Raw genomic sequence first — 71334 nt, forward strand, 5'->3', positions numbered from 1 at the left:
TAATCATCAAGCAAATTCTGTTGGACCTTTCCCATTTCTCATGCTTGGATTTCTGGCTTGTTGTGCTTCCATCAATGGGCACCGATGGTTCCTCAGTTCTCAATGCTAGATCCTAGTCCATCACACCAAGCACTATCTCCAAATCTTGCTTCCACTTTTTATAATTAAGTCCAGTTAAGGGTTCCACCGTATTCAGGCTCATGGAATTGAGGTTCATCACTGAATACACAACATGCAAAAAACTTTAATCTTTATGCCCCAATACCTTATGTCACAAGTCTCTACATTTTTGAATCGAAGAGAACTCGTGAACCTTTTTCTTAATCATAATACTATCATAGTTTTGTTTGAATTTCTATGGTCATATCAACATGCCTTTGCGGTTAGTAAACACGAGAAAATATGCCCGCGCGTTGCTGCGGGACTTGAACGCACTCACCTTAACTGCATGAATAAGATACATTTAACCTGAATAAATTAAGACACATGCACCATGCACTCATCTCAGAGAGATAAACAACGATATCAAAAACGGAGAGGCAATGTCACATTGTTTTGCATGATCTTTACACACACACGTACCCTAAAAGTAAGAGTGTAAAATCTATGCTAAAATAAACAACTAAGTATGAGCAGGACCTCGTAAAAAGTAGGTGATCATATGTGTTCTTCAACTGTCTGTCGAACCTGCAATCAACGAAAGTGATCCACCGTAAAAAACATGGTTAACCACCATGTATTGAAGCTATATATAATCATCGAAGAAAAACCTTTTACATCCAGCACAAAGCAAACTATAATCGAAAATGCAGATAAATAAATAGGAAAAAAAAAATAGTCGAAATTTCTTTTATGTCTAGCAATGGAACCATTAGAGATTGTGTAGAAACAATGCAGTAAACACCACCAGAGAATGGGGATAAACAGAATAGTAATACACACATACCTATCAAGATAGTAAAACGAAAACAACTAAACATTTAAATTCAAAGGTCCATCGGAACATGCTAAAAGTAAAACTAAATTGCATAGCGATTGGCATCTAGATTTACCTTTAAATTGGCATGTGATATGTCATTAATAAAAGCCCTGAATTCTTGGTTCACTGCTAAATTGGTAGGAGCTTTTGCTTTATCCATCAGAACCTTAAAACAAAACCTGTAATAGTATGATAAGCGATGAAGATCTGGTAAGTTTATTAGATATTGTTTCAAATACAAATTGTGACTCGTGGGAAAAAAAAAGAGAAACAATCAAATATCATATTATATTCCGACAATACTCTGAGATGGTATGAAGTCACCTCATCTAATTTTATGACAAATGGGTGAGACTCGTTAAAGAAACTCAATAATGGGTAGAATGTCTAAATCTATCTGATGAAAGAAGTGATAACGTTGTAGTTATTTTATCAGGAGACGTTAAAACCATGAATCAAGAGGATTATAGACCAGGGATTTCAAATATTTCAATTATAAGAAAACTTGTTTGCAATACTGAGAAAAAGCTTATTATTGTTGATAAAAAAATGCACACGACACCAATGGATTATGCCATAAAAATAACACCATGAAAAATCCAGAGACCAAAATCCCGGGCGGCAGAATTTATCCACATCAAAGGACGCACAATCTTGGTTTAAAAAAACCAATCAAATTTAAATTCTAACACCATACGATCAAATGTTAATCAAACACACAATCTCAGAAAGCCGAAACCATGTTAAGCAAATGAAACAGAAGGCAAAGAGTGAAGATGTAAGCATTGATAAGAATATGAAAAGTGGCAGCACTGATATCATGCACAGATAGGACAACGAAATATTGGAACCAGCAGCTACAATTAGAACCAAGAAGGAAAAGGATTGATAAAATAAATAAATAAGAAATAGGACAGAGGCACAAACCAACGACATGAGCTCAATTTTTTCACCATGAATTTTGCATGGCCTGAAATCAAGAAAATGACGTGTTTACCGGGATTTTGAAGTGTACGCCCGCAGTCCGAATGACAGCGATCATCCCTCTTTTGATCGTCTAGAACCGACCCGGGACTCTCATACGAAATTCAAAAAGGCAGCATTATCTGGAAAGAACATGCGAAGCCGTCAACAACAACAAAGTAAATCTATAGTTCCATAGACGCAAACAAAATAACACTACGGCATGATATTTGATTAAGATCCGTCTCTACCAGTTTGATGGCAAAAACACACACCTCTCCCATGTGGGAATGAACCTAACGATTTAACGAAAAGAAGACGAAAACCCAAGCGGGAATGAACCTAACCACACTGCATGCATTCACATACACTGCCCCAATTTAAGATTCGGTTTTTGTCCAATCTATGTATATGCTTAGATACATATGAGAATTTGCTTTGCAACAGTTGCTACTCTCATCGTCTTTTGAGAGAGATAGATACAAGGGTAAAGATTACAATGGGGAATAGTTAAGAATCCCTCTAAAATACTAAAGAAAAACATACCTAGAACGGAGTAAACAACTGTTTGTCTCCATAGCAGTTTCTCAGAGCATTTATGCTGTCAGAAAGATAGTGCTCCACTCCAGAAGGATGGACAAATGTACTAGATGGAGACTGACCCAAAGAAAACATAATTAAAAGTTAGCATCTGATGAACAATTAAGGTGATGCAAAAGGGTAACACGCGATGTGAAATTATTATACCAAAATAGCCAAGGTCTGTTAATCTAATCACCAATTAAAATAAAACAGAAATTAAGCACAAATATCAAAATTAAAAGGAAGGAAGAATACGAAACCTTGTCCATAGAACGTTTGTGAGAATGAATCACACAACAATCAAGGGTGGACAAATCACAAAAGTGACAATTAAAGGGGACCTAACGGACACCCCCATCTCTCTCTCTCTGCAATCGCAGAAATCCCAAGGGTTTGAGGAAACAAATGGAAAACGAAATGCTTTTTCTATTCCCTTTACCCTCGCAGAAAATCCTCCCATCTCTCTCTCTTACCCTTGTCCCATCTCTCTGTCTGCAAATCGCAGAAAAGAAACCCTAAACAAATCCCTGAAATCCCTCGCCTAAATCCTCCCACATTTCTCTCGAACACTCCCTATCTCTCTCTCTCTCTCTCTCTCTCTGCAAAACCTAAACCAGATCTCCTAAACCGTTGGTGCCGCCGCACATTGTTATCAATTGTGGGTTTATCAAATCCTTCATGGCTTAGACTGCATGAAGAATTAGAAACTAAAAGATGAATATACGTTGTAAATCATCATATAAATGTAATTGCATTTAAAAAAAAAAGAAGGGAATAAAAAAAATTGAATTCTATTTCATCAGCATGTAACTGCACGAAAAGTTACAATTGAATGCAGACTCATCATGTTTTTGGCTTTCAACATTTTAGCTTCAGGACTTAGCTACTTCAACAACAATGAATAGAGAAAATCAAGTTCCACAACTTACGAAAACAAAGTGGCAACTGAGAGATCGTTTGAGGGATTTGAGATTGAGCTTCTTCCATAAACAACATACCTAGAACTCCCCAAGTTTTCAAATGGAAATTAAACATTTAAAATTTTATAGCTTATAGTAATTTAACAAATTCTTTATTAGTGGAGTAAATAATTTGTAACCACCTATTTCCTGGTAGGAAAAATAAAAAATTCAATTTTCAAAAAGAAATGTAGTTTTTAGTTCAATTTCCACAGCCATAATAATTTATGCGGACTAAAATTAAGATTAACCAATACATCAAATCAACTACAGCTAAACAACTTATAGTAATTTAACCTGTGTTTGTGGATATGAGAGAGAGAGAGAGAGAGAGAGAGAGAGTTATCTATTATAAAGCCAACCTTCTTTGAATTCACTTCTTGGTCCTCTTGTGGCTTATTACCAAAACTCTCCACTGCATTTGCAGTAATGCCCTCTTCCGTAAGTAAAAGGTACAAAAATATCAATTATTTAATGGTAGATATGTACTTTAGACTTTTGAAGATCCAATTCATCCTGCATCTTCTCACACTCATCTTCATGCTGAAGCCGTAAACCTGTCAGCTCAGCTTCATGTTCGCTCCTCATTGAAGTTGTTTTCTATGAAAATGATAAACTGGTTTGTAACGTAAGCATATAACACTCTAGTTAAATAAGCAGTTCCAACTTAATTCAAAGATATTTATTTGAACCTCTCTCAATTCGTTTTTAGCTTGCAGTTAGATATGCTTTAGCTCTTCACTGTGTTCAGATTTTAGACTGAGTATCACGTTCCTGGTGCTCCAACCTATAAAAATACAAAAAATCTTTTACGAAATTCCGAAACAACCAATATGATTAAAAGCCTACATACAGTTTGCTTAATTAACAAATAATGCAGGGCAATTTTCATTTCCAACCAACTGTACGGACACAAAGATGTCTGCTTTAACTATCACTCTATTGAACAGTAAAAAACCCAAAAACTCTGAACTAATTCAAAATAAAAAAAATTGCGTAAATTTAACATCATGCTATATGTACCTTCACAGATTTTCGAACTCGTAGAGTCATTGGTGAGTTGACTCGGCCTTCGTGCCTGTGTGTAGACTCGTCATCTCTGCGAATTGCAAAGCTAGAGTCACCAAATCAATAGGCACAAATATATATGGGAAGAGGCATAAGCTGAAACATGTGCAACATAGATATATTAAATAAACGCGAAAACAACCATTAATACACCTGCAAGCAAGAAACTACTCACGGTTTCCTAGATGGACCAACAACCAAAGCGTTTTGAGCTCCACCCATCTACATTTCCTTGGAATCTTCATGACACACATGATATTACAACTAACAAAATAGCTTAAGCATGTTACAGTGGCAATATAGAATACCCAGATAGACTTAACTTCCACAAAACAATAAGCTATAACTTCCCTACTTCTAACTGCTTATTAGAAATTTCAATTAGAACAAATAATACCTGTAAAGGCAAGGGCATCAGAAAGTCATTCAGAACCACTTCCTGGTGCACCAGACTCAGCCCGGCGAGGCAGTTTTTGGCTAGCTTTGGGTTGAATTCCTACATACTCCATGCTTATCTAATAATTCAAATCAAAATTTTCATTCGAACACAACATTCTTCAAATCAATAACTTCACAAAGGTTATAATTAAAAAAACAAAAAAAAAAACAAAAACAAAAAAACAAAAACAAAACAAAACAAAACAAAAACACTAACAATTTCAAATCTATAATTTCAGTAACCTTGTGGCTCATGCGAAGTGTTTTACTGCAAAGAAAAAACAAAGAGTGAGCACAATTAACGCACAAATTTTCAAACAAAAAAATGACATTCAACTCAATAATTTCACAAAGCTTATAGTTCACAAAAAACAAAAGAAAAACACTAACAATTTCAACTTTATAATTTCACTAACCTTGTGGCTCATGCGAAGTCTTTTACTGCAAGAAAAAAAAAGAAGTGAGCAACAATTAAAACACAAATTTTCAAACCAAAAAAAAACTACATTCAACTCAATAATTTCACGAACCCCAAAAATTACAGAAAGTATAGGCAACGACAGTATCTCTCAGGGTCGGGAGGAGGGAGTTCGCCATATGCGAGGGAGAAGAGATCGAGGGATCGTTTGAGACTGAGCTTCTTCCGTAAACAATATACCTAGAATTCCCCAAGTTTTCAAATGGAAATTAAACATTTACATAGCTTAATAAAAAGCCAAAATATAAAAAATTAATCAAAAGGTTGAGAGAACTCACATCCCAGTAATGCTCATTGTTGATATTAACACCACTGATTTGTGGAATTCCCACGCCCAACTCCATGACCTCTGTCTCTGCCATCCCTCTCTCCCTCACAACCATGCCCACTTTCGACCCACCCCTCAATCCCGACACCAACCATTGATTTGAGGAGGAAAAATCAATCCAACCCCCTTTTTTGCAAGCCTCACTCCTCCCTCTCCCTTCCGTTCCCTGCCAATCCACGCCCATCTCCCTCGTTGTAGCTCTGCAACCCACGTTTTTTTGGCAGACCTGCCTCTCCCTTCCTCTCCCTGACATTCCACACCCTCCTCCGCTTCTCTGTCTGTAACTAATCCAGCCCCATTCCACAAACCCAGCCCAAGCCTTACCCCCACTTAGGCCCCCTCACTTTCTCGAAACCAACTCTCAAACCCTAGAACGCAGAACTCTCACTCTCTCGCAACCCACTCTGAGTGACACGGATGCAATAACCCTCGCCCTCTCTCCCGCCGTCGCATAACCCCAAAATCGCGCACTCCCTGTCTCTCTCTTTCTCTTCCCAAATCGAGCATCACCACTCAATCCCCTCTCTTTCTCTCCCTCGAATCGTACACCCCTCGTGACTCTGTCTGCCTACAAGCTGCATGCCTTCCTCTCACCAATCCCTATCTCTCTCCCCTCCCTCCCTCTCTCTATCTCTCTTCTCTCTCTGCTCGCTTGCTCGCTCGCTCTCTCTCTCACTATCGATGACATGCTCTCACCGAGTCCCACTGCAGCTCAGAAAGACAGGAAATGAAAGTCCCTAACCCACCTAATATGTTCGAAACCCTACAGACTAAAACGACCATCGCACCCCTGCCTTTCCACGATTATCAACACGCGGCATGAAGATCAGCGACAGAGAGAGCCAGTGGCAACCTCGTAAATAAAATGAAATTCGGACCAAAACACTGTTCGTTTCTACAGTGCAATTTCGCCTCCTTCTTTAGACTAAAGTAATGGTTGGATTCTAACAAGAATGTATAAAACATTATGCCACTTGAAAACCAAAAAATATGAATGTAATTTTCTTAGATAAGTATCGGTCATGTTTCCAACATTCAGCGCAAGTACTGGTGTTCGGTTCTTTGTACAACATATGAGCAAGAAGAGCTTTAGCTAATACATGCCCATAATTTATTTCTTTATGGACTGGAACCAGTTCGTATTCTGCAAAAGAAAGAAGACAATTTCTTGTGCTTTTCACATAGGGTTAAAGATAACCACTAACCTTGTGAAGCTATTGCAGCAGAAAAACTAGAGCTCTTCTACACTTAACACTAGTGTATGCAATTAACAAACAATGGGGCTTGAAACCTTTACTTGACAATTTATCGAACACTATGAAGACTATTGAAAAACGAGACTTGAATTGCCAAAATCGGTGTCCAAAAAGCCGAGATCGCCGCCATGCACCACCATACGACCCCACCTGTGGGTGGTTAAGGTGGTGGCCGAAAAAAGGAATACTCCATTGCTGGAAAAAATATTTTGCTACCGTAAGTGGAATATTCCGTAATCGGACGAAATATTCTGGTAAAACAAACAATATAGTAATAGAATATTCAGGTCAGATCGGGTTGTCTGTCTGTACTGGGTCGTCGAGTTGCTGCTGTGCAAGCTGGGATCCTCACCGGATTCTAGGTATTTTCTCCGGAAAACCTAGAGACTTCTCTTCTTCGACCATTTCTTAACCATTTTTCACGTGGTATATACCAAAATGAAGTTTGGAATTAGAGTGACAAGATTACACCTAACCTGAGGCCAAAATGTGGCCAAAGATTGCCTGAAAACGGCCTGGAAGTTGTAGCCCGAATGAGGTTCTAGACTCTTTGGATCTACCACATCAATCCTCACGTGCAATACATGAAACATAACCTACTCAACATAAGGAAGAGAATGGTGGGGGCCACGTGACTTACCTCTGCCAGAAACGACGGGATTCTCACCGAAAAGCTACCCCGCATCGTAGTCTTCGAGTCGGCATCTCGAGTTTGAATTATAGAAAAAACAGAGGTCATGGATGTTTCCGTTCTACTTGTGTTCACACGTTTATGTCACCGAGTGCTACAAGAGTATTCTAATTTGATAGGTCATAGGTGTAACAACAAAAATGTCGATCGAAGTCAACACTTTCCTCTTCTAACCGGTCATTTTCCACCTTTGGAAATAAAAATAATAATAACTTACATAATGGGTCATAGCTAGGGATGGGTAGCAGTTACAACGGACGGGTAACCGTAATTATTTACTTATACCCGTTTATGCTTATATTGGCATAACCGTTTACTTATTGAGTAATTGTTTAACCGTTTATAAACGGTTAACCATATCCATAACCGCATACCCATTTAACCGTAACTGTTTACCAGTTTCTTAACCTGTTCATCCCTTTTTTTTTAACCATTTACCTTTTTTTTTTCACCCGTCTCTATTTTTTTTAACAACTTAAAAAATAAAAAATTGTCATAAATTTCTTTTTCTGACAATTAAATATCATTATAGGTACATTTAGCATTTATTTCGGTATTTTAATCTTTTAAGTTCTCATACCATTTCAATAATCATAAAACTTTTAAAAACTCAACGTAGTCATTATCTTGAATGCTAGATAATTCAAAGCTCCAAAATATTTCAAAACAAAACCTTCAAACACTTTAATGCTCTAGATTTTTTTTAAAAAAAAATTCTTTACATATATTAAAGTAAATGGATATCCGTTATAACCACGGGTAATACCCATAACAACTCATTTAAATTTTACAAGTAAACGGTTATACCTCATTTATTTATCTAAACAGTTACTCATAACCGTAAAATTGACGAGTAACTGCAGTTACTCATATTCGTGAGTATTTTGCCCATCCCACCACTACTACTAAGACCACCAACTACCATATCATCCATCACCCCCGTCCAATGACCATCACCACCTTCACTGTTGTGACCACCACCTTCACCCTTGTGACCACCACCACAAAGTCCATCACCATCAATCACCACGTCCCACCACCATCATAACATTTTCCACCCCATTACCCCCGCCACCATGACCATCACCACCTTTACCTTTACGACCACTATCACAACCACCAGCACCACCATCTCCACCCCATTACCTCACCACCACTCCAACTACCATTACTACCAATGCCATGCTCATGTCAACCACCACCCCTAAGTTAGTAGACCCCATATTTTTGCTAGAGCCCAGTATCACGGGCACCTTTAGTAGTGATTGGTGCAACAAAATCAATTCTGCTAGGAGATGCGGATATAAAATAATTGATTTTCATGCCGAACTACATGAGCGCAGAAATACTTAGGCCATCTTTTAAATAGATGAGATACACAACTTAACCAAGCAACTACACACAGAGAATCCAAAACCCCACAAACAACATATGATTCCAAAATCCAGATAATTACTCCGACTTTATTTTGTTTTATTTCTCTGGGAAGGAGATACTAGTGGGGAGAAGGTTTTATATCCAAAATGGTTCCTAAAGATTATGTCATCTTACTTTGGTCTTTGTGGGTTAAAATAAATAGAAGTGGTTACTAAGATTGTTCACCATCAATCATTTTGGTTGTTCCATAAAAAAATTTGTTAAATTGAAGATATTTTTGTTAAACCACCAGTTCAAGGGAAGAAGTTGATTTGACAAAAATACATTCAATTTAACAGAAATTTCTCATAGAATGGTCAAAATAATTGACGGTGAATAATATCAAGGACCACTACTTTTAATTTTAAATAACAGGGATCAAAGTAAAGATATAACAATTTCAAAAATCAATTTGGCTAAACAGTGGTGAAGAGAATAATAATTTTTGGAAACATTGATGAAACTTTGTCAAACTCAAACTCCAAAAGCGGTCAAACATTAAAGTTCGTGGAGCTTTACTGTAAAACTAGCAAGAAACGAAGCCATCGCGGAGGAGGGAGTAGGGTTGAAAGACGCACACATCCCCCACACAACTACCATTCCAAGTTCCAACTTTCAACTCAGAAAAAATAAAACCAATTACATTACTTTTTAACTAAAGATAATTTTTACCAGATTAAAGAATATTAAAAGTATATTTTACTCCACCTCTATGGCTCAAAAGGCAACAAAGTCTTCCGAAGAAGCCAAGCCCCGTCTGGCGGAGACAGCCATGGTTATTGCTTCAACAGCAGCTCCCGCTCCTTCCTGGTTCACGCCCAAGAGGTTATTGATTCTCTTACAGTTTTGTGTTGTTTTTTTCTTTTTTTGGGTTCTGTTCTGGGGTCTCTGTTTGGTTGCTGAGAAAATATGGAAATCAATAGAAAGTCTTGACCTTTTTATATCTTTTTGGATTTTTGATTGTTTTTGTTGCTTAGGTCTGGAAAATACACGGTATTTGTATGTGGGTTTCAGAAATTTTGGTGATTTACTGGAAATTCGGTTTTTCTCCATTGTGGGCATTAATGCTTTTTCTGTGAAAATTATGGATGGAAGGGGAAAATTGTGAGAATTGTTGGATGCTTAATGAGTTAAACTAGTTTGAAATTGAAAGGATGAGGTGATGTATCATGTAAATGAATGCTGTGGAGTTAGAATATATTTATAATTTTAAGCTTTCAGCTGGGTTGAGTCAAATGTCATATGAAGGTTTTGCAAGACTTTTGAACCACTTTAGTATCTCTTTTTTTGTTCGGTGCGTAATAAATGTCTTTCTGCTGTGATTGCAGGTTACTTGTTATCTTTTGCTTGATTAACTTGATAAATTATGTGGACCGAGGAACAATAGCAAGCAATGGTGTCAATGGGAGCCGCACAACATGTACAGATAGTGGTATATGCACGGCTGGTACCGGGATACAGTAAGATTCTAAGAACTATCTGATGGTTTCCTTATTTCTCTGGTTTTCATATTTGGTTGTCTTTATGCATTGCTTGATTTACTTGAATGTGCTGAGTTTTCAGGTTTTGCCTGTAATCATGTTCTAAGTGCTACGGTACAGAAACGTTATTGAGATTTCTGAAATAAACAAGTGTGTATCCGTATCAATTTGTTATTGATATAAAAAATGTCATTTGGTTTTCTAAGAGCACTGTATTTGAGAAGTTGCGCAAAATTGTTCTCCAATTAATATACTTAGCTATGGTGTGTGAAACATACCACCAACTACAGTCTGCATCAGTATTGAGACTTTGAGGTCGAGGCAGTTGTGGATTGTCTGCATTTTATCCATTTTTAATCAATTTCTCTTCTTTTTACTACACGGTGCTTGCAACATGCAGTCTTTTGAGATAAGTATCTTCCTTTCTAATATAATATTTGCTTAATCCTTCTCACAAGTTCCTTGGGTATACAATTTGCATAGAAATGCTTTCGAACAATTGTTTGAAAAGCTTTGTCCAGGTCACCTTTTATACTTCATTTACATTCTATGCCATTGTTTTTGTTATTTTTAAGCTACTCATGGGCATTTCCTTTTCTTGTATGTGTCCTGCATGTGATAATTGTTTTCCATTTTCTTTTTCCTCTTTTCTAATAACTGTTTTACTTTCCATAGAAATAGAAATCATCCTTGACTGTACTAATATCCTTAATTTGTTTTGTTTGTGGGGGGGAGTTTCACTTGAACAACTTTCAAGATGGAGTTCTATCATCAGCTTTTATGGTTGGACTTCTTATTGCTTCTCCTGTATTTGCATCATTAGCAAAGAGGTAACAGTCACCTGTTAGTATAGACCATACATCAAACAACAGTCATACATTTATGTCTGTCTATGAAGACAATTTTGTTGTGCGCACTCGCGCGCACGCGCACACACCCCTTTATGTGCGCATCTATGAATAATTGGATACACACATATAGATAAGCTTCAAGTGCAAACACTCTACATGCAGACTTGTTTCATTTGAAAATCAGGCTGGTTTTCGCCCCATTCTTCTGACAAGTGGGTTTAAATTTTAGCACTCGGGCTTTGGGTTTATGCAGTCAATGTATTAAAAGGCAAAGGCGTCCCATGGATAGCCCCCCCAGGCGTGAGGCAAGCCTCACGGTACCTAAAATTTTAGTATATGTTATATAATCATTATATTTATAAAATAGAATACTTTGTAAAACAAATAATTATAACTAAATCAAAGATAATAATTATATTTAGTTTTAAAAGACTCGCCTCGGGGCACACACTATCTTATAAGAAGTGGACTATATGTGTGTGTGTGTGTGTATATTTGTCTCTGTGTGTGTGCGCGTGCAGATATGTATAAATTCAGAAGCATTTGGATTTCTTATTTATGCAATTTAAAATTTTTCAGTGTAAGTCCCTTTAGGCTCATTGGAGTTGGATTATCAGTTTGGACCTTTGCGATAGTTGGTTGTGCTTGTTCATTGGGTTTCTGGTCCATTACTATTTTCCGCATGTAAGTAACTTATATCCTTCTTGTTTTATTGATATACCTTTTCCCCAGTTTGTTGCTCCTTGATGGCTCATTTTTGAGCAGTCCCGTAATGTGGGTTATTGTTTGATCATGTTTGTTTGTTTTGCTTGTTTTAATTCCTTTTCTGTTCTCTAAAGGCTAGTTGGTGTTGGTGAAGCTTCTTTTATTAGTCTTGCAGCTCCATTCATTGACGATAATGCCCCAGCTGCTCAGGTATGGTATCTTTTGTTTCACGGCTGCCTAACATTTTAAATTTGTTGGTTTCATTATGTTTTTCATTCCAAAAGAAAGACGGTGGGATATACTTTTGAAGATTTTGAACCTTGTTAAAAAAAGTAAATAACTCGAAAGAAAAAACTACATTACCTTAAGATAAGTAGTTATCTCAATTTTATACAACAACAACAACAAAGCGTTTTCCCACTAAGTGGGGTCGGCTGTATGAATCCTATAATGCCATTGCGCTCGGTTTTGTGTCACATCTTTCATAAGATCCAAGTACTCTTAAGTGTTTACTTAGAGTCTCTTCCAAAGTCTTCCTAGGTCTTCCTCTACCCCTTCGGCTTTGAACCTCTGTCCCATAATCGCATCTTCTAACCAGAGTGTCAGTAGGCCTTCGTTTCACATGTAGTTATCTCAATTTTATAACTAAAGAAAATATATAAGCAAAATATTGTGATCAAACCCATTTAAAATATGGCATCTAACGGATTATAAAAGTTCAAGTTGTACTTTATTTCGAGTTGTAGTTTTCCTGTTTTTTTTTCTTTTCTTTCCCTATATAAAGCCACTGTAACGTAACTTGGTCGCTGCCTCATTCTTAGAATGCCATGTGTTATCATTCTGCAGTAGTGTGCCATAGAATGTGTATGATTCCCTGTCAGAAATATGTTAGAGTTGCAGTGGTAGTTGACTTTTTCTAAACTATCAATAGCTTTTTGATATGTTCTTAGTAGTAGGTTTTCTTTTAACACCAACCACCTGTCCAATCATGTAGATATTCTTTTTGATGTTGTATACACCTCATTGCTTTTTTTATTTTATTATTTAAAATCATATATATTTTTAGATTTGCTGTCAGGTGATTTATGCTGTCTATTATTTCAGAAAACTGCGTGGCTTGCTATATTCTACATGTGCATACCAAGTGGATATGCACTTGGCTATGTTTATGGTGGGGTGGTAAGTTATCCTTAATTGCAACGTGGGTTAGTTTCATGGGATATATGGTGTCTTGACCCAAATAAAATTTTCTAGATAGAACTCTTTATATAAAAAGTGCATGTTTGTTTACAGTTTGAGGGTCCTCACATGTTTCCACGAATCACATTGATCCTTTTTTGGTTGTCTGTTGTTTATATTACATAGGTTGGAAGTCACACCAATTGGCGTTATGCATTTGTGGGGGAAGCAATCCTTATGCTACCATTTGCTATTCTAGGATTTGTTATGAAGCCTTTGCAGCTGAAAGGTCTGATTTGAGGCATCAATCCATTTTTCTTCCACCACATTTCTAAGGGTCGTTGCTAAGCAATTTGTGATTACAGGTTTTTTTCATCCTGAATCAAAAAAAGCAGTTACAGCAGTGGAAACGGCTGTTGAAGAAGTTCAAGGTGCTGATACTTATGGTAATGTGGAAGCTGTATCTACAGATAATGGACCTTTATAAAAACAAACCCATGTCCTCTCTCTGAGTAGCTGCAGAATAGCTTATGATTAATTGGAACCTCTCTAATGGGCTATGTGGATGTGAAGCATTCATCGATAAATAACTTTGTGATTTAGGATTTTACCGTCAGTTTATACTGCATAACTGCATTCTTTAGGAGTTCTATTAATTTATATGATAACTTTTCTCAGATTTTCCTTTTGGGATAAAAACTAAGTTGAGTTGAGTTGACATGGAAATTTATGTTAGGATACGTCCATCCAATAAACTTTTATGAAAAATCTCTAAATCCCCTATCCTGTAAGAGGAGTTGCTTCACTAGTAGGTTTCCTCATTTCCTTAAGTTTTCAGGTAGCAAAAGCTCATGATTCTGAAAAAATTCTGAACATTGTGCTATGCATTACAAAGTAATGATGCTATGCGTCACATTAGTTAGCGGTGCTCTTTGGTATAATAACAATTTTTTGAACCATAAATTCTTACGATGTGAAGGTGTAAAATATGTAATTTAAAACTTCTGTTATGTTAGTTAATTGCCTTTTCCTTTGTTTCTGCCTCTCTTTCTTGAAACAGAAAGTACTGCTGATTATGTTTTATTAACTTTTTATTTTTATCAGGATAGTGAAGGTTTCTGTTCTGTTAACTGTATTATAGTTACTCTTTTCCTTTGACATTGCTAATTTTGTTTTGAAACTCTGCACAAATTCAGGTATTTCGAATGGTAAAGATGCTTCCTATTCGATGAAGAAAGATATGAGAAATTCCACCATACAAAAATCTTCCAAGTGAGTCACTCATCCTTGAGCTCATATGTATGTAATAGATTTCTTAGTTCTACAATCAAAGGTCTTGCAAAATATTAGACAAATACGAAATCATTAAGACATCTAGTTGTAGCAAAAAATTAGATGAAAACAGTGTTTCATCAAAACACTAAAAACTACACAATTTGGATTCTTGAAATACAATCTGGAGTGGGCCTACAACGGGTGTCCCTCAATTGAAGCTACCTCTGTAATATAATATCTAAAATTTGTATGTTTTTGTATATACCTAGACACACAGCCACCACCTTGATGGGGATAAGCTTTTGGCTTTTTAGCCAAAATGGTCCCTGAGATTTGAAATCAATACAAGTGGTCCCTAAGATTGTCCACCATCAATCATTTTGGTTCTTCCATGAATAGCTACGAAGCATAGACATGCCAGCTTAAGAGCGTATCCCATATCAGATACAGTTTGGGATACGATACGCGCCCAATACGTGCCGACACGCTCCGGATACGTATCTGAACGTATCCGTTGACCAATGGACATTTGGATACGTCGTTGATACGCTTTTGATAAGCGAATCCGACTTTTTGGATACGCAACGATATAACCCATCTAGTTGTGAGCGGCTCAGCATTAAATGATCTAACCGGGGGGGAGAGAAAGGGCTCAGAAGAGGGGGGGGGGGGTTCAGAGGGGGAGGGAGAGCTTTGTGTAGAAGAGTGTCGAAACGGCGAGATCTGCAATTGGAAAGAAGGTGACGGCGGCATATTCTATTGTGCTAGGTACTTAGGGTATTTTTTGAAGTCACGTGACATTTTCTTTTCAAACCAGGGTTTCTGTTTTATGAGAAAATAATGCCATATATATTTATATTTATATTATAAAATAATGCATATTTTTTAGCATCCATGCCGTATATATTTATATACAATTATTAATATATTTATATATTTATTAATATATATTAATGCATATTTTTAATTAACATATCCATGCCGTATTGTATCCTAATATTTAGAAAATAGCCGTATCACCGTATTCATATCCGTATCCATGCTACGTAGATGAATAGTTATGTTAAATAAAGATTAAAGGGACAAAATTACCCTCAATTTAATAAACAATAGGTCAAAATGATTTGACAAAATTTGAGGGTATTTTGTCATTTTATTCTTATTTAATGGAGATTTTTCATGGAATGACCAAAATAATTGATGGTGGACAAACTTGGGGACCACTTCTATCGATTTCAAAATCTTAAGGACCAAAATGAGGAGTTATGCAAATCTCAAGGACTATGTGAGAATTAACTAAGTTTACAAGTTCTTGAATTTTGGTTAGCTTTGCTCAACTTGAAACAATATTCCAGCTATCATAAATACAGTCCTTTTTTTTTTTCTTAAGGGATAAGAAACACGAAATTTATTAGAGAAAATGCAAGGAATACAAGAAACGTGGACTCGGAGTCCATGAAACACTCTTCCAGTTAACTAAAAGACACTCCTTTTTTTAAGGGATAAGAAACACAGGATTTGTTAGAGAAAACAAAAGGATCCAAGAAACATGGTCATGCATTCCATGAAACACCTAAAAGAAACTTAAAAAATACTCCATAAACTTCATTCTCTATTTGAGTTTCTGTATCGTTTTAAGTGGTCAATTATTTCCATGCTCACCCTGTTCATTCAGAGACAATAGTTGAATTACATAAGGAACGTAGAAATTTGGAAAGAATTAAAAGGGTATTAATGAAATATCGTTTAAATGGAACATTTACATATCAAACTGAATATGTTGGACGTTAATTGGCATCGAATCAGTAACCAGGTGGACTTTTAAGTGAATCATTTATGAGATTGGAAAGGTTAATTGTAAGCTGGACCAGCCTATGAAGCTGGTGTAACTTGCTCAGGTGTGTTTTAATGTTGACCACCGTTTTTTCCTCCTAATATATCCTTGAGGGTAAATTGAGCTTCTTGTTTAAATGGTATGCGCATATTTATCATATTAATAGTCTCCATTATAAGTTAATAGTCTCCATTATAAGTGTCAAATAAAGCAACTGTGAGAGGTCTCATTAGGCATTGCAAGGAATAGGACAAATAGCTGGTTTCGTATAATGAATTATATGTGGGTTCCACTTGCATGAGCATGACAGTAAAGCATTACACGCCAAACTATTGTTTCGTTTAACTTTCTATGTTGTGTCATGTGCTATTTATTTTATGGCAGGTCAAAGGTTGCATCAAACATAAAGAATCAAATATCAAGGTTTTTGAATGATATGAAGGTGCTGTTGGTGGATAAGGTTTATGTTGTGAATGTTCTAGGTACTTACCTTTTTCTTTCCCCACCTGCTTTACCTACCAGGGTTTGTATATGGATTTCTTTGGTTCATGGTTGTTTCTTTATATGGTTCTTTCACTGGCTAGTTTCCTGAGAACTCATTCAGTGGTGTACTATTTTAGTCGTCATGCCCTTCATCTTTCTCTATATACTAATTCCCTGTAAATGTGAAATTTTCATTCTTAGGTTACATAGCATACAACTTTGTCATAGGTGCATACTCATATTGGGGACCTAAGGCGGGATATAATATATATCATATGGTAAGCATTTTACTTTGATTGTATAGATTTGTATCATTCAATAATTTTTTCCTTTCTAATTCTGTATAGTCAAAGTTGATGTTAAGTAGCTAGGAGATAGCTCCATGGTAAAACCTGCTTTAAATTCATGCTCTTTTGGCAGAATGATGCAGATACGATATTTGGAGGTATTACAATCATGTCCGGAATATTGGGCACACTAGCGGGAGGCTTTCTTCTGGATTATATGACTAACACTATCTCTAATGCTTTTAAGGTAATCTAGAATATTTTCCTTGATACCATTATTTAACAAATCTATAAAATGAAAGTTGTTTATATGCAATATTGCCGTTTGTCTATGGATACCTTGTGTATTCATTGTCCAATCATCGTGTTCCTTTTTGTTTCTTTGCCTTTGTCTCTAAGTACTATACTTTATTGCAGCTTCTTTCAGCGGTAACGTTAATTGGTGGTGCCTTTTGCTTCGGTGCCTTTTGCTTCAAGAATATGTATGTTTTCCTAGCTCTTTTCGCAATCGGTGAACTACTTGTCTTTGCAACTCAGGTACATTCCCATTTAATGAAATTTTCTCCATTTATTTTTTAGGTTTTGTTCAATTTGCCTATGCTGTCGAACACTGAAATACTTTGTATGGCTCAAAAAGTAGATAATTACAATATCACACTGTTTGCATGATAGATATTTAGTGCCAGACCTGTGGAATATTCACTCCTCTTGGTCTTCTATGTTTCCCTTTTGCAGGGTCCTGTAAATTACATTTGTCTCCACTGTGTTAAGCCCAGTATGAGGCCGCTATCTATGGCTATTTCTACTGTTTCAATTCATCTCTTCGGTGATGTACCTTCCGCACCTCTTGTTGGAGTTCTCCAGGTTTGCCTTCCTTTTTATTTCATTATATGTTGTTTAACTTGCAAATGGTCTCATAAAAATCCTTAGTTGCACATTCTAACTGAGTATTCTTCTTTCTTTTGGCTTTGGATTGATTTTTTACTGTGCAGGATGCCATTAACAACTGGAGGAAGACTGCTCTTATTCTAACTGCTGTTTTCTTTCCATCAGCTCTAATATGGTTTATAGGTAAGATTCTTGTAGTTACCCCGATATTTTACTGTGGAACTTCTGAATTTGACGACTTGTCAGGAATTTTAATAGGTGCATGGATATTTGAGTAATTCCCAAATAGATGTCACGTCAGTAAAACTGGAAAAGGAAAATTTTCTGCAAGTACCCGGTGCACAAGCTGGTACTCCACGTGTCACAATACAAGTGGAGTGACACCGAAAAATATATCCTCTCTCCACTTGTATTATGACATGTGAATTACCGGCTTGTGGAGTGGCCCCGATATTTTACCGTGGAACTTCTGAATTTGATGACTTGTCCGGAATTTTAATAAGTGCATGGATATTTGAGTAAGGGGAAGTGTTATTGGCACTCCAAAAATCTCATTCTACACTCCTCACAAGTGTATTTTTCTTTCCTAATATAGAAAGTTTGGAGTGTAGAATGAGATTTTTGGAGTGCTAATAACAATTCCCTTTGAGTAATTCCCAAATAGATGTGACGTCAGTAAAACTAGAAAGGGAAAATTTTCTGCAAGTAGCCGGTGCACAAGCCGGTAGTCCATGGGTCACAATACAAGTGGAGTGATGCCGAAAAATATATCCTCTTTCCACTTGTATATGACATGTGAATTACCAACATGTGTACTAGGTACTTGAAAAAATCCCTCTTGGAAAAAGGCAAGTGTTGTTTCTTTTCTTTGCCCAATAGTGTTCTTTTCATACATACACTCTATACTATGATCAATACTTGGTGTGAATTTGATGAAGTTGATTGGAATATTGAATATCATTATTACATTTAATGGACCGAAATCGAGATCAGCCCTTAGATTTGTAATTCTCGTTTGGCCACCGTCACAGGAATCTTTCTGCACAGCGTGGATAGATTTAACGAGGAAAGTGAGCATCAGATCACCACCAAAACCGAAAGGTCAAGCACAATGCCATTGCTTGAGGGGAAGAAGATGGAAACAACTGAATCTGTTGCTGAACCATAAGACAAGATACTTTTCTTTTATCTTTCGTCGCAACCAGTCACATATCCAGGCCTTGTTTAGTAGGTTGTTTTAGTTCTGTACATACGGCCTCAAGTGCAGTAATTTTCTTTTAAAAGTTCTACTTTCCAATGCATGTGTTCATATTTGTTCTTCATTTTGAATTTTTTAAGGTTGTACAAAAATGCATGTTAATAACCCGACCATTTTCTTGCCTTTGGCATGTATTTTCAATTCGATAATTTGAACTCTATACATTCTCTTGTCCATTTATTATCTTATAAGTAAATAACCCTCGGCCTTGTTTGGTGTCTAAGACTGAATTGTATTGGATTGAATTGCTCAATAGATTCAACTTGCATTGAAAATTTGATGTAACTTGCAAACTTTGTTCAAGTTGGAAGGAAGAAAGTGTATTAAGCCATGAAGGAACTTCTCTCTCAATCCGACTACTTTTATGGGGATTGGAAGAATAAGTTCTTTTAACGTTCAAAATTGAGAGGTCCATAACGACCAATATCGTCAACCCTTGATGGACTTGGACTAAAGGTTTAGATTATTGACTATAAGATTTAAGCGGTTCATCATCAAAACTAGTTTATGTCCATTGTAGTATATGTAAGGTGAATAATACAAAGTGCTCAACGAGATTTTTTTGTTCTTTTGTGATTCCGACCGCATATAAGAGGCACTCGTCCCTCTTATATAGGCCCCAAAAGTCTTGGGCTCACCGCTCTAGCATTAAATGAATACATGTTTAGACATAGTTTGTTGCCTACTCCTTCCGTACTCAATCGACACGTGGAGTTGCCTTTGCTCAGGGCTAGTTGAAAGGCTTCATGGGCCAACACGTATTGAGTGCTTTGCTCGGCCCTAAGGGGTTGAGGAACCATTGTCCAACTTAGTATGACAACCTTTATGTCACTTCATAGGCCTCTTCTCTTGTTGATGGCCAACATATGATCCAGAGTTGATGTTTGAGTAGGCATGTCTCTAGGGTTTTGTGTTGTAAAGTTGTTAATTTGCCGATAGTCTTTTAAGTGTCCGGCAAGTACTTTTTGAATAGGTGCTCATTTTCTTTGTGAATAGTAAACCAATATCGGTGGGCGGTTGTCTGTAGCGGTTGTCGTCAATCCTTGTGATGCTAGTCGTCTGGTTTCACTGTGTTAGCTCACAAGCCCAATTCTTTGATTTTCTTTTCTTTTCATGTGCCTTCTACAAGCCCACCTTGGTGGGCTAGGATGAGAGCTATATATTTTGAAAACATCGATATTTTTATTTTAAGGGAAAAGAAAGTTTGGCTAAGCAATATAGTGAGCAACCTAATTTAGTATTGAATTCATTGTCAACGAGATTTGAGTCCAAGACCTCTCACTTCCAAATGGCACATCTATATATATTTTAAAGATTTAAAAGGACCCTGCATTAGCAAGTTCCTTCACAGCTAATTCTTTATTCAACATATAATTCAACTCCTTTTTGCCTTGGTTAAGGCCCGCCCTGTGTCATGACCATGTTCAAACGTCGCTCCAACGCAATGATAGAATAACAATTTTTTTTTTTTTTTAAGGGACGCTGGGGTATGGATGGGCAAAATACCCGCGGTTATGAGTAACTGCGGTTACCCACCTATTTAAACTTCACGGTTACTGTTATGGGTAACCATTTAGATAAATAAACGGTTATGAGTATAACCGTTTACCCGTGAAATTTAAATGGATGGTTATGGGTATTAAGCGCGGTTATAAACGGGTAACCGTTTATCAATTTATTTTATATATGTAAAATTAACATAAACCATATTCTCTATCGGACAAAACTTAGATCAATGCTATTGACTATAGTGCATGTTTTATATAGCTAATTATAATATAATGTAGCTCATTATATATATTATGTTAATACTTTACATTATGGGTTAAATAACCCAAGAATAGTGTCTTTTAAACAGTTTTCTAAACCCAAGAATACTTGGCAAATATTTTAAGGAAAACTAATGAAAATGGTTTGAAAACTTTGAATTTTAACGATAATGACAAAATAAAGGGTAAAATGAATAGTACCAGGATTGATTTTTTAGTGTAAAATGTGATTTTTTGTTAAAGTGAACAGTATGGGAGCTTTTCGTTAAAGCTCCCAATATTATATTACCTTCATTAGTAACAGTTAAAAATATCATCCGTAAATTATTATTTCAATTATTGGAATGACATAAGGACTTGAAAAATTAAAATACGGAAATGTATGATAAATGTATCTATAACGGTGTTCAATTATCCAAAAAAAAAGAAAATTATGACAAATTTTTTTTTTTTTAATTTTCAAGATGTTAAAAAACATGAAAACGGGTGAAAAAGGGGTAATGGTAAAAAAAAAAATGGAACTTTAACGAAAAACTCCTGATACTATTCACTTTAACGAAAAACTACATTTTTACATTAAAAAGTCAATCCTGATACTATTCTTTTTACCCTTTATTTTGTCCTTATCGTTAAAACTCAAAGTTTTCAAGTTATTTTTATTAGTTTTCCTTAAAAAAAAAGAAGATAAACGGGTTCAAAAGGTAAATGAGTATTAAATGGTTACGGTTAAATGAGTATGCAGTTATGGGTATAGTTAACCGTTTATAAATGGTTATGGGTATAACTGTTTAGGCAATTATCTAATAGGTAAACGGTTATGCGGGTATGAGCATAAACAATTATGAGTAAATAACCAGAGTTACCTGCTCACCATAACTGTTGCCCATCCCTATGCGGGGGACACAATTTCCCTAAAAATCAGTTGGTTAGAATTTCATGAATAATAAATTAGATACTAATTTATTTTTAAACTCTGAGTGTAAATATATAATTGTATTTAAAATACAACAAAAAACTAGTTGGCTTGATATGTAGCTTTGCCGCGAGTAAACGTAAACCTGAATTTCACTTTTTGATAGGGAGTTGATTTTCACATATATTTTTGTTTCACACCCTTCCTTGTGTGCTATCCACTCGTTTTTACCTTTTTCATACTACTCAATTTCTGATCGTCGGATTCTCAATCTCAGGCCCTCAAATCGAATTAATTGAAGGTGATCAAATAACAAAAATTAACAAAGGGTGTGTGAACAGCACCGTCTCTAATCAAACGAAAACAACGAACATAATTTACCTGAAAAAAATCAAGTACTTTAATAACATCGCGCGGTCATCTCCACCTTCACTAAATTTGTCACGTGTTAAAAAACTCACTTGCGAAAGCATTCTGGGCATTATCTCTTAATGAATAACATCACCGGTTCGTCAAAAGGAATTATCTCTAATGAATCACCAGGAACTCAAAATATATTTAAGCGCATGGAGTTCCAAGTCTACTGATATCTATGCAAGTGAGAGGTCTCCAGCAGGAATTGATCCCTTGACAAGCTTTGCCCACGATTCATTGGTTTCGGTTATGACCTTAAGAGCATAATCCTGTTCATCATATGAATTGCTTCTATAATTAGATATAAAAAAAAGGTAACACGCGCGCGCACAGAGGTCGTATAATTGATATGTAATGTTCTGCAGATTGTGGTATTGTAATTATTCTATGCTTATACAGGAAAAGCAAGAGAAGAAGGTGAAGTGTGACAATTAGTGTGTGCTACCGTGTAGTGGACAGTACCAAATCACCACCAGAAAAGAATTTCCAGCAGTAAATAGACAGGAACAAAGATAATCAACAACCAATACGCACGAAGTTAGAACATCGATACTTAAGTTTTAGAGGTGACAGACCCGGGAGAGAAGTTTATATTCAGAAATTTCTGAATTTGCTGCATAAAACTATGCACAAAGCCTCTTAAAAGAGTAATTCTATAGACTTAAAACTCGAATCATAGCCCTTGATTTCTTAATAAATAATCACGCAATCCTATCCAAAAAAAAGAAGCAGCAAAAGATAGAGAAAAAGCAAAAGGATCAAATTTGAATGTTAATAGTTGAGTTCCAAGGCATAGAGACCCAAAAGAAACCATAAATCTGATTGTTTGTGATAAGTTGATAAAAGCTGCATGCAAATACTTTAGACTCACACAACTGTCAGATGATTGATTAAAAAGACAAGGAGTTTACCAAATAAAACATGAAATTCAAACAAAACAAATAAAAAAACAAGAAACAACTAAAACCCTAAACTAACTAGAACCCGAGCCAAGTTAGCTATTTATGATGGCAGGTATATGTTCCTGCAAGCCGTGACCACTAACTAATTTCATAATGATGCTGAATTGAGACTTGTAATTACTGTCGAGCTAAGGTGGATCATGAATCGTGTTTCGACTGCCTTCATGTTGTAGGACATCAATTTGTTTAAAGCATGCCCTATTCCTGAATATTGAGTCCATACTACGTATCAAACGTATCAAGATTAGAAATAAATAAACTGCAAAGAAAACTGGTATGTCACTCTTAACCTTAAACCCTTCCACTGCCCTGCAATAACACTGCCTGGTTTTGAAGTACTCTTTATACACTCAAGTCCGATGACCATAAAGAGACATTCTTACATGAATTATGCGTTTAAGTATGCAATTATTGAACACTTTCAAATCAGAAAATCACATTTGACTTGGACGAATGCATTTTCTAAACCCATCAGTATGTGTACTAGAACAAATAATTGGGCTATAAAACAGGAGTAATACTTTGATGACCTTCACCCTTCCCCCTAAACTAATTTTGTAATCAGATCTTGTCATGTCTCCTTGCAACACTGGCACTTTGCAAGGAGCACTATGCTCCTAGGCCAGAGTGCCATCGAAAGCTGGTGACTGAATCAATAAAGGAATGAATAATGGGAAGAAGAAAAAGGAAACACTCCATAAAATTGAAAAAAAAAAAAAAAAAAAAAGGAAAAAAACCAATAGAGTAATAAAAAAGGATTCACAGATACCAATTGAAAAGGCCACTGTAAAATTACCTTGTTGGCTGCTTTGTTGCCAAGGCCAAACTTGTTAGCAGGCTTTCCATCAGGTATCTTGTAGTCTCTAAACCAGTCCCTTATTGCAGTGAGAGTCCCCTGAAGTAAACCATACGATTAAGCCTCAAAAAGCTTAGTACTTAGTTGATCTAATTTATGAAGGTAGATAAATTGTAACTGAACAGTAATGTATATCGTAACCATCCACTTTGCTCAAAAGAGTTCAGGTAGACTTTATCCATTTTTCGTACAGTAATCATATCATGTAACAGCAATAAATTTAAAAACTGAAAACATCTATATTTAGATACATTAATTACGGTGGCAATGGTTGGTGAGTGCATAATTACAGAAATCTGATAGTGGTTGGTTAAAATGCAGTACATACCGGGAAATGCTTCTCAACATCATCAATGTCATTAACGAGAGAAGCCCTTGGATCATCCAATGAAATTGCAACAATTTTCCAGTCAAGTTCCCCTTCATCGATCATAGCTAAAGCAGCCAATGGCTTTACTTTGAGAATCTCACCAATCTTTCTCCGACTATTGCCTATCTCAACAACATCAACTAAAAGTTGTTGAAAATACAAGAGCTTTAGTTTTCCTTCTAAAGTTGGTACTTCCCTCGGGCAAAAGTTGGCAACATAAAAGACAGACAAGTGAGCAGACCTGGATCATTATCCCCAAATGCTCCTTCAACTTCATTGTTAGCAAGAGATGGGTCTTCCCATGTTTGTGGAAGCAACCCATAATTCCAATTAATATTGTAGCTGAGAAGGATAGGTAACATAAGATAACTTACATTTACACTAAAGGGCGGGGAACATATAAGATAACTTTAATGATTTGTAGGACAAACAACTAAACTTAAATGTCAAACTCTTGCCATAGTGTTACTCATATGTGCATGTGCTTCTCTGCATGCATCTATCACCCAGGAAAAAAAAATCGTGCACCTAAGAAACTAAACAAATAAAGATAATCAGCACCAACAGTGGCGTACATATATTCATGGTGCACCCTTAGCCAAAAATTACACTGATTCAGGTAACATATAAAGCACCAAGACAAGGACAAACACTGTAATATAACCTTAAGAAAAGTAAAATTAGACCTTACGGATAGTAACGAAGTTTTCCCTTCTTTGTATCCTGCTTTATCGGGGTGTGTGGCTCATCAGTAGCAACCTCCATCTTTGCACTCGATTCTTTGGGTATTTCAACCACAAAGTTGAATTCACCGTCACCCACTTGCAAAGGTATATCATGCCAAGGAGAAACCTAAGTATAAACCAACACGTTGTTATAGCAGATTGAAACAAAAATGAACTAATTGGCGTGTGGAAACCCAACCATGTCTCCAACAACCCAGCATTTTGAATCTTCTTTTAGAATTGCATATAAACATTTTCTCTTTTGAACACAAGTTCGAAGTACGGATACTCAGAGTTGTTGTTCTATTTCCCCACTGAAAACAAATCGACACAATCCCGAAAACTCAATCAAATTTGAAACAGAGAGACCTCAATGAAGCAAATGATATATGCCATCAACTCACACATTTCCCTGCCCATCAGAAGCTGCCATACAATAACCAAAAAAAATTTGTATGTGTACAAGAAATATAAGAATTCCTGAATTATAACCCCATTTGATACATTTATAGGAAGCTTTCACATTATCCAGTTTGTCCTGCATTTTCTCAGAATCCAAACAAACAACACAACAGAAAATGGAAAGACCATAGACCTTTTGACCGGAACGGTCGACGAAGAAAAGGCGGTAATCTAGTGTTTCGGGCTGGCCTTCCTCCTTGATCTGAACCTCGGGATTGTAGATAGCTGTGCAATTGAAGGGCCTCCTGGAAGAAGACGACAACGACAGCGACGCTGCTCTTCTTCTGGTGAAGCAAAGGCTGGTAGTGCTGTAGGGACTCAGCTTCGTGGGGAACGACGTCGTCTTGGAGATAAAGCAGGAAGTATTGGCGGCGGTCAGCACTCTCGCGGTGGCCATGGCTCCCTGACTGGTGAAGGGACGAGTGGCAGTTTGTTAGTGGTAAGCTTTGATTGGCTCCTGTCGCTGTGCGTGCGCTCCAATTTTATAGGGAAGAAAGGACTTCAAATCTTCTGTCCCCGTTTCCTCCAAATTTTTTTCATTTAATCCGAGCACACGAATAATACGTGTGTTTTTCCGTGGACAGCAGAAAATTTTAATATTTAAATTATTAGTTTATTAATAAATATGTTTTATTTTTAATATACGACACGTAATATATTACTTTTTATTCTGATTATATTAAAAAATCTCTTCGTTTTCTCTATCTCCCCTCTGTACCCTTGCTAATTTGTTGCCACCTGTACATTCACTTAATAAATTGCGAAATTGAAACCTATCAATACGCGGCCGTTTTGATAAAAGCAAAACCCAGCAAACACAAATCCCCGCCCACTTCCTCCCTCTTCCTCCCTCCTCCTCCCGCCCGCCGCCCGAACACACCACCGTAAGAATCCCTGGCTGCAGTGCAGACCTCTCTCTCTGTCTAACACAACTCCGCCAGTCCAAAGTGAGAAACGTTAACGGCGCCACAGAAATGAAGGTCAGGGTGGTGTGTCGGAAAGTGTGTGATTACATTCGTTATGATCTGAAAGAGATTGCATTCCCATCTTCGCTGCCGGACCCTCCTCATATAAAGAAGCGTCGTAAGCTCACCTGGCATGAGCGGTTCTTGGTATGCCTTTTTCATTCATTTTCATTACACATATCGATATAGGCTATGTAGTTAATCATGCTCATATCCGATTCATGTAACTCACTCATGGATCATGGAAGTAATTACAAGTACTGGATTGTTAAAATGCTTTTGGCAAGTTGATTTGGGGAGTTGTTTTGACCTTTCAGATATCAGAAAATACATTCCTAACAATTGTCTGAAATGGCCCTTCATGGAGAAGTATTATTGAGGTAACGGATAGGTGCTTTCCAGGAAACACTTGGGTTATTAGTAAAATCATTTTATGTGCTTAATTGCTTTTGGTAAAAGTACTAATCATAGAAGTGCTATTGAGCAGAAGCGTTTGTGTGTTTATCGAACGTGGTGGGTGTAACCATTTGTTCTTTCTTTGGCGTGTTCTGATATGAATTTTGATTATAAGGTCAATTATTCAACCATAGATGCTTTAAAATTCAAGCTTCTGAGTATCAAAGTTGATTTTGTTTCTGATAATTTAAGCTAGTAATAATATTTGGCTGTTTCTGATAAGTTTATGTCTTGTTTTCATTGAATGTTGACTATGCTTTCATGCTTAGAATATGTTAAAGGTTATTAGTACATTTACGCGTGTGGTGTTAACGTGAAGGATGGTAATTTATAGTATTATACCTTCTATTGGCTGTCAGGTGTTGAAGGAGGCTTCTAGGCTTTATGCCGCCAGCTGGGTGCGGGATGTTGGTCCTGAACTGCGACCTAATGATTATAAGAATGAAGAGAGTGAAGATAGACCTGGTGGAGCACAAAGAACGGCTAAGGGGAAAGAACCCTCAACATTAGAGGATCTTGGTAAGTAATCTATACATTATGCTGCCACATCGTTTAGTGTCGCCATTTTAACATAACTTAAGTGGAAAGCCTGCTTGTTCTATACAATGTATGCATGCATATGACTATGAAGATAATGATTGATGCCCGATAAATCTTTGTTTTTTGTTCTTTGATTTGGCTTGCATTAGTGTCCTGCAACGTTCTTACTTCGGAGGTTAGCATAAATAAATAATAATCAGTGAATCCTGCTACTTGATCATTAGATTCTGTCAAATGTTTTACATGCATCAAATCTGCTTGAAGGACAATATGTTAAAAAGTTATTTTAATAGTGATTTAGTAGTTGTTTGTTCAAAAAGAAAAAATAGTGATTTAATAGTTGTTTGTATATCCAAACAGCTTAAAAAAAAAAACTTCTACATATGCTTTTTTGTAAGGCAGTTCTTTCTGGCTGGTTTTGTGTGTGGGTTCACTTTAATCTGTCAAATGCCTGTCTCTAAATTTCTGTATAAATTTTGGGTTATGATTGTATGACTGTTACTGATCTGTTGCGACAAAACTCATAGGCCTAGCTCTCTCTTCCCTGCGTTGTTTTCTTTTTCTGTCGTAATAAGCTTTTCTCATTTCAGCGCTCCCTTCTCTAACAGCATAAAAAAGCTATTAGAAATGAAAAAACTTTCAACACCTGCCAACTTTTTATGAATACTTATTTTCAGTTGCTTCCTTGAAATCTATAAACTTTTCAGTTAAAATGGTTTGAGATCTGATTATGTTTAATGCTTTTTCTCTGGAAATAAAAACAAATAGCTGTGGCTGCAAGAGGAGGAATGGAGATGCTAAAGCCTGCTCTACAGCGCGTGTACATGACAAGAGCTTCTGCATATCGGGATGCTCTTCAAAGTTTTATACATGGGTACCAAGAAGGCATCCAGCAGGTCATGGAGAAAAAGGCAAAAGATTCTAAATCTCAACAAGAAAGTGATAAATCTACTTAACAGCTCTTGTTACGCTTCATAGTTGTTTCTGCACTTACTGACATTCTTCCGAAGTTATGGGGTCATTTTGCTGAGTTCCTTCGACATGGTTCTTTCAAGCGGCTTGTTATCTGTGTCGATTACAAGTTCTCGAGCTCTACTTTTAGCTCAGTTTTAAGGACACCTGCCATGGTTTTTCATTTGAGAACTTGAAAGCAAGTTTAAGAAATGTGAATATTATGTAAATCTGCAATAATTTTTTTTCCCTGTTTTGAGACTCATAAAAAATCTGCTTTATTGGAGTAATTAATTTTCACCTTGCCACTCGTGGTAATGAATTTTTACTTGCGGTATATTATTTTCTTGAAAATAAAAGAAGTAGGAACTAGGGGTGGGCATGCAGGTCTTTGGACCTGTGGATTCGGATCGTATTATCCGGTCTGATGTAAACCATCCGGTTCTTATTTTTATTTTCAGAACGGTCCTAGTTGGATTCGGTTTGTGAAAAAACTAGTTCAAAATCGAGTTCATATTTCTTATCTGCTAGTAACGGGGATGAGACCGTATAAAGGTCGTCTTAGCACTTGGTATTTTATTAGTTGTCTACAATGAATCTCATGATCATAATTCCATTTCTATCTGATCCTAAGAAAAAGCAAAACAAACTTTGTTAATATTGGTTTTGTTATACGTAATTCTTTCGTAATGGAAACACATAGAGATTGAGATTGGTTTTATATTGGTGTTTTGTTATAGGACATATGATTGAAAACATATCCGTTCAACTTGTAGGAACTAGATCGTAACAAACAAAACCAAATAAGCCGGTTCCCCTGATAAAAATACATAAAACTTGTTAAATAGTATATTTCTCCCAATTCATTAGCCTTTTGATACAAGCAAATAGAAAACCCCAAGGGCGCATATTACTATGTGAGTGAATAAATCCTCCTCTATTCATGATTTGAGGACTCATTCCCCTTCTTCAAACATTACATGGTGCCCCATGCCCCGCGCCCGGTGTGATATATGCATTTCTCTTAGGAGTCAGTGTAAAATCCGATAAACGGGTAAAATTGAATCAAATCGGAGTGCACTGCCTAGGTTGGTTTAGTTTTCAACTAAAACTTACTCTCTGATGTCAAATTGTCACATATCATCAAATTGTCACAATTCTTTGAAGACGATTACATATGATTAAACTCTTTTAGCTTTCGTCGAATTATCATAAAATCGTTCAACTTTATTCGTTGTAATGAGAGAATATTCGATAGTGCTGCTTTACCAGGACTTTTCTCACAAAGAGGGGCATAAATGTGGGGTCGTTCTTGTCCAAACATTTTTCAATAAAAGTTCACAATGTATACCAAGATGTTATAATATCGCCTTAACATGACTTGGTAATTTTTTTTTAGATTATATTAATTTAAGATAAGATCCACAATATAAGTGATGATAGAAATGCCGCATTTTATCTCACATTTAAACCATCCATCTAATACAAGCAAGTCCACCTCCCAATTGCTTGGCAATTGGGGTGATCGAATACCCCAAAACGCACAAAATCTCTATACTCCAAGCCCAACCAATTGGGCTACAGTGAAAATGAAGCAGGCTGAGGGAGTGTGACACCATGGTGACGTCAGCCACATTATATATATATATATATATATATATATATATGTATGTATGTATATTGCGCCAAGTGCGTGGGCTTCTTCGAGTGGATCGACATGATGCATGTGGTGGGCCCCGAGCTGCAGGCTTCGAGGATTGCTGCGAATCTGGATCGTTGGATTTCCCAAATTGAATTGTCTGTGTTAATCCATATTAAAAAAAAAAAAAAATCTGAAAAAGACTAGTTATCCAGATGGCACAATCTAAACTCTTGGATTGCAAAAAGAATGTCATCCAACAGTCCATATTTGTGACATCCTGTCCTGAAATTTTGTGTATTTTATTCTTAGTAGTGGTGAAATTATCAAAATTCCCTTGAGATGCCACATAGGCCTTTCACGTGGACCTTAATCTTCTTTTCACTTTTCCACTCTTATGTTATTATTTTCAAGTAGTGCTCATTTTTACGGACACATGGCCACAGATGGAACTCAATTCGGAGTTATAACGAACAAGTTACGTTCGAAACTACATAGAAATACCTGAAACAAATTCAAAACTTGGAATTTTCTCCTTCTGCAGCATGCACCATTGCATGGGTTCTTTTGGGAGGATTTGGATCCTCTTCAGAGCCTAAGGAGAGGATCCTCTTGACCAACATATGTGGGCCGTTGGATTTTTATCCAACGGTTACAAACAGGGAGGTCTCTTTAAAGTTATAATAATTATAGTCGTTGGATGAAAATCCAACGGTCCACATGTGTTGGTCAGGAGGATCCTTTCCTTGGGCTCCAGAGAGGATCCAAATCCCTTTTGGGACACTAAAATCTGCCTTGTGCAGAGATTTTGCTTGCATGTACTGGCTGATGCAAGCGGCAATTAAAACACACACCACTTTTCTTCTTACCTTCTTTTTTATTGGGAACTTTAACGAAAAGCTTCAGGTACTGTTCATTTTAACGAAAAACCACATTTTTATACTAAAAAATCAATCGTGGTACTATTCATCTTTATTGTTAAAACTCAAAATTTTCAAGCTCATTTTATTAGTTTTCCTCTTTTGTTTTTTAGCGGATCACACACACTCTCTCTCTTTCTTTCTCTCTCTCCATACCTACACACTCAGTTATCAATTCTCATCATCACTCACACATCACCATCATTTTCTTTTTTAAAACTAGTTCTCTCTCTCTCTCTCTCTCCCCCTTTTTCCCTACTATCTCCTTTTTTTTCCAGTTTTCTCTCCCGTAGCTCTAATCACTCTCTCCATTTCGGTGCACATCAAAACACCACCATAACTACCTCCAAAAATTCTCAAAGCATCACCATCTCTTCCAAGCTTCATCTAAGGCCACCAAAAAAAACTCAAAACATCAAGGAAACTCGTTCAAAATCTTGTGGCCGTGACTAACTTGGAGAAAAATACAAAGTTTTCGTTTTGCATGTCGACGAAATCCGACGAACCAAACTACTTCCGTCTTGGTAAGCTTCAACTCTTTCTCAAGGTTTTCTTCAAGTTCTAGTGAGGTTTCATGCATGCATGCATGTTTCGATGAACATATAGACAATTTCCTAACCCACCATGATTTCCGGCAAGTTGTAGGATTTTTCCAAGCTAAACCCGCCCGCACCTTGTTGGGTTGGTCAAGTTTGAGGGTGTAGGATGACTCTCCACAACCCCTAGGCCAAAGGTTTGAGTTTGCATGCCCAAATTCACTTCAAAATCGACAAAAATAGAGAACTTCAACTATGGCCGTCACATTCAGGCCCTTGTCCGGCCAAACCACCATGATTTATCCATTGAGAAAGGTATCATTCTCTTCAAATCATTGAGAAGTATGATTTTCGTTTTTGAATCACTCAATTTCGTTGAGTATGGAAGAAGTTATGAAAGTTTAAAGTTATGGACGTTTAAAGTTTCTGACGACCTTCGAGGCTTTCGAGCCATTTTTCGACCAAACCATAGTGAGTAGCCATCAAGGAGGGTACCAATCTGTTTGTCTCATCCTACGGTATGATTTTCATTTTTGAATCATTCAATTTCGTTGAGTATTGATAAAGTTATGGACGTTTAAAGTTTTCCATTTTTCTAGCGAGTTCCCCAGTTTTCCCGGGGATCAGTCAGCTTTTAGGCAATTTTCTGGCCATTTCGAGCCACTTTTTGAACTCCAACAGGTACAATCTTGTTCTACACTTTTCTAGCTTCGTTTTGGTATATTATGGGCAAAATTTGGTTGAGAAATGAACCCGTTATGATCATCTAAAGTTTCCCGACCAAATCGTCAATTCCGAAGGGTTGTAGCGACAACCAGCTGGAGAAGAAACAAAAATTAAAGTGCCCAAACTGGATCCAAGAACCGGCCTAAGCCCACGACCCATTAACGCCAACCTAGATCAGCCCTGAAAAAAAAAAAAAAAAAAAAAAAAAAAAGGGCCTAAGCCCATACCCAGCCCAGGTCCATTTCAGATATTTAGAGGGAATATTCCTTTGGAATATTCTGTTAACCTCCCAGTTAACTTTAACAGAATATTCCATTTGAGAATGAAATATTCCGTTAAAGTTAACTGTTGACCATTAGTTGACTTTTTCAAAATTTTCTCGGAAACCCTTCTAAGCTAATTTTGATGTCTAGAGTCCATTTTTAACATCCATTTTGGAAAATTCTGAAGTTTTAATATAATTAACCACCAGGGCGTCTTGGTTGAGTTTTAGGTTGACTGTTGACTTTTTACAAAATTTGCTCAGGACCCCTCTTAGTGTATTTCAACTAGCTGATTTTGAATCTGTCGTCCATTTTTTCAAATTAAATCGTTTTAGTTGAGTTTTACTCGTAGAACCCAATATTATGCTTAGGTGCAATTACTATCGAAGACTTTGGCTTTCCTAGCTCGAACAGTTACGACATGTATGTACCTGCGAGTAGGTCTTTTGTTTTTACATATATATATATATATATGTGTGTGTGTGTGTGTGTGTGTGTGTGTGTGTGTGATTTTCCCAACAACTGCTTTTATATATTGACATGCCATGTTTAGCTTTACAAATAGACTTTTCGTACATTTTATGTTTTTAATATTATTTGTGAGCATAAACTTGTGGCATGACATCCTTGCGTTTTATTTACTCATTATTACATGTTTGCACGGTGTCTCTTTGTCACGCCCCGATCCTGACATACGTCCAAGATTGACACGTGATGTCACCCAATTACTCGTATATCTCACATACCCCGTCTCAAGAATATGGCAAATCACAATTCGAGAATCAAATTGCAAAATTTTTTTTTTTGTTTACCTTATGGCTACATCTAACCTTCTCGTTAAACTGCCTACGTACCCTCAATAGGGATCAAGCCATTCGTAGTTCACTACCACAAAATCAGACATTTATTCCACTAAGTTCAAGTAGAAAAGCATAGCATTCCTCAATAATTTATTATAACCTGAGAACATGTAATTCATGGACTCAGGCTACATAACCAATCCCCATGAAAACATGATTTCTCTCCCATCCAACATATAAATCATTATGTCTCATCATGATATTGCAATTCACAACACACATCATATTTAAGAGCCAACGAAACACAAAACCATTCTCTAGCCGCATTAATTAATTGATTTGATCAAAGTAATAACAATCATTCCCATATTTTCTAAATTCATACCCTATGAAATCATAATCAAATCATAGAAATCCCGAAGGAGTCACTCAGACATCCAACATCTTTTCTAACTCAATTCACAAGACTCTCGAAACCATTGGCACAAATATATATATAACTAAGGTTAGAGCGACACAGTTAGGCCAAGCCTACTTCTCCAAATAATGGGATTTTAGGCCACTCCACGAAATTCAACAACCTCGGGTTCCAGACCACTCAACGGAACCAAACCAAATATAATCCCCTATAAAATGTACCATGTACAACCAATCATCATCACCTCTAGAATGCGTATGGTCCCCCATCGTGGATATACCAAACAGGACCATAAGCATAAACTCATCGTGCAGACACTGATCACCCATCGCGGATATTTCAAGTATGATCACCCCTGAATACATATGGTCCCCCATTGCGGATATACCAAGTAGGACCATCCATGTACCACTACTGCGTGGTGCAATATCATCATCACACATTAAACATAATTATGCTCATACAAGCTATCGATTCCACATATCAACCAACATCTAGGCATAAGAAGCACAACACAAGGAATTCCCTTAATTACTATTTCTACTAAAAATCTAATAAAGTACTTAACTCATCTCTTGACTTCCATCTCCATCTCATGCTAGGTAATAGTGCCAAGTTCAAATAGGTATTCAGTTGGCAAGCATATCCAAATAATTATCAAATAATATTTAGATCCCATAATTGTCATAACATTCATCATAATTATCATTCACCTTATTAAAAAGTTAATTAAACACATCTATATCACAAACATCATCAATACACAAGCCAAATCATAGTTAATTAGCATAGGTTTATGGCTAAATATATAAAATTCACATTTCAATAGAAATTATAATTATAAGACGAATTCATATTCACAAATGATACCAATATAAAAAAAATTTAAGATAATAATCATATTTCATATATTCAAGTCGCTATCTAATGAATATAGACCCACTAGATTTTCACTAGTAATTCCCTAAGGTTCGTAAACCATATCTACAATAGCATACTAAAATTTGGAGTCAATTCAATGGTAAGATCATCAATTGTTAGAATATTCAAGTGGCGGACCTTATCGAAAATATACTCAACCAACATCATTTCATAAATCGAATGTTATATATCGGAAAATTCGGTTTTTTCCAAAAATTCTCAAACTTTACAAGAATGAAGATCTCAACAAGTAGAGTAAACTTTATACCTACGGCCAAGGCCAATTTGGCCGGAAAACACCTTAAACTGGCCATGAACCACCGGAAACCCTAAGGTGGGTGTTCTTCAATTCGACTTCCTTGGTGTTCCAATGCCCCTGCAAACCTGTTGGGTCAAGTTCCTGGATCCAAGGGAAATTGATTAAGGTTGATGGTGAATGGTGATACTCTCCCGAACGACAATTCGTCGTTGAGAACCCCCGGTTTCTCCCTTGGAGTTCTACCTGAATTAGGCCTTAAAACACTTGATTTTTGGTGGAGATGGAAGTTGGAAGGTGATGGAAGATGTGGCAAGTGTGGGATGGTTGAAGATTACCTGAAAATATGGTGGAAGATGGCTGAGTTTGGAATGTCGTGTTGTGGTGCCCATTTAGCCGAATGGAAACAAATCCCCCCATCTAATTTTTGCCCATTTTCCACTTAAAATGGCCAGTCCTTTCATCCCAAAAAGTGTTTGGGCCTTTTTACCCCTAAGTGGAAATTAAAATAATTCCCACAATCTATAGTTTCACAACTTCAAACGTCCGTATATAACCCGGACTCGCAAACGGCTTTCGCCTATGCGCTCGTGGCTTCGAGACCTATTCGAAAACGTTACTTGTGACCTCAAAAGGTCAACGAGTACATAATAATTTTCCAAACTTCACTCTTCATAACTTGTTTAATTGAAATCTAATTTCAAATAAACTAATATAAATTCTCGAAAAATAATATAAAATCTCAGTAATACAAATACGTAGATTATAATAGTGAAATCCGGAAACGGAATTTCACACTCTTAGTTATTTGTACTGTCCTGGGCCAAGGACTAGCTTCACATGTAGTTCACATGCACCGTTTACATTCACTTTGGATCCAGAGTTAGGTGCCAACCTGTCCTTTTGTGTAGTGTTTTGGACTCGTATGTGATGCGACTTACGCAACTCATGTGATGTAGTACTAGAATGTAATACCTACACTCCGCCTGTTCCGTTGTTTGAATATCTCTGCAGTGGACTTATGTGCCTACATAAATTAATGAGCATTAAATTCTTATAATAACGGGTTGAGATTTAACGTTGAGGTACTTGTTGTTGTATCCTACATCTTGACTCACTTTTGTTGCAGGGTACCTACTACATACTATTATTATAATATTTTTGGGAAACCATGTACTTATTTTACAGTGAGGGATTACACTTTTCGAAACGGTTTTACAAAACTTTATTTTCAGGTTTTTCACCCCTCCATGATTTTTAGTGCCAAAGGTTTCGTGACTACGAGAATTATTGGTAAAAGCTGTTATGTAGGAGACTCCTCATTTCGGTATAAATGTCATTTCTCTTCTTTTACTGCAATTTATCTATACTCTGACATCACTTGTGTGATATGTGTTTAATCTCGCTCACTCTTGAAATGCCACGTAGGCCTTCCACGTGGACCTCAATCTTCATTTCACTTTTCCACTCTTATGTTATTATTTTGAGTAGTACTCATTTTTACTATCACATGGCTGCAGACGAATTTCAATTCGAAGTTATAACGGACAAGTTATTTTCGAAACTATATAAAAATCCTTGAAACAAATTCAAAACTTGGAATTTTCTCCTTGCGCAACGTGGACCACTACATGGGTTCTTTTGGGACAGTGAAATCTGCCTTGTGCAGGGACATTGCTTGCATGTACTGACTGATGCAAGTGGCAATAAAAATGAAAAAAAATTATTTTGTTGGGTTTTAAAAATCCTTTGTGTTCCATCAGCTCACACACATCACTTTTTTAATTAGAGATGTGTTAGAATTACACGTAAGTGAGGTTTTGATAAAAAAAAAAAAAGCAAAATTTAGTTGTATGAAATTACATTTCTACTTTATATTTCTTATTCTTGTTCTGTTTTAATTAGAGGATTAAACTGATAATTTTATAAGATTTTGCTTGATAATGATTATTTTATTAATCAGTACAGATTATGTTTGAGATATCCGTCGTGAGTCATGACTCCTTGTGATGCAATTTTGCAACCAAACCTGTCACCCAGTCACCATTACTACAGGGGCAAAGAAAGTAGAATACCCAATTCAAAATCAAGGAAGAAATACCCAATTCACTTGAGAAACCCTATCCTTTCAAATTCTCCATTACAGTGATTGATTACTCTCCCTAATGCTTTTAGCTCTGTAGCAATGGCTTATTCAGAGATAGAGGTGGTGTCTTCGGACTCAAAAACCCAGGAAAACCCTGCCGAGGTTCCGGTGTTCGACGTTTTCTCTGCTTCTGCTTATGGCGATTTTCAGAAACTCAGAAAGTTCGTCGAGAAAGACGGTGCCTCTCTCTCCAAGCCAGACGTCCATGGCTACTACGCCCTCCATTGGGCTGCTCTCAATAACTTCCCCGATATTTCCCACTACATAATTCAGGTATCTATGCCCTAAACATTTTCTATTTCTGTGAATTAGCTTGTTTCTGTGGTGGGTTTATACAGATTGAGCTGTGTCTGTGGTGGGTTTGTGAGGAAAGGTTGAGTTTTGCAGTGGGTTTGTGTGGAAATTTTGAATTTTGTGTGTGTGTGTGTCAGGGGATGGTTGAACAGTTGCAGCGGGTTTGTTTGCTGTTGAAGAAGCATATGTCTGTTTTTATTTTGTTGTGGTGAGGTTGGCTTGTTTGGTATTAATGTACTTGGTATTGATGTGTTCAAAGCATGGTGGAGATGTCAATGCGACTGAGAATTTACAGCAGACAGCATTGCATTGGGCAGCCGTGAAGGGTGCAATTGCGGCGGCGGATGTGCTCTTGCAGAATGGAGCTAGGGTTGAGGCAGCTGATGTACATGGCTACCGGGTAATTGTCTCATTCCTCTCTCTTTTTAATGCAGTTTATCTCCAATATCCTTAATTTTCTCGGTTGAGTTTGTCCATTTTGAAATAAAAAAAAAAAAAATTGTATTACATAAACTAGGTATTTGATTCAGAATTAGGATTCAATGATTTGTTGATGCATACAATTTTTGTAATACTAATGATGAAGACCAACGGTCCTGTTTCCTTAAAAGTAGTTCCCCAGAGTTTTTCCCTGATCTTGTATATCTGTTTTAGGGGACATGTATGTTCTATTGATCTTCCGAATTTTGTTCATTCTTGTATCTGTTTATGTGTTGCTGATGTTCTTTCTCTTCCAAAACTATTGTTTGAGTTCATTGAGATTGAGATCATTTTCAGACACTAGTGGACCTTTAAAGCCTTAATTCCATGGTCCACCATTGTATTTGGGTGGAGATGAAGAATTGAGAGTGGAGAGGTGGTGTGGTTTGGGGGCTGGATGAGATTCCGGAGGCGAGGGAGCAAGTGTGTTATTCATGGGTCACAAGTAGTTTTCAGTAGTTTCACTTCCATTAAGTATCCAACTGCTGAATCCAACGACCAAAAATGAAGCCCAGTTTTCAATACCAGCTGCATACGTACTATGTTACGGAGATGAAGTACATATGTACAAACTTTCTTTGGTGCAGTGCATTGCGGATTACCAGTTTTAGCACTGCAGCTTGTCTGCGATGTGTTGCCATACTTTATCGCAATGTACTCTAATCTGAAAACAAAGAAAAGTTTATGTTGCAGTTAATCTGGACCAAACATTTTGGTATGAACCACACTGATCTATGGTCCAGATTCAGCAAGATTAAGCACCATAGGTTTCCAGAGTTCCTAGCAGAAGAACTTTCTGTATACATGCTTACCCAGATACATATGTTCTTAGCATTGCTTGTAATAACTAATAACAAATGTAGGAACTTTTACTGCCATTATCATGTGTAGCATTATTTCTTTTTTAAAGTGATTATTATATTTATAGTCATATTGTTTTAAGTAGATTTATATGTAGTGTGAATTTAATTTTGATTGGGTGATGTATACTTTAAAATTAGCTGTTAGTCCTATATTTTAATGCAATCAAAGGATGCTTGTTGCTACTAGTTTTTTTCTCAACATTGCAGGCAGTTCACGTTGCTGCTCAATATGGGCAAACATCTTTTCTGAATCACATTGTTGCAAGATATCATGCTGATTTTGATGCACCTGATAATGAGGGGAGGAGTCCTCTTCATTGGTATGTTGAAAGGCTATACTATGACATATTGACATGGTTTACGTGTTCATAGATATTCTGTGACATTGGCATCGTGCTTTTTCACTTTCTCCATCACAACATGGTCTGTCATGGATTAAATCTATTCATATCCATGTTGTTTTGTGCACACATGTAAAGAATGAGTGAATAAACGATTGAAGTGGTTATTATTGCTTTTACGGAAAATGGAAATAGCTAATTGATCCCTACCTTCTAACTGTGTGACCCCTTGTGGAGGTATTCAGATTGGTATTGGAACCATGGAAGGACTCTTGGTGTCTGGTAAGGACTTGTGGGGGTGCAATACCAGTCTGTACCCCTCCACAAAGCTTTCATTATCAGATGTGGTTCATTATGTACATCTATATATAACACCGGAATTAGTTCTTTCTAGATTTGGTTTGTTCATAATATTAGCATCCAACTTCTTTGCCTTTTTGTTAATATTTTCAGTATGCATGTAACACCTTAACTTGTCTGGATTGTCTTTTCTAATTATTTGATTGGTCTATTTTGGTCATCTGTATTTTTGGCTGAGCCTTTAAATGGCCAAAGGGCTTCATCTGATTGGCAAAACAAGTTTTTTCTGATTTGAGGTCATTGATCAAATTATGATGTTCTGTGCAGCAGTCTTACGTATGTGGAGACAGGAAGTTTTTGTTGTGAGATTGTCTACAGGAAAATTGTTTTAATTCATTATATTTTCAATCAGGGCCGCATATAAAGGTTTTGCAGATACAGTTAGATTACTTCTGTTTAGAGATGCATGCCAAGGGAGGCAAGATAAAGAAGGTACACTAAATGTGCACTATTCACCCAAATATGTTGTGTTCTGGTTATTTTAAGAGTACAATTAAACTCTTCAAAAAAAGAAAAAAAAAAGAAAAAATTGAGTACAATTAAATTTAGGGTGCCTTTATTGGCACCCAACTTTAAGTTAAGTCCACCCAAATTAATATGTTTAACCCATCTTCTTTAAGAACTTACAAACATTTAACATTCCAAAGCTATCGCAACTACTCACCCATCTCCACACCCACCACAACAGAAGTAAACTCAGACACCAAAAAGGCTTGTCTTTCCACCCATTCAATGAAGAATTCTCATCTCCGCTACACTTATTTTTTTGCACGTGTTGATGCTTGATCGCCCAAATTTCCGTGCCATAAAGCACTGTTGGCCTTATTACCGTCTTATAAAATTTTCCCTTGAGCTTTATTGGCATACGACAGTCGTACAACACACTTGATGCACTCTTCTACTTCATCCATCCAACTTGTATTCTATGGTTGAGATCTCCATCCAATTCTCCGTTCTTTTGCAGCATAGATCGAAGATAAAGAAAGCTCGCATTCTTTGGTACTTCCTGATCTCTAGTCCTCACCCCTATCTCATTTGGATCCTCATTCTCACTAAACTTGCGCTCCATGTACTCTGTCTTCGACCTACTTAGGTGAAGACCTTTAGATTCCAATGCCTCCCCCCAATGTTTAAGCTTCGCATTTACCGCCTCTTGCGTTTCATCTATATCATTTGCGAAAAGTATACCCCAAGGGATATCATCTTGAATATGTCCCGTTAACTCATCCATTACCAATGCAAAAAAGTAACGACTTAAAGCTGAGGTTTGGTGTAACCTTATGGTTCGGGCCTGGTCGCCTGGATATTTGGATTCACGTTCGGTGGCTTGGGTCGGTCAGAATTTTATGCATCAATTCCTTCAAACCCTCATGCTGCAGAAAATCAAGCGAACAACACTTTTACCAAAAAAAAAAAAAACAATCAACAATACAAAAATATTTCCAAGGCTTTCTATCTTCTTCATATAAAGCTTTGATCTCGGCTTAAATCATGCAAGTAAAAAGCTGGCTGAAATGGTTTATCAAGGAATTTACAGTTCTTTCTCCACCAACGCTCGAGAAGCACAACCACTTGCTAATTTCTGTTTTAATAATGTTAACTAGAATACCTTCTCAATTATCTCAGAAAGTGTTCGATGTATATGGGTGAGAGGACAAAACAGATAATTATTCATTCATCTGTGTTGTGCTTGAGTGCTTTCAAACTTCAATTTTGGGGTCGAGAAAGTGATAATGATTTATGTCCTTTTTGGTCATTCCATAAGAGTAAAATTGGAATTATAATTTGTTAAATTAATTGGGTGAACTTAACTAAAAATTGGGTGCCAATAAAGGCACCCTTAAACTTATACATCAGCCGTTTATGTAATATGTCAAACCTAGCCCAAGTAGAAGAGAGTGATTAAACATGTTTCATGATGGGTATCAAATAATGCAATACAGGACAGCTATGATCATGAAGTTGCTACCTTAGCCTGTAAATAATACTCTTTTATATTGAAGAAGATGAATTTCAATCATGCTTATTTCTTCTTTTTGGTGCTTTGCTTTGTGGTCTGATGATTTGAGTATACCATTTGTATTAGGTTGTACCCCTTTGCACTGGGCAGCCTTAAGTGGGAACGTGGAGGCTTGCACAGTGCTTGTCTATGCTGGCACTAAGCAGGAATTAACGGTGAAAGACAATGCTGGTTTTACTCCCGTTCAGATTGCATCTGATAAAGGTCATCAGCGTGTCGCTCTTTTCCTTGTACGTAACTTTATATTTATAGCACTTCTGGTAGCTTTCTCATCACCAAATCTAACAGCACTTGAAATGCAGATATGGGAATATGAGGTTGAGTTTGGGTGGAGGTTTTGATACAGGACCATATTTTGCAATGGTTGCATAACTTGTGGGTTCTTCTCATAGATTTGGCGTTTGTTATTATTCACATTTTCTTTTCTTTGTTGAGAATTCAGTGTCAAGTATAGTACATATATAAGGTAAACAAATTGGTTAGTGGTTCTCATGTACTTTCCATAACTTACATACATCCCTCGCCAAACATGAATTTATTCTCTCTTTTCTGGAAGACTTGCAGGAGTTATTGTAAATATAGATGTCATATCATATGTATCCTTATGTATATCCTTCGATTCTTCTCATGAGAAAAGTATATGTGAAGGGGGAAATTATATTCTACAACGTTCTGTTAACTATTAATTGAATAGGAATGTTTATAATATTATCATGTTAGTTAGAAAAAGAGTAATTTTGTATCTTGTGCAGGCTAACCAGCAGCGGGCTCATAGCAACTACTGGAGAGACAAATTTTGCAGTGGAAAGATGGCGGATATTGGTTACGCACCTGTCTTATTGTGTATAATAGTCTTTCAGACAGTTCTCTTTATGAATTCAGTCCTTGCAGGTAGTAAAGCTTGTTCCAGTTTTCCCTTGGATTTCAGATGGATTTTCATTTGCTAGTCATTCCTCACTGACTTCATACTTACCCATGTTAGCTCCTAATCTGACAAAGGTTACTGCTGCTGTCGGTCTCTGGGGATGGACTGCCATTTCATTAGCAGTGGGTTCCTTGATTATGTTCTACAGGTGCAGCAGGTAATTCTTTTTCTAGATTCTAAAATTAAACTCAAATTAATTTTTTTTTTTTAATTTTTTTTTTATCTTCTCATGTTCTCTGAAATGGGTATTTTGCATTAGTTTCAGTAAGAAAATTTGAATGTGCCTTGATACTTGAACTTCTGGTTTGGACAATTTAGTAGTCACTTGGCACTTTGGGTTTGTTTTTTTTCACAACCACCAGATAACCCCACCCATTCCTTTTTTGGAGGAACCTAATATATCTGATACGTCGTCAAGAGACATTACTAGCCTGGCAAATTTATACTTTAATAGTAGATGTGCTTTATACATCTACCACAAATCTTCTGTTGTAGTTTGTTATTGTGATGTCATTAAACAATTATCTACCACATTTGCTTGCAGTAAAGATCCAGGTTACATCAAAAGAGCAGGGGATTTAAGCAATCCTATAAATACAGAGGTATGCAATGTTTCCGTTTAGTCTTTATCATTTCTACGTTCAATATAAGTAGTTTTCTGATGATTAACTGTAACAATTTATATATACATACACACACACACACACACACACACACACACATATATATATATATATATTTTTTTTTTCCTTAAGCCATCAATTTCTGTAAAACAGAAGGTGGTAGGCATGAAACTTAATTTGAACTTAGTTTGGTTGATAGTTTAAATCTCATCTGATGGAAAAATGTTTTAAGTTTATCTTTAGTGACAGCATCGCATGTGCATAGGTAAAAAAAAAAAAAGAGGGTAAATTACAAAAAACTACCTCAACTATTGGTATCACGATACTTTCATACCTCATCTTTTAAAATTGACAATGTCATACCTCATCTTACGAATTTGTGCTAATGTCAGGCCTCCGTCAAATTTTTTGTTAATTTCTCTGTTAAGTGCTGACGTGGCTTGAGACGGGACCCATTTTTGATCAAAAAATTAATTAAATATTTAAAAATTAAAAACAAAAAACAAAAAACAAAAAACCAAAAAAAACCCATCAACCCTTGTCCCCCCTCCCCAGATCCCCTTCTCTCCCACCCAACCCTTTCTCTCTCCTCTCTCTCTCGCCCCTCTCTCCTTTCTCCCTGCAACTTGCATCCCTAAATTCCCAAAACCCAGAAACCCTTCCCACCCATCCCTCCCCCAACCTTCCTCTCCGATCCCACCAACGACAACCCTACATCTGTCATTGACTCTAGCGATGATAACCACGACCCCCAATCGCCCCCAAGCCCTAACTCTACCCACAACCTCCACAACAACATTCCCTTCGCCTCCTCGCCCTCGGAGTCTGCCCCTCTGGCGCCCTGCTCGCCTTCGTCGCTCTTCCACGTCTGCTTTAACCAAGACTAGGCTTGCTTCGCCATGGGGACGGACCACGGGTTTTGGATCTACAACTGCTACCCGTTCTGCGAGCTCTTCCTTCGCGACTTCGACAACAGGGGCGGAATCGGCGTCATCGAGATGCTATTTTGTTGAGACGATTGCGAACCCCAAGGGGCTGTGCGCGATGTCGCAGGTGGCGGGGTCGCTGGTGCTGGTGGCCCCTGGCCTGCAGAAGGGGCAGGTTAGGGTGGAGCATTACAGGTCGGGTGGGAAGGGTTTTTGGGTTTTGGGATTTTAGGGATGCAGGTTGCAGGGAGAGAGAAGAGAGAGAGAGAGAGGGCGTTGGGTGGGAGAGAAGGGGATCTGGGGAGGGGGGACACGGGTTGATGGGTATTTTTTGGTTTTTTGTTTTTTTTTTTCAATTTTTAATATTTAATTAATTTTTTTTAATATTTAATTAATTTTTTAATAAAAAATGGGTTCCATCTTTAGCCATGTCAGCACTTAATAGAGAAATTAACAGAAAAACTGAGGGAGGTCTAACATTGGCACAAATTCATAAGATGAGGTATGACATTGTCAATTTTAAAAGATGACGTATGAAAGTGTCGTGACACCAATAGTTGAGGTAGTTTTTTGTCATTTATGCAAAAAAAAAAAAAAAAAATCATGTATCACAAAATTTGGAAGAAACAAAACTGAGTGAGGTCCAAAATTGAGGAATTGTCATGTAAAGAAAACTCTACATCCTCCCCATCAAATTTTTCATAGATCCTTATTTTTGTTTCCAAGCACACCACTGAAAACTTAGCAATCGTTCTGCAACTACAGAAGACTTTCACCTTCTTCCCCAAACTCAAAGATCAACTATTCTGATGGAACAAAAGAACCCTTGATTTTGGAATTATGCATGAAAAGTCAGTCTCCCTCGGCAATATTTATGTGACCAGTTAATGAAGGGGACCCATCTAATGCAATTGAAAAATAGATGATGTGACAATACATGCTCGAGTATTAAACCTGCATATTATGCGTGCATATGTGGTAAAAACATTTGTACTCTCTACATGGCGGTGCTCAGAAATGCAGTTCCAGATGGGATATTGTTGACTTGTAAACTTGTGTAACTGAGCTTACTAACAGTGCGCCAACATTTTTCAGGATCCTTTGTTGAACGTTGATTTGAACAATTCTGCTGTATGGATGGGAAATTGGTCTCAACTTTGTCCCACTTGCAAGGTTAACTTGATGACCTATTTTCTTTCAAAGAGCTAAGTAGAATAGTATTTTGGGATATCTTTATGGTGCATATAATTTTTTTAGATTTGATTAATGTCATGGATATCTGACATTCTTTTGCATCAGATAATTAGACCTGTTCGCTCTAAACACTGCCCCTCATGTAACCGATGCGTAGAACAGTTTGACCATCATTGTCCATGGATATCTAATTGTGTTGGAAAGGTAAGTAGTGCTAACTTCGTCACAGTCCAAGTCAATGTAACTTTGGTATGAATACATGAGGTCACAGTTGTTTCCACCAGCTTCACTATCTCTTAATTTTCTTCTTGCAGAGAAACAAGCGAGATTTCTTTATACTTATCTGCCTGGGAACTTTGACGTCACTCATTTCTACTGCTGTTGCAGTTCAAAGTATGTGGGTAGCAGAAATTATGAACTTTGTGATGAACTTCATTTTTTTACTAGATGACAGCTGTCTTTTCATGATGACAGGGATTTGGGGTGCATTGCCAGGATTGCGAACAGAGGAATCATGGATTCGTCGTGTGGTAGTTCAGTATCCTAGTATTGTTGCTTTTCTGTTTGTGGACGTAATTATTTTGATTGCTGTTACAACCCTGACAATGGCACAGGCAACTCAGGTAATTGATGGAACCCTCACTACATAAATTTTAGCTTTAGTTAGCAAAGACAAAACATGTGTTCCTCCGAAAAAGTGAAAACTACATTTTTCAGTTGCATTCGAGGATTAGCCAGCCCATACGGTCATTGATTTGGAATACAATTTATCTTTTATTTACCTCCTTTTCCTTCTTTCTTGAGATTTTTTCTTTGGGGCTAGATAAATAGCGATTGAAGAACCTGTTAAATAATGGGAAAAAAATGTGGGAGCAGAGATAGCTATTGATAAGAAAGTTATGCCCCTTTTCGCATCCTGTAAGAGAATACTGACAAAAGAAACGAAATCGCTGATGTGGATTAATTAATGAATTGGATGTTGCAAAATTTGGTTCTCTTTTTTTATTTTATTTAATTTATAGTTGAAGTTCATTTTCTTTAATATACTGATGATGTTGTTGCATCTCTGAAACAGATAGCTCGAAATATCACCACCAACGAATTGGCGAATGCTATTCGTTATGGGTATCTTCGGGGTCCAGATGGGCGGTTCCGAAACCCATATAACCATGGGTGCAGGAAAAATTGTTCTGATTTTCTCATTCAGGGCCACACAGATGATGAAATGGCTTGGCCTCCATTGCAGCAGGTTGCCAGTTAGAAAATTATTTGGTCCTCTCCGTTGTCCAGGCCATGGATGATGCCGAGGACTGTTGTCCCTGGCCATGGATGATGCTTGGCATCTCGCGGTCGACCTGTAGTTGCTTGTACTGCTTGCCACCGTAGCTAGGTTACCCAGTTCTCATACACGAGACCCTGTGTACAATTGTAACAATAAAATCCAAAAGAAATGAAAGCTTTTTTCGTGCGATTGTGTGCCGAGACAGATTGACATGGTTATGTTCTGAGACGGATCGTCTCTCTCCTCAGCTTCAGATTATTATTGGTGTGGAATTCGGAACAAGTACAAATTAATGTAATTCATTCAAGTTTGTGAGAAGTCGATATCAAGGGAGAGTTTCCTCTTCCTGAAATCATGAGATAAATGTTGAACGTTATGCGTTATTTGATAGAAAACACTGCATCTGATTACACTTTCTGGTGTTTTTGTGTTTAGGCTTGCTTGAGATTGTATATGCACGAAGTGGGTTTGTGGTTGTTGTTTAGAAAAACTAATGAAAAAGACTTTGAAAACTTGGTGTTTTAACGATAAGGACAAAATAAAGGATAAAGTGAATAGTATCAAGATTGACTTTTTAGTGTAAAAATATGGTTTTTTGTTAAAGTGAACAGTATTAGGAGCTTTTCATTTAAGTTCTCTCTTTTTTTCATAGACGATACTGTAATTTGTGTTGAATTCATCCAAAATTTGGGAAGAGGGATTTAAACTTGGGTCAAGAGCGATGATCACATTGCTTTAGCCGACTTGGCTAAGTTCATATTTGACATTGGCCGGTTTTGTGATAAAACATACACTAACCTATCAATCTTACGTGCTTTTTAATGTGTTTCCTTTGTAAATGGTTTTGTATTTCAGAAATACAGATAATTTTTTTGTGGTTAAACACTTAGAAAACAAGAAAAGAAGACACAAACTTATCACTAGTACTACTGTGTAGTGGGATTCATTTTCACTGGTATGTGCATGGAAGGTTTTTGGTTTAACTTATGTGAATGACGAGTTTGAACTATGTTGACACATTGTACATTTCAAATTGTAGAACCAACTAATTCCGAACGGTCATTTTAAATTAATTAATTCCAGCTTCAGTACTCAGTAGATAGGGCAAGTTAACTCAATTACAAATAGCTTAACCTGACGCGGAAATATATACATGGTTCTCTTAATTACGAATACCTTTGTAGGGCTCACTCTGCAGTGTATTTTCATAAACGGATAATTTAGTTTTAAGTTCCTCCTCAAAGATCATTGTTAAAAGAAGTCACTCAATTTCAAAGTTGCTAACCACTCAATTAAATGGTACGTATTTTAGTATGTCTTGATTTGTACATCGTGTTTGCCTATTTTGATTTACATACAACGAGAAGACACAATAATTAGTCAAGTGACAGGTACAAAAATTTGAACTATCTAGAGGACATAATAGCTTTATACTCATATAATTATCTAACCTATGTACTTAAGAGCAATGGCGAAGCCACGTGAGTGGCCCTCGTTCGAAAAATAAGCCTGGAGCGCTCGTTCAGCCCTTTCTCTCGTCGGAAAACTTGACTGGTTTCACCCCGTCCTTGTTCCGGTGGTCTGGTTCTGCTGCTAGTAGAGATGAATCCTTTTTTTTTTTTAAAAAAAAAAAAAAAAAATCCATGCCAAAGCGACATCGTTTTAAACTTGCTAAAAAAAAAAACGGTGCTGTTTGTAAGTTTGAAAAAGAAAAAAAAAAAAAAATATGGGGGGACCACATGTCCCTCGTTCTCTCCTCTCATACCCGTGTCCCCCTTTTCTTTTTCAAATTTGCCATTTGCCAATCAGATGGTTTTGTTTCTAGGAACTCACACGAGAACTTTTCAGTGAGCTCCCAACATGCCTCGTGCTAGGTAGAGATGAGAATATACATATAAGACTTACATGATCCACTCTCTTGGACGATGTGGGATGTTACATTATTGATTATTGATTATTGATATGAAATTATGAAATTATTTTTTAGGGTGAAAATTAAAATTTGAATTCTTGATTATTGATTAATTAATTGAATTATTCCATAATGTATACAATTATTCTTATTCATATGATTAATTGAATTGAATTTTTATTTATTGAATAATTTGTATGCTTATTGTTATTGGTATTGATTAATTGAATTGTTCGTTGGATTAGGTATTATGCATATTAGGGGTAATTTGTTTGTACTGATAAATTATGGAAGATATTACTATTTGGTTATTGCTATTCTTTTAAACCTTGCACTTTTTTAGCTTTCATCTCTCAGTGTCAGTGTTGGTCCTGTAACTTCGCCCCTCCCCTCGTCAATTCCTGACTTTGCCATTGTCAGTCCCTTTTGTGTAAATTTTACCGTCTGTTCGTAACTAGATTGAAAGACGATAGCAAATAAAATGAAAGTAAATCATGAAACTATAAAACCGTTGCATTGTAAATTATCGTCTTGCAGGACAACTATGTCTATGTACATTCAGTTGACAATAAATATTCTTGAAAATTTGTGTCAGTGAGTTTATGTCCGCTAGGTTGGCCATTTCCTCTCAGCTCACAAGCGGTTTGACGTTGCTGTCCTCTTCCATCCGGATGATTCATTGGACGACTGATCAATTGAACCTCCTTCATGTGAGCCAGAAAGCGATTAAAATGCCAAGTGCTTCTACGGCCGTTGGTGTCAAAATTATTGACATATATTGTAGCCTCTACTTATACACCAAACAGAGTGGTGAGATCAAGGAAGGTGTCTTCACTGCAGGGGATTGTGAGACCACCCATTGGATGATCATATCCAAATTCTTCTTCAGCCAGGCTTAACAAATCCTGGAATGGAGGTTGGTTCAAGTAGGACACCGGAATCACAAACCGCTTCTTCTGGCTCTCCCCAACGTAGATGGCAAGATAGCCTTTTGGAACATCCAATGATTTTGAAGAAACTTGATTTTTCTTGGCATGTACAAGTACAATACCAGGAAATCGGAAACCCATGGTTTTGAAATTTCTCTGAAAAAGGTATACTAAAGAGTTCAGGACAGAAAGAGCTTTGAGAAGATATGACTGGGAGTAGAAGACTTGTGTTGGCTTGCTCCGGAACCTTGGATGATGTGAGCATATATAGTTCAAACAGCCGTCGGTTACCTAAAATGATTGGTGATTAAGCACTGGGATGGACCCAAGTGAGAGATAGTTTGCTCATGGAAAATCACATGGACTTGTCTACAAGTTGTCAACAACACTTCACGAGTCGGTGACGAAAAGAAAGCACACAATGTCCTACCACTCTTAATTGAAGGCTTACAGAAAATCAGAGACATGCTTGAGACAAGAATTTTTCCCATGTTTTTATTTCAACAGTTTTAGCATATAAAGTGTGAGGACTTGGTACAAAAAATTGATACGTTGGTCTACAAAATAATCTGTACAAGTTGGAGAGAGTGGTCTGGAGGCAATTGAATGCAGATTGGCTAGTGACCCAGCTGCTCAAGCATTTGAATGTTCACATGGCTCTGTCTTCCAATGTTTCAAGGAGGCTACGGAAACAAATACAATTGGTGAAAGACCGTGGCAGAGCCAATTGAAAGTCATTTTCTCAAGGAAAAATTACATGGACTTGTCTTTCCAACTAAACAAGAAAAATGTACGAGTAGAAATGAAGATTAACAATACAACATAATGTCCTACTCATGTTCGGAAGATAGGACGACAAGATCATTGGTAATCCTAACAATCAAGTTAATGTTAAAAGAAAGTTTGAGTGAGTGGTCTGCAGAAAATTGAATGGGACTGAAAAAAAATTTAAAGACAGAAGCATTTGCAAGTTCACATGGCTCTGTCTTCAAATTCATCATCTCGTCAAAATATATTGGTAGTGATTGAGACTACATATCTGTTGAAGTTCTGCATTCTGTCCAGCAATATCTCACCTAAAATATTGAAGTTCAGGTGGAAAACAGCACCGTCTGATCCTTCATGAGACAGTGTTCCCTTCTATACCCTATCAAGATGGTCTTAATTGTCACCACATATTTCTTTCAAAGGAAGACAAATCCTACATAAAACTTTAACTATATATACTTCATGAGACTTTCATTGCCATCCATTCAAGTCTCTGCATATTCTCAACTCTTCTCTTCTTCTTCCTCCTATAAACTTCCACCTGACATTTCTCTAGCGAGACATAAAACCATGGGTTTCCGTCATCCAAGTGTAACTCATGCAAAGAAAGTTCTTCGGCGGTCTTTTTCAAATTCAAGTCGCGGAGGTTCATGTAACTTAGTAGATGTCCCAAAAGGTTTTTTAGCTGTTTACGTTAGGGAGAACGAGAGAGCGGTTTGTCATTCCTGTATCATATCTCAATCAACCTTCATTCCAAGACTTGTTAAGTGAAGCTGAACAAGAATTTGGATTTGATCATCCAATGGGTGGTCTAACAATTCCCTGCAGACAAGATACCTTCATTGATATTATTTCTCGGTTTTGAATACATTGTGATTACTTGAGCTGCGTTAGATTTTTGTAAAGCAAAAATTTTCTACACACACTACAAATTTTTTTTTCTTCTGTGAGTTTCTGAAGGATGATGTAAATGAAGATTGTAATAGCAACTTTTATAACAATAGTTTCTTTACAAGACGAGTATCTCTTACCTACTACTAGCTAGGTCAAAAGTGCGAGGCATAACCGTGGTCCGTGAAGAATTACATGATTTGGTAACACTTTGGTTGTAGGATGTAACTGTGAAATTTTTTGTGAGGAGTAAAAACTGTATCTTTGAATTATGTAAATAAAAATTCCCGAGGAATATTATTTTGTTGTGAAAATAACAGCTCGGTTCTACAATATTTGTAATTGTGCGGTACCATGTTTTTTGTTGGAATCTCACATCGAATGTTTGAGAAAACAATTTACATCTTATAGTTATAATTACATGATTTCATTCCGAAATACACCAAAGCGTTTAGGCACTCACTACTTTGGCTAGCCAACTTCGCTAGGCCTTACTATATGGAACTTGTTACTTTACAGAGGTTGTATGGATACAAATCACTCAATCAATAGCGTAGCACATAAGGTCATAGGCTAACAAATCTCTCCTTATACATTTGATTTATCACGGAGATAGAAAGAAGTAGAAACAAAATAAGCTAAGCACAGTGAGGGTAACTAAAACTCTACTTACTAGTGCTTTCTGATGAGTCGATTTCATACTATATATTTTACCCTATTCTTAGTATAATTTATTATTTATTTTGGTGAGATTTTGATACTTTGATTTATATTTCCAATGTAGGACTTGTGACTTACTCTTGAGCAAAATGTGATCATATGGATGAATTTTGGAGTGATTCCCATTGGAGGATGTTCGTGAGTCTCTCAGCTTTTTCGTGTCAAAATTTCAAATTTTTCTATCAAGCGGTTAATTTTAAGGCGATGAAATAATGGGCTAGTGCGCAAAAAAGAGTCATCTTGGGCTTGATTTGGAGCCCTGAAGATCCAGAAACGTGCTTAATTGTCAGATGAGCATATTTCTTAATTAGATTTGGATTGTGATTTTAAGTTATCCTTTTCTTATTTTGTTTCCTAGTTTTTAGAAGACCTTTCATATGAAGGATTTTTAATTTTTAGTAGTATTGTAAACAAGAAATTCCTACGATAAATTACACAAGAACATGTGTACAAAATAATATATGTATTAAAGAATTTGTAGGGTTACAATCTCTTTACAAACTTGAATCCTCTAATTTGATCTCCGGGTGAAAAATGTGTGTTGTTGATCCGAGCGTTGCGATGACTTGATCTCAAATGAATGAGCACCTCAAAGTTTTGGCTTGTGGCGATGGAGGAACCGGCACATGTAGGGGTGTTTGGTGGTTCTTCACAGGAATGATGAAGAATGCAGAGAGTTTCCAAAATCTTCTAAGTGTTTGAGAATTTGGGAGTTTGGGAGCTTGAGAGTTTCAACGTCTGGATGTGAGAATGATTTTCTAGACCTTTCTTTGTCTTGGAGCCTCATATGTATAGGCTCTCCAAGTCTTGCCTACAGCTAGATTTGGCATTGATTATGGACTTGATTAATTGACAAAAGAAGAAAAACTTGAGTTTTAGGCTTTGTTCGTGATTTGACTTCATCAAATAATCAAATCACATTTTAAATTTAAATCAAATAGTTTGTTTGATTTAAATTAAAATTATCAAAAGTTAATAAACATAATTCCTTAATTAACTTCAGTTAAATGTTGACATGTGTCACTTTTGATAACTCGTCTAGTTCTTTATGAATCATATGCCATGTGTATGATTTGTTAGACACTTGGTGTATGCCACGTAAGTCCTAGCATGTGGAAATTCAATGTGTTGGTAAACATTTATTTCACTGAAATTTTAATGTCTACAAGTATAAATAAGGCTAAAAGCCATTAAGGTTTGGGACACACAACTTTGGAGAATTCGGTTTAGAGAGCTTTTGACGATTCAAGTTTATTTACAAGGTGTTTTCAATCCATGTTCTTAATAATATTTTCTTGGTTTTTAATTATGATTATGCGTAACTAATTCCTTTTGCTAGGGCAAGGCCACAAACCTTAGCATGAATATGTGATTTTATTAATTTATTTATGAATGGATGCATTCTTGCTTTGAATTATTAATTACCGTGTTTAAGCTATCTACATGTTTTAATGCTTGATCACTATTAAGGTATTTAGAGAAGTAATTTGATGTAATTTTTGTTGGAACATCACCTGAAATTGGGAAGGGCTTCTTGTGATTGATAATTGTAATTTTACTCAAGGCGAACATCATGCTCTTAAGGGTTGCATGGTTTTTTTAAAAGGTTTTCATAGAGCTTAATGAATCTTGCATGTTTATGTTTATTTGAACATCACAAACCGATTGCATGTTAGATATACATTCTTGCCTGAACATCACGAGGAGAATATGCATTAAAAAAAACCTAACATTCGAAGGATGTACATGGAAATTCATAAGTAATTGGTAAAATTACATAAGATTGTTAATGGTGATGGCGGAACCCTAGTGCTTTTAACAATTTGATTTTCAAAAGCCGTTTTCTTTTAGTTTATTTTACTTTTGTCGAATCCCTTAAATTATTTCTATTAAAATTTGTTTTTATTATTTTAAGTCATAAAATAAATCTTTTCTAAACTTTGTTTTAAATAGTTAATTGAGGATTAGTTTAAATACAAGTTATTCATTCAATCCCTATGGAAAACGACATTGCTTGAACGGTTTATACTACAATTACCTTGTTCTCTTGTTAGTATTTTTAAGTGTTTTTATCCTTACTTTTGTTGGTGGTAAAAATCCTATCACTTTCCCTCAACACTGTTACACGATGCGAAATTTTCTCACCTCCAATATAATATTTGTTACTATGTGAATAGAACTTAGTGTCCCTTACAGTGGAAAACTTTAGGATGATCAACGTGCACATTTTATGTCACAAACTTCATGTAGTCGATCCAGTGGTTCACTTCTTTGGTTTTATGCCAAAAGTATGTGTGCAATCTTATGTAAAACTTTGTTATGTAATGTGATTCTGTGAAGGCTTGTATTTCTAAAATATGATCATTATTAGATATCACCGATTAATTTCACGGATATTCCGGCAAGTTCGACGGCGGAAGATGGCGTCGTCGGCGATCGGAGGAAGGAGGAAGAAGGGTTATATTCTGTTAACTGTCTAAAATATTCCTTAAGCCATCAGGTAAATAGTGACAAATTGCATTAGATTTAATGGAACATATCGTCTTGGTGGTGGAATATTCTAGTCGACCCAGCCTCGCGCGTGAGGATGCGTGACGGCGCATGCGGCGACGCTCGGTGACGTGTGTGGCGGCGCGTGGACGGCAACCCAAAATGTCCTTCTAGGCTAATGTTGATGCCCTAGATCCATTTTTGGCATCCATTTAGCGTAAGTCTAATGTTTTAGCCTAATTTTGTAGTTGGCCACTACTTAAACTTTCGATTAGTGAAGATCCAACCATTGGATCGTTACAAATTTTAAGTATGTTATCGTAGAAGCATAATGAGACCCTTAAGAAGTTACAGATCATAATCTGATGTGCGGATATTCCAGATTGAATTACTAGGGTTGTTGGCTTTACCGTTGACCTTTGACCGAGAGTTGACTTATGATCAACATATCCTGAATCATCTTTGATTACTGTAGTGAACATGTGTAAACTACAATTATGTGTTTTATCGATAAAGTTAGTCTGAGATGAGACTTGTGTTTTGTTTTAGGCAGTGATCGTACGTGTGCACATCGATTTCTATGTTAGGTGTCATAGAGTGGATTCCAGGTTAGTAACTTAAATATATGATATCGGTTGTTGTCCTGAAATTCTCATGCTAGTATATTTAGTGGATATGGCATGGATTTACAAAATGAATGTGTTTTCTACTGAATATTACTTTTAAATTTGTCATGGATCTATTTATGAAATGTAGTTTGACATGCATATCTGAAATGGTTAGGAAATGTGAAGGTTGGTAGAAGATCGTTAACCCATTGTCATGGGGAGTTGTCGCATCAAATTTGTGACATGTCTCGTTTCGTTGAGACATTCTAAATTATGTTTTTAGAATTCTACTAGATTCCATTGAGTGTTCTTGAACCGTGTTCCGTTAAGTGGTCTGGTACCCTGCTTCATTTGGATTCCATTGAGTGATTTGGAATCCCTCTTCCTATGCAATTTCTTTGAATGGTCCTAAATCGTGTTCGTTTCGAATTTCGTTGAGTGGTTCGAAATCCTGTTTCCTTTCGGTTACGTTTAGTGGTCTAAAACCTTATCTTTGTCAGATTTTGTTGAATGGTCACCAATCCCTCTTCCTATTTGGATCCGTTCGTTGGTCTGGAACTCGATCTTCCTTGGATTCTATTTAGTGGTCCAGGATCCCACCCCCTGTCTTCGTTGGTTTCTTGGAGGCAGTCTAAAATGTGGAAGCATATGAGCTGTAGGCTTCGGTTGAATTGTGTCACTTTAACCTTAGTTTTCAGTGTACTTATGAACTAGAGATTTGAGAACCTTTGTGGTTTGATTTAGAAAGGCCCATGGATATCTGTGTGACTTTTTCAGGATTTCCAGTGAGTTGTGTATGATTTATAAAGTATGGTTTTATTACTGATGTTTCAAAACTGTGATCGGTCGGCTTGTTTTGTTACTATCACATACGTTGAATTATTATCACTCACACAAGCTTCGCAGCTGATTCGGGTTGTTGCCTTACTTGGTGCACCATTCCCACTGTGTATGGGGCAATTATGTAGGAGATAGCTCTATGTATACACGAAGAGCTTTTGGGGTAGTAGTCAAAGGTCAAAGAGCTTGGAGTGCTTAGGTTACCCCTATATCCTTTCTTTTATTATTTTGAGACCTATATTTTGGGAGTCTATGTGCATGTTACCCCTCGTACTCAAACACGAGGCCTGTGCAGACTGTCTGTGCTGCAGCAGTAGCAGGTTGCAGGTTGCAATGGAGAAGAAGACAACAGGGGAGAAGAAAGAAAACAGGGCATTTAAAAAAATTGGTCTAAAACGCAGTGTTTTGGCCAATTTGTTACTTTTTTATTTTTATTTTTTTAAACCAATGAGACAAACGTTTGCAATTGGTCCACTGTTTGCAACATGATCCCATAATCTTTTTGAAAGTCTAGCCCCACATGGGCCATCATTCCCATCCCGAGAGTCCCTTTCGCTTCTCCTTTCCCCGTTCCACTACTTTTCCCCCTAATCCCCCCATCTTTCTTATATTCACCCATAGCCCTAAATTTCTAATCCCACCCAATCCCATATTATAATTACATTACTCCAATATCATACCTCCACTTGTTTCAATTCTCACGGATCGAGATAGATCGGCACTTCAAGATCAACTTGATATTTACATTCATTTTGTGCGTTCTGATAATGATTTTTCTCAATTGCGGAGAATTAATGAGCTTGCTAAGAAAATGGTGGAGAAAGGGTTGCATCAAACATTTGCATATGTATATTTGCTTGTTCAGTTGGCTTTGGTTTTACCGATTGCAATTGCTTCAGTGGAGAGGGCATTTTCTGCTATGAATATTATTAAGGGTCCACTTCGCAACAAAATGGAAGATCAATGGTTGAGTGACAGCATAGTTGTTTACATTGAGAAAGATGTTTTTTCATGTATTGGTAATGAAGCTATCATGGAACATTTTCAAACTATGAAACCTCGTCGTGGACACTTGAATTAGGATTTTATAGCTTGTAATGTTGTTTTGCACATGATTTTTGAATGAAATGTATTATATTTAACTTTTCAATGTTATTTTGGTCTATAAATTTTTTAACCTTTATTATTGGGACCCCCCAAGTTTAAAATCTTGGATTGGCCAACACACCTCTACCCCTAGATTGATGGCTATTGGGGTTGGGTGTGTCAACCGTAAGCAATGGGTATGGCATTTTGTGCCGTCTGGGGAAAACGGATCCATCGATTCTGCTACATTGGGCATTTGGACGTGGTAGCTCAGCCACCCTGAGCTGCAGTATTAGTGTGCTCCGCCGCCTCTCTTGACTCTTGCAGTGGCGGACTTCAGGTAACTGCGGCCTGAGTGCTCTTGCACTCGATGAACTGACTGCACGGGAATGCAATAGCACCCATGGGATGACCATAACCGAATTCTTTAGCTCGACTTACCAAATTTTGGTTCAAGTGTGATACTGAAATCACATACTGCTTTTGGCTGTCCCCAACATAGACTGCAAAATATCCTTTAGGAACATCCAAGGCCTATGAAGGAACTTTGTTTTTCTTAGTATGAACAAAACCAGCCAACTGGAAACCCATGGTCTAAAATTTGTTGATCAGAAAACGAACAATGAAGATTTTGTAATTTTTTTTTTTTTTTTTGAGTGAAACGATAGCGTTAGTAAGTTAAATGTTAAATTAGCCACTGACAGGGTTCGAACCCATGCTGTCATGCAAGAGCACAACACATTTCCACCACTGTGGTAAAGAGCCACTTGCCTTAGCGATGCTTGGGAGTTAAGGAATTAGAAGACTTTGTGTTCCTTTGCTCCCAAGTCTGATCATGCACATGTAGTTAACTGGTGTGCCAAAAGCGATCTGTAATCTGAAATGATTGGTTATAAGGAACAAATATGGACCCAATGAACATACAATTGTTCATGCAAAATCACGTGGACTTGTCTTTAAATTGCCCCTGAGGCTATCATATTAAAACTAAAGTAATTAAAATCTGTTGGTAAGGATAATAACCTAAACTCAACAGAGACGTGCTATTGTGCACCCAACAATAGCGATACTGTTCCCACTTAACCACCTGTACAATCCTCAGGTGTGGAGTTTTATCATGTTTTATCACAAAAGGCCTCGGTGTTAGTTAGAGTGGGGTAATTCTATATAAATGGGTCTTGGCCCTTTCCCCTGTTTGATGTGGCACAAAATGGGGTTCCAACACTCCCCCACATGTCACACGTGGGACCAATGGGGATCACGTGGCAGTATGGCCCCGCCCCCTGGCTCTGATACCATGTGAAAATTTTTCAGGTCAACGAGCTGAGGGTCCACTCCAACAACACTGATAATGTCCCCACTTAACCACCTGCACAATTATTAGGTGTGGAGTTTTATCACAAAAAATCTCGGTATTAATTAAAGTGGGGTAATTCTATATAAATGGGTCTTTGCCCTTTTCTCTGTCCAATGTGGGACAGAATGAGGTTCCAACACTTACCTTCTTGTACTTCTTGTCCAAATTAATATAACAATCGATGTGTCGGAAAATCTCTAATAGTTGGTAGTGATTGGGATTTGCTGTAGACATAAGCATTTCATCAAAATCCACATGGTTTTGTCATCCAATTCATCACCGAGATTCCGTGGTAGTGATTGAGACTTAATATCCGTTAATTTGCTCCACATATTTTTCCTAATTGCTTGATGATATTTGGAAGACAAAACCATGTGATCCCTCATCATCAGCCCTTGTTCCCTTCTATACCCCATCCAGGTTGTCTTTGTTTGCACCATATATTTCTTTCAAGAGAGATATCCTACACGCAACCAGTCAAGTATATATAAACATATGACTGGCTCGTTTGATAACCACGAAAAACAATTCTACAGACTCTCAAGTCTACGAACTTCTCAAGTACTATAGTTCTGTGAGTTCTTTGAGATTTTCTTCTACTTTTGGTCTTGAGAGTTACAACAATGGGTTTCCGTCTTCCGGCTGTAATTCCTGCTAGGAAACTTCTTCGACGTTCTTTTTCAAATACAACCAGAGGAGCTTTAACTAATTTAGCAGACGTCCCAAAAGGTTATTTTGCAGTTTATGTTGGCGAGAGTGAAAAGCAGAGATTTGTGTTGGAGAACAATTCAGAAATAAATAAAAAATAACAGAAATAAATAGAATTTGAAATTCTAATATTTTATTAACCAAAAATACTTGATGTGCAGAATGAAATTATACAATAAATACATAAACTAATATAAGAATATCAATGATACTAACTTGATCACAGAAGGTAGAGGCTAGCGTAAAAGTTATGTTCTTCGAACAGTATTTTCGTCCCACTCTTGTGCTTGTGGTTTTACAACATCTGTTTGACTAGGATTCAACTACCTAATTCTACAACCCGCACTGGATTCTAGAATTCTAGCAAATTTACTTTGTGTGCTTACTCTCTGGAAATTTCGTACGGAAGAAAAAGAGGAAGAAAAGATGATCTCACTTGGATACTGTGATTACAAATATATACACTTTCAAATACTTGTTCAGTGTATTTGAAAGTATACAACTCTTTCTAATAGCTGTGTCTTTTAATCAAAACGTTTTTTAATTAATAAATTAATTAAAAAGCTTAATTTGAAAATTAAAATTAATGAATCTGATTAATTTTAAATTCCAAGGCCCCAAGGCCAAGGCCCTTGTCTTGATTAATTAATATTAATTGTATTTAGGCTATATTATATTCAAGCCTAATCCACACAACCATAAGGTCCAAGCCTTTAATCCATTTCCAAATGGTTCAAGTTCTAATTACTAAGAAGAAGGAATAAGCCTATATAAAGGCTAGTGAAAAAATACTGTTGACCAATGTGGGACAAGAGGGTCTCAAACTCCTACAATACCCCACATTTGAGACGACTCTTTGGTCCTAGAAACACTAAGATACAATAGTAAACAATAGATGTGACATACATCAGGAGAGGTGTCTTTTGGACTTGAACCTATCTTAGTATATACCTATCGGATTTACTAGATGACGCAGTGAATATAAAATCTTGAATTGTTCATCTCCGCAGTAAACCAAGACAATAAGCAAAGCATATGCCACATTTATACATCACAAATTCATACGTTTGTGTTCTTTTTGGTCCTGAACAAATCCTGGATTCATGAGAGCTTTAGAGAATGTTGCCATGTAATTCTCATAAATGCGACCCCACATTTACTCTCATATAGGTGATATTGATTAAGAAAAGGCTGCTACTATTCCACTTGATTTACAAATATCAATATCATTAAACTAATGTATCCTACATCATCAGCAGTCACCACACTTCTTCCATCATAGGAATGGGTATGTAAGTGTGTTTCTTCTTGAATCTAGCCAAACCAATTTGCCTATTGAACCTAGACCATGGGATCTCCAATCAACTAGGTTAGGTTTCCGTTTGGCAGTTTCATTTTACTCTATTGGCTTTAAACCCATTCCCCTCGATGTATGCTGAACTTGCTCTCTAAAAAAACCTTTAGTAAGCGGATCCGCAATATTATCTTTTGACTTAACATAGTCAATAGAAATTACACCATTAGAGAGCCATTGCTTTATTGTATTATGCCTTCGTCTAATTTGTCTAGACTTCCCATTGTATACACTATTTTTAGCTCGATATTGTGCAGCTAAACTATCACAGTGTATACATATTGTTGTTACAGGTTTAGGCCATATGGGAACATCCTCCAAAAAATCTCTTAGCCACTTAGCTTCTCCTCCAGACATATCGAGAGCGATAAATTCCGATTCCATAGTTGATCGGGCTATGCATGTTTATTTAGAAGATTTCCAAGATATTGCTGCTCCTCCCAAAGTAAATACATATCTACTTGTGGATTTTGTATCATTACTATCTGATATCCAATTCGCATAAGTAAATCCTTCAAGCATAGGAGGGTACCTCGTATAATGCAATCCATAATTCATTGTATGCTTTAAGTATCTCAATACTCGAATTAAAGCTTCCCAATGATCATGCCCAGGATTGCATGTATATCTACTCAGTCTACTCACTGAGTATGCTATATCAGGCATTGTATAGTTCATAATGTACATAAGACTTCCAATAACTTGTGAGTATTCATGTTGAGATATAGCATCACCTCTATTTTTCTTAAGTTTGCTATTGGCATCAAAAGGAGTAATTGCATCTTTACTTTCCAAATGACCATATTTTCTAAGTGTAGCTTCTATATAATGGGACTGTGTAAGAATATATCCTTCTTGGTTTCTTTTTATTTTTACACCAAGAATCACATCAGCTAATCCAAGATCTTTCATATCGAAACTTGATTTTAATATCTTCTTGGTCCAATTTATTATCTCTTTGTTAGTTCCCATTATAAGCATATCATCTACATATAAACACAACATAATGCAAGCATTATTTTGAGTTTTTGTGTAGACATACTTATCACACTCGTTTATCTTAAAACCGTGTGTTATCATAATATGGTCAAATTTTTCATGCCACTGCTTTGGAGCTTGTTTAAGCCCATATAGTGATTTCACAAGTTTACAAACTTTGTGTTCTTGACCTTTAACCACAAACCCCTCGGGTTGTTTCATATATATTTCCTCATCTAAGTCTCCATTTAAGAATGCAGTCTTTACATCCATTTGATGTATTTCCATGTTATGGAGTGCAGCTATAGCAATCAACAGTCTTATTGATGTAATTCTCATTACAGGCGAGTATGTATCAAAGAAATCCAAACCATGTTTTTGACGGTATCCTTTAGCTACCAAACGAGCCTTATATTTGTCAATCGTACCATCAGGTTTTAATTTCTTTCTAAAGATCCATTTGTACCCAATTGGCTTATTGCCAGGGGGTAAATTGACTAATTCCCATGTATGATTTTGCATAATGGAATCTATCTCACTGTTAACTGCATCCTTCCAAAATGGAGCTTTAGAAGTGGACATGGCCTCCTTGAATGATTGAGGTTCTGTCTCGGTTAATAAGGTCACAAAATCAGGCCCAAAGTCCTTTCGAATTTTTGTCCTTTTACTCCTTTTAGGTTCAAGTTCTTCTGCTTCTTGAACTCTAGACGAGGATGAACCATCATCATGTTCTCTAGGTTCGTCATTAACCTCAGATACATCATCATGTAATCTCTTTTTCAATAAATTAGACTTGCCTAGTTTGTATGGAAATATATCCTCAAAAAATATTGCATTTATAGATTCTATAATAGTATTGACATGTATATCACTGACTTCGGAATGAAAAACTAAGAATCTATAAGCTGAACTATTAGATGCAAAACCAATAAAAACACAATCTATAGGTTTAGGCCCTAATTTTGTTCTCTTTGGCAATGGGACTTGTACTTTTGCCAAGCAACCCCACACTTTAAGCAATTTAAACGTCGGGGTTCTTCCTTTCCATAATTCATATGGTGACTCCTTTCTCGTTTTAGGTGGAATTCGATTCAAAATTTTATTTGCAGTAAGTAAAGCTTCACCCCACAAATTGTGTGGAAGCCCAGAGCTATTCAACATAGAATTGATCATGTCTTTAAAAGTTCTATTTTTCTGTTTGGCAACACCGTTTTGTTGCGGTGTATAAAGGGCTGTTGTTTGATGAATTATGCCATGTGTGGCACAAAATTCAGCAAAGGCATGAGACTCATATTCTCCTCCCCTATCGGACCTTAAGACTTTAATCTTCTTGTTAAGTTGATTCTTAACTTCTGCCTTATATATCTTAAACATATCCAAGGTCTTATCTTTACTATGAAGTAAATAAACATAACAATACTTACTGAAATCATCTATAAATGTTACATAATAGTTCTTTCCACCACGAGTTGGATATGATCTAAAATCACACAAGTCACTATGAATTAAATCTAATAAATCATTGGACTTTTCATGCATTGATTTAAAGCTTTGACTTGCAAATTTTGATTCTGTACAAGTCTCACATTTAACATTATCTAGATAATCAATTTTGGGCAGCAAACCTAAATTATGCATTCTAAAAAGTGAACGAAAATTTACATGTCCTAACCTAGAGTGCCATAAATTAGACGAATCAACAATATAAGCAAAAGCATTATTTATTTCATTCGTAGCATTAGCAAGTACATTTAGTTTGAATAATCCATCAGCAAGGTAACCCTTCCCTACAAACATTCCCCCTTTAATTAGTACAAACTTATTGGACTCAAAAACTAGTTTGAATCCTTTATTACTAAGGATAGAACTAGAAACAAGATTCTTCCTTATATCGGGGACATGCAGCACATCAAGGAGGGTTAATTCCTTTCTAGAAGTGAATTTCAGAACACATTTCCCTATTCCAGCCACAACAGATGCAGATGCATTTCCCATAAACAGCTGCTCGTTTCCCTCGATTTTCTGGTACGAAGAGAACATATTTCTGTCACCACACACATGGCGAGTTACACCGGTATCTATCCACCAATCAGCGTGATCAGATACAAGGTTGATTTCAGAAATCATTGCAGCCAAGGCATCCACATTGTTTTCAATCAGGTTTGCGCGGTTGTTGTTCCCTTGATTTCCAGGACCTTGATCCCTTCGATGGCGACATTCTTGAGCCCTATGGCGTTGCTTTCCACAAACCCAGCAACTTCCCTTGATTTTCTTGAAGTCTTTGCCTTTCACACCAGGGACAAAGTGTTATTCCTTCTTCTTAGTTTTCTGGAACTTCAGCCTTTGCTTTGATGAACTTCCTTCAACAACATTCGCCTTGGCTTCCATACTCGAAACTAGGCCCTTCTCATTCTTTCTGTTATCTTCCTCTATTCTCAGCCTGACAATGAAATCCTCAAGGGTCATCTCCTTACGTTTGTGCTTGAGATAATTCTTGAACTCTTTCCAAGAAGGTGGCAGTTTTTCTACAAAGGACACCACTTGGAAAGACTCATTGATCACCATCCCTTCAACATGAATGTCATGGATGATTTTCTGGAGATCTTCAGTTTGAGAGACAACGGACTTGGAATCCACCATTTTGTAGTCCAAAAATTTGCCCACGACAAATTTCTTCGAACCAGCATCCTCAGTTTTATATTTTTTCTCAAGTGATTCCTAAACTTCCTTGGCTGTTTTGCATACTACATAGACATCATACGATGAATCATCTAATGCATTGAGAATATAGTTTCTGCAGAGGAAATTATTATGATTCCAGGCATCTATAGCCGTTAAAGTTTTTGTAGAAAAAATATTTTGTCCATCTACAGTATGTACAGTCTTGCGCAGAACATTAGCCAAATTCAAGGTTGTCAAATAAAATAGCATCTTCTGCTGCCATCTTTTGAAGTCTCCGCCCTTAAATTTCTCAGGCTTCTTAGAATGAGGTTTAGTTCCTGATTGTTCCATATTGTTCGAAGATTGTTGGAGAACAATTCAGAAATAAACAAAAAATAACAGAAATAAACAGAACTTGAAATTCTAATATTTTATTAACCAAAAATACTTGATGTGCAGAATGAAATTATACAATAAATACATAATAAAATATTAGAATTTCAAGTTCTGTTTATTTCTATTATTTTTTGTTTATTTCTGAATTGTTCTCCAACAATTTGTAATTCCAGTATCATTCCTTATTGAGCCTTCATTTCAAGAGTTGCTAAGTGAGGCTGAAGAAGAATTCGGGTTTGATCATCCAATGGGTGGTCTAACAATTCCCTACAGACAAGATGCCTTCCTTCATCTCACTTCTTACTTGAATGCATCGTGAGGTTACGTAATGGAAATCTGCATATTACACGAACTAACTGGTTGATAGAAAATTTTAATGTAGACAATCTAAACATTCTGTAACTTTTTTTTTAATGGGGAGTGAATCAAATTAATGTCTCCCTGCATTATGTAGAAATCTAGCAACTTTTAATTAGATATTCACACTGTTTTTGCTCATCTTCGTTCGTTTATCCATTATCCAAGCTATACACAACTCTGCTTCCACATACTGGCTTACAACAATTTTACTAACTGTTCTCCTTACTAAATTCTATTCCCCTCATTTCTGGTCTTCTGTTTACAAGCTCAAAATATTTCATGATCGTGTGATGAATCGTTTGATTTAACCTGAAGGTTATCATTGCAACATATTTATAATCTATGTTACCTTTTATCTTGTACGGAAAATTTTTGCCAACGAAATTATTTCTTTTCAAAACAAAAGGTTGACATCAATCTTATGAGACCTTCTATCTTTTACCATCCAAAAGATAGTAGCCTTTGCAGTTTAACTTAGTATGTAATTGAGATCTTTTTTAGTTATAAATATTTTCTTAAACAGATGATGAGAGGTAAGAAAAAACATGTTGGATTAGTTATTCTTCAGATTCCTCTCCGATTGATTATCCCATCAGGATCTCTTTTAGTTGCACTGAGAATATCTAATAAACAGTTTTGGCCATAACATTATTTGAAACAACACTAACAACAAAGCCTTATTCCACTAAGTGAGGTCGGTTATATGAATCCTAGAACACCATTGCGCTTGGTTTTGTGCCATATCTTCTGTTAGATCCAAATAGTCCAAATCTTTTCTTAGAGTCTCTTTCCAAGTCTTCCTAGGTCTTCCAAACCTTATGATAATAAACCATAACATTATTTGAAACTCAGCCTGCGTAAGTTTATCTTACATTACCGGTCCCAAGCCCGGATAAAGGAGAAGGGGGAAGGCGTCAAGTAGTCGACAACTGACACTCCTATCGTCTGTCAAACCCTTATGATAATAAACCATAATATTATTTGAAAAACAAAAACAAAAAGAAAATCATAATTTCTTTTTGCGCCACAAGGGTGTGTACTTATTTTATGGTAAAACAGAGAATTAGACAATAGGTCCGAGGCTTTCTCGGAACCCGCCACAAGTCCCTCCATTCAAATTCATTACTATTGAAAGAGCGTTTATTAGGGCTACTATAGGTTCTAAGGTTTATCTTACTTTATCATTTTGTAAGTAGTCTTTTTCTCTTTGATTTAAGGAGATTAGTGTATGGTCTCTAGATTCATTGATATGTGGCAGGGTCATAACCCTCGAGCCCCGCCTGACTGTGCTCGTCCTTTGGAAACGTCTCACCTATATGTGCAACAACTATTTTAACATTATTTTAAGCACATAACCAAAACTAGGTAATAACTTCTTATATGTTGCTCAATTGGGGTATTTGAATATACCATCGTGGCCTATTCAACCCCACGAACATCCCCATATTTTTAGAAAAATTTTCTAAGTTCCCACGCGCCCTCACACGCCAGCCAAGGCACGGCCACAAGCCCCACCCACGCGAAAGCACGTGCTTGGCACACTAACAGATTCCCTAAACCTACCCCACTTAAGAAATTTCGTCCCTGAAATTTCATACAATAATAAACAACCATTAATATCCATAAAATAAGAGTGGGTACAAATCCCTCATATGATCCTCCGTCTTCCAGGTGGCTTCCTCCACCGAGTGATTTCTCCACAAAACTTTCACTAAGCGTACGGTCTTATTCCTCAAAACCTTATCTTTCCAATCCAAAATCGTCACTGGCTCCTCGTCATAAATTAAATCTGGATTAATTTCCGATGGTTGATGAGGTATCACATGTGATGGATCTGAGACATAATGACGAAGTATGGAAACATGAAAAACATCATGCACTTTAGATAACTCTGGAGGCAACCCAAGCCTGTAAGCAACTACACCGACTCGCTCGGTGATCTAATACGGTCTGATGTACCTAGGACTTAGCTTACCCTTTTTCCCGAACCGTACTACACCTTTCCACGGTGATAACTTTAAAAACACCCAATCACCAACTTTATACACTCGATCAGTGGCATGCTTGTCTGCTAGACTGTTTTGTCGATCTTGGGACTTAATTACCTGAATATTCTGAGTAGTCTCATCTACAATCTCAGGGCCCACCAATACTCTTTCACTAACCTCTGACCAGCATAATGGCGTACGACAAGACTTACCATAAAGTGCCTTAAAAGGTGACATACCAATGCTCGAATGGTAGCTGTTATTGTAGGCGAATTCCATCAAATCTAAACGTTTATGCCAAGCATCACCAAACTGCAATACCGAAGATCTCAGCATATCCTTTAATGTCTGAATAGTCATCTCAGATTGCCCTTCTGTTTGAGGATGATATGATGTACTATACAGTAACCTCGAACTAAGAGCCTCCTGAAATGCCACCCAGAACTTAGAAGTGAACCTAGGATCCCGATTAGAAATAATACTAACTGGTACCCCGTGGTATTTAACAATCTTTGATATGAATAAATCAGCTAATCGACTTAAAGAATATTTCTCCCTTACTGGAATAAAGTGCTCTGATTTAGTAAGCCGATCCACTATCACCCAAATACCATCATAACCATTTCGTGTACAAGAAAGTTTATACATGAAATCCATGGTGATATCTTCCCATTTCCACTGTGGTATGGGAAGTGGCTGCATCAATCCAAATGGCTTTTTCCTTTCAGTTTTAACCTGTTGACAAATGGCACACCTACTCACATATTCAGCAATTTCTCTTTTCATGCCAGGCCAGTAATAAAATGGTTGAATGGTATGATACATTTTAGTACCCCTAGGATGCATTGCATATGTTGATATATGCGCTTCATCAAGAATTTCTTTCTTTAATTCAGCATTATTTGGCACGTACATTCGTCTCTCTTACATAAGCATACCATCAGACTCTGGAACTCTAAGATGTTTCTTTTTCCCCTATGATAAAACCTGAATTAACTCATGGGTTTCTTTATCATTCATCTGAGCCTCGAGCACATGATCAATTAAAATTGGTCTGACCTGGAAACTAGCAATCAAAGCTTCCTCCCGATCTTCCACCTTTAACTTCACTCTAGTGGATCTCAAATCTGCAATAAGAGGTGACACGCCCTAACCCTGATATTGCTCGAATACCAGGATAGACACGTGCTGGCCGACACCCGAGGGTAACGAAAGCCATTAATTAATACAAAAGCTAAGAATGAGAAATAAATAAGGGTTATGAGTTGAAATACAATGAATTAACAACTTAGGAACGTGTTCAGAGCATACAGCTAATTAGAACACTAAAAGAAATAATATAAAATTGAATGAATAAAGGAGTGGGTCCTACACCGAGAGGGCTCAAAGATGTCGATGCTGTTGTATGGCTCGATTCTAAGACTTGAATGGGGGCGCAAAACAAAGGTGAGTGGACTAGGTTCATATATACAATAATAATAAAACAATTATCAAGATAATAACCCCCACAGTTTATATAAAGAAAACTACTAGCATAATAAGTGATAGGTTTACTGAAAACCCTAGCATGCCAAAAACATCTCAAAAGACATATCGTGGAAAAACATCGCGGAAATCAAAATATTAATCGTCTCACAGATCGTCTCGTAAGCACGGTGTGCTGCTAGTAAGATCATTGAATAAATATAACTCCCGGCCCTATGCCAACACCATGGTCTCTGCGCCTGTAGCCAGAGATTACTAACTCCCGGCCCAATGCCTACTCCGTGTCCCTCAGCCCAAAGCTAGGGATTATTTCTCTCGGCCTATCTGCCAACACCAGATCCTCACCCCAGGCGGCATAGTGTCCACTAGGTACGCACAAAAAGTTACGCCTTTCATAAATAACCACTTCATAGTATAAAGTCATCCATCGTCTATACTATAAAGAGGGGTTTCTAAAACATGTTCTAGCATCCTATCATCATCCATCAGATAGTCTACCAGTTCATGGTTTTTATAGAAAATACGATACATTAAAATATAGCTCAATATAGGCCAACAATTAATTCCTTACAAAATAACGAGACGATAAACAACATTTCGATAAACATGCTTAACATAAAATCAATTCATAAACTCGTAAGGCATGCTATTCATTTATGCAATTAAACTATGAAATCATGTAATTGTAGAAGGGGTCCACTCACAGATACTCTGTAGTAGCAGAGTTGTGTGGAAAAGGATTAAGGAAATCCCCACTAGCAAGTTCACCTAAGCACAAAAATGTACAATTTATCAAACTATGCCCAAACGATAGAATTCCAGGAAATGGATGCCAAAAACGGATTTGGAACATCAAAATTGGCCTAGGAGAGATTTTGGGTTTTCGGGTCCTATGGTTTTTGGTTAAAAAGGGTTAGGGTGAAAAGTGGTGTTTTGGGCTCCCAAACCCACACAAACATACACACACACGGCACAACACACACACACACACGAGCACACACTCACACGGACACACATACACACACACACACACTTCACAAACACACACACATGCACAGCATGCGTGCGCACGCACACACACACACACACACTCGGCCCGCAGGCCTAACTAAAAATAAAAGGGCTCGGGCCCAAGTTTAATAGGACCCAGAGTATGGGTTAGGTCTCCAAAAGGTTATTGGGCTTAACTTAAATAAATGGGTTAGACAAATTTGAATAGGGTTATAGGACTTGGACTGGAAAGGCCCAAAGGCCTTGGGTTTGGTGAGTCGCCGGATTCCAAGGAAGGAGAAGGCCGGATTTCGGCCAGAGAATTCCCAAGCTCCGATGGAGCTCAAAACTCAACCAAAACATGTCATTCAATATACCAAATTGAAGCCCCGAAGGTAAGGAGTCGAAATATACCCTTGGTTCCCGTCATCGTGGCCAAAGTTGGCCGGCAAATGGCCTGGAAGCCACGGGTACCCGCCGGAATCTTGGTTTAACACACCCGAACTAATTTTAAGTCCAACCTTCACCAAAACTGGTATACATAGTCAGAAATTGGTACCAACATCCAAATTAAGATAGGGTAAGATGATTTTGAGCCTCACCTACTCGCAAATGGTGGAGTTCGACGGAGTTCGCCATTGCACCCTCTCGGTGCTTGCCGTGGCAGAAGGAAGAGAGAGACTTCGACGTGTTGAAGATCCTGACGAGGGAGTCTCGAGGGTGATGGGTTCATCGAGGCTACAAAAAGGTGGGTGGTTTGCATACATGTGTGTGGTGCTCGGGTAGAAGGAGAGAGTGCAGAAAGAGTTGAGAAAAGAAAGAAGGAAGAAGAGAAAGAAGATGGTCACGGGGTGGAGGACACAAATAAAGGGGTGGGCCCCTTGGGCTCACCAATTAAGAACTAAAAAACCATTTTTAAATAAAAGGGGGAGGGGGTGGGGTTTAACAAGAGGGATACGACAAGCGTATAAAGCATTAATTCGGCCTTAAGACTTCCTACTAAGTGCGTCTGCCACCACATTTGCACTACCAAGGTTATACTCAATCGTGCAATCATAATCACTGAGCAATTCAATCCATCTTTGTTGTCGAAGATTAAGATCCCTTTGAGTGAAAATATATTGAAGACCTTTATGATCCGTAAAAATCTTACATTTTTCACCATAAAGATAATGCCTCCAAATCTTCAAGGCAAAGATAATGGCTGCTAATTCAAGATCATGAGTAGGATAATTCATCTCATGAAGCTTCAACTGTTGCAAAGCATAAGCAATCACCTTACCACACACAACCCAGACCATTCAAGGAAGCATCACTTTAGATCTAAAAATTACCATTGTCATCTGGGAGTATCAAAACAGGTGCATGAGTGAGACAATACTTCAATTGCTAGAAACTCTGCTCACAATTATCGTCCCACTCAAATCTAACATCTTTGCTTGTCAACCTCGTTAGTGGTAATGCAAAACAGAAAAATCTTTAACAAACCATCTATAATAACATGCTAGACCAAGGAAACTTCATACCTCCGTGACCATTCGTGGCTGCTCCCAATTCTCAACGGCTGCTACCTTTTGAAGGTCCACCTATATACCTTGGGCGGATGTAACATGTCCCAAAAATGCCACTTGATCTAACCAAAATTGGCATTTGCTAAACTTAGCATACAATTGATGTTCCCTCAATTTCTTCAACACCAAAGTGAGACGTCGAACATGCTCTGCTTTAGACTTAGAGTACACCAAAATATCGTCAATAAAGACAATGAAAGATCTATCTAGATATGGTTGGAATACTCGATTCATAAAGTCCATAAAAGTTGCAGGCACATTAGTTAACCCGAATGGCATCACAAGAAACTCATAATGACCATATCGAGTCCTAAAAGCCATCTTAGGAACATCCTCATTTTTGATCTTTAATTGATAGTAACCAAACCTCAAATCAATCTTAGAAAACACACATGTGCCTCAAAGTTGATCAAATAAATCATCTATACGCGCTAACGGATAACTATTCTTAATTGTTACTCGATTTAACTGTCGATAGTTAATACATAGCCTCAAAGTCCCATCTTTCTTCCGTACAAATAAAATTG

General features: G+C 37.0%; 6 protein-coding genes and 2 long non-coding RNA genes across 10 annotated transcripts in view; 3 read left to right on the top strand and 5 right to left on the bottom strand.

Annotated features, from left to right (window-relative positions):
• Positions 1 to 425: 425 nt before the first annotated feature.
• On the bottom strand, positions 426 to 3313 carry LOC137720902 (uncharacterized). The gene is made up of 3 exons (XR_011066597.1): positions 2489 to 3313; positions 1053 to 2085; positions 426 to 687 (listed from the first exon to the last, which is right to left on the bottom strand). It is a non-coding gene; the product is annotated as an uncharacterized lncRNA (long non-coding RNA).
• Positions 3314 to 4454: 1141 nt separating this feature from the next.
• Positions 4455 to 5432, bottom strand: LOC137724428 (uncharacterized). Its single transcript, XR_011067400.1, has 4 exons — positions 5406 to 5432; positions 5207 to 5257; positions 4949 to 5066; positions 4455 to 4815 (listed from the first exon to the last, which is right to left on the bottom strand). It is a non-coding gene; the product is annotated as an uncharacterized lncRNA (long non-coding RNA).
• A 4312-nt stretch (positions 5433 to 9744) lies between these two features.
• Positions 9745 to 19559, top strand: LOC137725613 (probable sphingolipid transporter spinster homolog 2). Of its 3 annotated transcripts, none has more exons than XM_068464362.1 (16): positions 9745 to 9983; positions 10487 to 10618; positions 11368 to 11469; positions 12070 to 12174; positions 12330 to 12405; positions 13300 to 13374; positions 13561 to 13663; positions 13740 to 13805; positions 14571 to 14646; positions 16868 to 16965; positions 17168 to 17244; positions 17387 to 17500; positions 17671 to 17790; positions 17989 to 18117; positions 18246 to 18324; positions 19173 to 19559. In XM_068464362.1, the coding sequence occupies exons 1-16, from the start codon at positions 9871 to 9873 to the stop codon at positions 19307 to 19309; spliced, it is 1602 nt and encodes a 533-aa protein (XP_068320463.1). In that variant the 5' UTR covers positions 9745 to 9870; the 3' UTR covers positions 19310 to 19559. The 3 variants fall into 3 exon arrangements, with proteins under 3 accessions (XP_068320463.1, XP_068320464.1, XP_068320462.1); XM_068464361.1 differs by having other exon boundaries at positions 9747 to 9983; positions 13740 to 13820; XM_068464363.1 differs by lacking the exon at positions 13300 to 13374 and having other exon boundaries at positions 9746 to 9983; positions 13740 to 13820.
• Positions 19560 to 22389: 2830 nt separating this feature from the next.
• LOC137726525 (soluble inorganic pyrophosphatase 6, chloroplastic-like) lies at positions 22390 to 26414 on the bottom strand. Its single transcript, XM_068465459.1, has 6 exons — positions 26004 to 26414; positions 25375 to 25535; positions 24925 to 25025; positions 24642 to 24823; positions 24254 to 24352; positions 22390 to 22764 (listed from the first exon to the last, which is right to left on the bottom strand). The coding sequence occupies exons 1-6, from the start codon at positions 26265 to 26267 to the stop codon at positions 22672 to 22674; spliced, it is 900 nt and encodes a 299-aa protein (XP_068321560.1). The 5' UTR covers positions 26268 to 26414; the 3' UTR covers positions 22390 to 22671.
• Positions 26415 to 26684: 270 nt separating this feature from the next.
• On the top strand, positions 26685 to 29086 carry LOC137726896 (uncharacterized). Its single transcript, XM_068465847.1, has 3 exons — positions 26685 to 26982; positions 27651 to 27810; positions 28600 to 29086. Exons 1-3 carry the CDS (start codon positions 26845 to 26847, stop codon positions 28785 to 28787), a joined length of 486 nt encoding a protein of 161 aa, XP_068321948.1. The 5' UTR covers positions 26685 to 26844; the 3' UTR covers positions 28788 to 29086.
• Positions 29087 to 37281: 8195 nt separating this feature from the next.
• LOC137725385 (probable protein S-acyltransferase 23) lies at positions 37282 to 47132 on the top strand. The gene is made up of 13 exons (XM_068464047.1): positions 37282 to 37680; positions 37961 to 38101; positions 39252 to 39364; positions 40098 to 40177; positions 41832 to 41995; positions 42518 to 42656; positions 42748 to 42847; positions 43235 to 43292; positions 45335 to 45412; positions 45539 to 45637; positions 45748 to 45826; positions 45908 to 46056; positions 46509 to 47132. The coding sequence occupies exons 1-13, from the start codon at positions 37447 to 37449 to the stop codon at positions 46692 to 46694; spliced, it is 1620 nt and encodes a 539-aa protein (XP_068320148.1). The 5' UTR covers positions 37282 to 37446; the 3' UTR covers positions 46695 to 47132.
• Positions 47133 to 49138: 2006 nt separating this feature from the next.
• Positions 49139 to 49946, bottom strand: LOC137726946 (auxin-induced protein 15A-like). The gene has a single exon (XM_068465896.1). It carries the CDS (start codon positions 49695 to 49697, stop codon positions 49419 to 49421), a length of 279 nt encoding a protein of 92 aa, XP_068321997.1. The 5' UTR covers positions 49698 to 49946; the 3' UTR covers positions 49139 to 49418.
• A 21260-nt stretch (positions 49947 to 71206) lies between these two features.
• The window catches only part of LOC137725005 (uncharacterized), an 834-nt gene continuing 706 nt past the window's right edge, over positions 71207 to 71334 (bottom strand). The window contains exon 1 of the mRNA XM_068463623.1: positions 71207 to 71334. This exon is cut by the window's right edge and continues 706 nt beyond it. Coding sequence (XP_068319724.1) covers positions 71207 to 71334 — 128 coding nt within the window.

This window comes from Pyrus communis, chromosome 2 (genome assembly GCF_963583255.1).
Source record: "Pyrus communis chromosome 2, drPyrComm1.1, whole genome shotgun sequence".
In the NCBI taxonomy this organism is placed as follows: Eukaryota; Viridiplantae; Streptophyta; class Magnoliopsida; order Rosales; family Rosaceae; genus Pyrus; species Pyrus communis.

Bases quoted from the DNA above. Each gene is read 5' to 3' on its own strand.
- LOC137725613 (XM_068464361.1), top strand. From the start codon at position 9,871: ATGGCTCAAAAGGCAACAAAGTCTTCCGAAGAAGCCAAGCCCCGTCTG. The intron at 10,619-11,367 runs GTAAGATTCTAA...TTTTGTTTGTGG, and splicing joins ACGGCTGGTACCGGGATACA to GGGGGAGTTTCACTTGAACA. The intron at 18,325-19,172 runs GTAAGATTCTTG...CCACCGTCACAG, and splicing joins AGCTCTAATATGGTTTATAG to GAATCTTTCTGCACAGCGTG.
- LOC137726525 (XM_068465459.1), bottom strand. From the start codon at position 26,267: ATGGCCACCGCGAGAGTGCTGACCGCCGCCAATACTTCCTGCTTTATC. The intron at 25,536-26,003 runs GTCTATGGTCTT...GTTTATACTTAG, and splicing joins TCGACCGTTCCGGTCAAAAG to GTTTCTCCTTGGCATGATAT. The intron at 24,353-24,641 runs GTATGTACTGCA...GGTTTACTTCAG, and splicing joins ATGTTGAGAAGCATTTCCCG to GGGACTCTCACTGCAATAAG.
- LOC137726896 (XM_068465847.1), top strand. From the start codon at position 26,845: ATGAAGGTCAGGGTGGTGTGTCGGAAAGTGTGTGATTACATTCGTTAT. The intron at 26,983-27,650 runs GTATGCCTTTTT...ATTGGCTGTCAG, and splicing joins CCTGGCATGAGCGGTTCTTG to GTGTTGAAGGAGGCTTCTAG. The intron at 27,811-28,599 runs GTAAGTAATCTA...AAAAACAAATAG, and splicing joins CTCAACATTAGAGGATCTTG to CTGTGGCTGCAAGAGGAGGA.
- LOC137725385 (XM_068464047.1), top strand. From the start codon at position 37,447: ATGGCTTATTCAGAGATAGAGGTGGTGTCTTCGGACTCAAAAACCCAG. The intron at 37,681-37,960 runs GTATCTATGCCC...ATGTGTTCAAAG, and splicing joins TTTCCCACTACATAATTCAG to CATGGTGGAGATGTCAATGC. The intron at 46,057-46,508 runs GTAATTGATGGA...TCTCTGAAACAG, and splicing joins CAATGGCACAGGCAACTCAG to ATAGCTCGAAATATCACCAC.
- LOC137726946 (XM_068465896.1), bottom strand. From the start codon at position 49,697: ATGGGTTTCCGATTTCCTGGTATTGTACTTGTACATGCCAAGAAAAAT.